At 38.7% G+C, this 62,650-nt stretch overlaps 1 protein-coding gene across 1 annotated transcript; it reads left to right on the top strand.

Annotated features, from left to right (window-relative positions):
• Window positions 1-44,985: 44,985 nt before the first annotated feature.
• LOC121147007 (putative vomeronasal receptor-like protein 4) lies at window positions 44,986-45,894 on the top strand. The gene has a single exon (XM_040966650.1). The coding sequence runs from the start codon at window positions 44,986-44,988 to the stop codon at window positions 45,892-45,894; it is 909 nt and encodes a 302-aa protein (XP_040822584.1).
• The last annotated feature ends 16,756 nt before the right edge of the window (window positions 45,895-62,650 follow it).

The following is a 62,650-nucleotide window of genomic DNA, read 5'->3' on the forward strand; positions in this document are numbered from 1 at the left end:
AAAGATCTTCACCACGATGAATACTCAAATATTCCAACTCTGAATTTACGTTGAAATGACTTGAAAATACACACAAGGGAAATATCAGATTAATTTCCATTACATTCACAGCAGAAACAGAATCCTACAGGCTAGGGGATAACAAAGAGATGTTTTCCAAGTACTAACAGGTAAAGACTGAATCAAGAACAGTATACACAGCAAAGCTCTCATTTACATTAAATGTGAAATAAACGGATTCCTATACAAGCAAATTTAAAAATTTCTCACCACTTATGTAAGCTTACAAGTGATTTTAACAATATGCCTCAGGTAGAGAAAAATGGTCAGCATCATTGAAAGTGTGGAGGCAGGAAACATTCTAGTAAAAATAACAACAAATTGAATTGTGTCATGAAAAAAAATTTAAAAAATAAAACAGTAAGCTCAAAAAATGAGAATGGAAAAATATGGCTCTTAGAAATTATCTTTACCTGCAGTTTCATAGATTAACAGCCAAATCTGGTTCTTCCTCAACTTCAGTGCCTGCAAGCTGTGTGCCTCCCACAGGTCCAAGGTGGATAAGTAGCAGTGCCATGGTCAAGGGGGAGAAACACTGTGAAACTTGTCCACGATGTCTTTCCTCTGCCATGGCGGAAGCCAAAGGAGCATCCAAGGATACCTCAAGCTGTTGCCACTGCAGGAATACAGGTACTTCTGAACCTTCCACTATGACACTTGGTTGCCAAAGTGAACGTAAACCCCTGAGTTCACCTTAAAATGATTTCACCGAACTAAGTTCCTAATTCCCATTCAGTTGTCAACTGCATAAACTGCATGGATCCTGCCTGGCCTCATTACTCAATTTTCATGCAGCAATCTGGAGGGGATGAATCACCCTTGAGAGGGTGGGCTGGGCTAGGCTGGGCCACGTGCTCCCAGACAGCAGACTGACCATTCTATTGTGCGTCAGCTCCTGGGACCAGGACAGGCATAGCCAAACTCATAGACGGATCCTCCCAGCAACCATTCAGAGCCAGGCCATGCCCACTTGGTAACCTGTGCAGTCCACGGCTCACGTTTCCTGGGAGCAGGCCTATACGATGGTGAAAGGCCAATGGCCAGGTATATCTAAATGGGCAGCAGGGCTTGTAGCTGACCCTGTGTCAGCTCCACTTTAGGCATATCCCTCTGATTTGTCTGCTTCTGAAGCCATACACTTAGCAGCAGGCTCGTGGCTGCTGGACCCAATAGATCCCATACTACCAAGAGTGTTTGGGTGGAAAAGGACTGGATGAAACAGAGGCCCCATCGTGCTATCTGGTCCCTGAGTGCCCTGTGCCTCTCCCAAAGGGTGCCACCCTGAGCATTCACAAGGAGTAGCTTGCTGGTAGGTTACAGTGAACCAGGGTGTGATACCGAGCACTGTTAGGAATTACTTGGCCCACCACAGTACCTGGAAGAAGGAGGAGCTTCTTCCAAAGCTGCTGACTCTGCCCGTGTGTGGGTACTTTCTTTGTGGCGGTTATACCAGCGCCTCACCATGAGCCCAGTGCTAAATAGTACTAAACATAACTTGGCCCTTGGATCTCAGACAAAGCAATGAATATGCTTGAATAGGCAGGTTCAAGTTTAGTTGTTTTTTTTTTAAAGATTTTATTATTATTATTATTATTATTTTATTGGAAAGGCAGATATACAGAGAGGAGATACAGAGAAGAAGATCTTTTGCCAGATGATTCACTCCCCAAGAGGCCAATCCATTCAGCTGGAGCTGAGCCAATCTGAAACCAGGAGCCAGGAGCTTCTACTGAGTCTCCTAGGCAGTGCAGAATTCAAAGGCTTTGAGCCATCCTTGACTGCCTTCCCAGGCCACAAGCAGGGAGCTGGATGGGAAGCAAGGCCACCAGGGTTAGGACCAGCATCAATATGGGCTCCTAGCTTGCTCAAGGCTAGGGCTTTAGCCATTAGGCCACCCCCCCGGCCTTATTTTTTTATGTGTTTTTTAGGAAGCATCCCCACATTTTATAAAGATTAAATCTCATATATCTGTATAAGCTTTCACATTTTTACTTTTCATGATTCAATTAAAACTTTTTTTTAAAGATTTATTTTTATTATTTTTTTTTATTGGAAAGGCGGATATACAGAGAGGAGAGACAAAGAGGAAGATCTTCCATCCAATGATTCACTCCCTAAGTGAGCACAACGGCCGATGCTATGCCGATCCGAAGCCAGGAGACTGTTCCGGGTCTCCCACGCGGGTGCAGGGTCACAAAGCTTTGGGCCATCCTAGACTGCTCTCCCGGGCCACAGGCAGGGAGCTGGAAGGGAAGCAGGGCTGCTGGGATCCTGGGCGTGCAAGGAGAGGACCTTAACCACTGCGCCCCTGTGCCGGGCCCTAAAACTTTTTTTTTAAGATTTATTTATTTTTATTGGAAGGTCAGATATACAGAGAGGAGGAAAGACAGAGAGGAAGAGCTTTCGAGTTCACTCCTCAAGTGGCCGCAATGCTGAAACTGAGCCAATCTGAAGCCAGGAGCTTCTTCCGGGTCTCCTACATGGGTGCAGGGTCCCAAGACTTTGGGCCTTCCTTGACTGTTTTCTCAGGCCACAGGCAGGGAGCTGGATGGGAGGTGGAGCTGCTGGGATTAGAACCGACACCCATATGAGATCCCAGGCGTGCAAGGTGAGGACTTTAACCACTACACTATCGTGCTAGTCCCCATCAAAGCATTTTATGTTATGTTTTATGTTGTGTTTTATGTTGTGTTTCTCATGAATTCCCTGCTATGCTTTCGGTTTTAAAATTGGCATTGAAATATCATCTGCATCAATCATTGACTTTTTAGCCCCTATTCATCAGATTAACTCAAGCATCTTTATTTCTGTATGGAGGACACCTTTGGAAATGATTTCCATTCCTTAGAATGAATTACTCCTCATAGGAGCATATATTGTATGCCAAGGAAATTCACATTCTTGGATCCCTCTGCAAATTCTTCCTTTGCCAAATTGCAGCACAGCCAAGGGACCAACTTATCAGAACTTGACTTGGTGATGCTCTGAAAGCTGAAAAACAATTGTATGCATATTGCTTAGGCCAAGACTAAAATACATGCAAATTATTTCAGTGGAAACTAGAGCGTATTGCTGTACAGCAGTCATTGACATCACTGATCACCAAGTATTTCTCTAAATGATTTGGCTCAATATCCTGCTTTCTTACTATGTGCCGGATACTCCTGCAGACATTGGGAACAGACCAGTAAAGCAAACAGACAAAATTCAATGCTTTCTCTTTCAGGCTGAACAGTCTTTATCCTCTGTGAAATATTCATTCCACCCCGGTCCCTTCCAGTTTGATTAGCAATGCATCATCAGTTAAATCTTCAGGGATTATACCATCTCACAGACAGCTGCATTTGGAGATGCAGTGCTAAATGTAGAAATTCTCCTGCAGTGAAGTTCTTGTTTGCAATGGGAAAACTGTGAGGATTTCCTCAGCCTTCCTGAAAATGGTGCATTAAAAAAAAAAAGAAATAATAATATAAAGTTCATCTCCAAATGTTTCAAGGTATCATAGGTTTGGTATGTGGAAAGGGAAAATGTTGATTGAAGGAATATATACATATATATTCCTTATGTATATATCCAAATATATTTGACTCAGAGTATGCAGTTTAGAGATTCATTGTGCTACATGCTGATTGCACATTACACATTGTATATTTACAAGTTGCTTAAAGAATAGATTCTCTAGGGGTGGTTTGTCAGATTTTTAGCCCAGTGGTAAGAAGCTGGTTGGAATACTGACATAACATATAAAAATGCCCAAGTTAGAGTGCTGTATATGATCCTAGTTTCTGTTTTTAATATAACCTCTTAAATTAGTTTGGCCCTTGCCACCATGCAAAACACCTGGATTAATCCAGGAGTACAGCTTCATCCTGTTGGCTCCAGCTACTAACATGTTTGGGGAGTAAACAAGCAGATCTAAACTCAATAACCTTCTCTGTATGTCTGCTTTTAACAGAGAAGTACAAGGAAAGCGTAGAACCAGACGGGAAATGGTCAGCGTGGATCCACATATACCTTACTAGGTAGGACACAAAGATTAGTTACTCCTCACTAGGGTATTGAAGATTTCTCTGCACACCCCTCCTAAAACTGTTCTGCACCTCAACTGTTGACAAATGCCTTGTTAGATTTATAAGCCAGTTTAGACTATCCTAAAATCTGCCAAGCTTAGCAAAATTATGCTTCAACATTATAAACTGCTAAATACTAAAATGAAAATAGACATGAGACAGCTGAATAGTACCCTATAGCCACTTTAAGGTGTATGGCAGACAGTTTTGTGAGTAAACAAAAAATGAAATGTCAATGAAGTAGTCACAGGATGTGGTTAAGAACTTACATGGTTTTAACATATTGATTATTCAATATCATGTCAATTAATTCCATAATGTTCTAAATTGTTGTTGATGTTATGTTGGGGCTTTTAATTGATTGGGATGATACTCTGTCAGCTCTACCTTTAGACTAGAGAAGGTCTCCTCAAGAAACCGTTGAATTTATCTGGACAATAATAAGATGCTGGACTCTATGCTTGGTATATGCCTGCAAAGAATCTTGACTGAATTTGAACTATAATACTACAACAAGGTGGAGGAATCCACCATGGAGAGAGGGTATGGGGAGGGGTTGGGGAAATCCCAGAGCCTATGAAACTGTGTCACATAACGCAATGTAATAAAAAAAAAATCAAGTGTACTCATCTTTTTTTTTTTAAAGATTTATTTTATTTTTATTGGAAAGGTGGATTTACAGAGAGGAGAGACAGAGAGGAAGAGCTTCTGTCCGATGATTCATTCCCCAAGTGAGCGCAACGGGCCGATGCTATGCTGATCCGAAGCCAGGAGACTCTTCTGGGTCTCCCACGCGGGTACAGGGTCCCAAAGCTTTGGGCCATCCTCAACTGCTTTCCCGGGCCACAGGCAGGGAGCTGGAAGGGAAGCGGGGCTGCCAGGATAGAACCGACGCCCATATGGGATCCTGGGCGTGCAAGGCGAGGACCTTAACCACTGCAACATCGCACTGGGCCCAAGTGTGCTCATCTTTAATAGTAAAGCATTACAGGTTTCAAATATCAAAGATGTCTTCATTCCTTACCTATCAAAACTGTAGTTTTTAAAACCATTAAATAATTAATGCATGTATATATTATATACTGACAGCAAGAAATGTTGCTTGACTGGGTCACTTTATAATGAACACATGAATCAAATGATCACATCACACCCTTTAAAAATGCACACTTATTCATTGGCAATTAAAGTTAATTATTAAATGCAACTCAAATAGCAATAAATCCTTCGGATTTGCCTAAATATCAAGGCAAATCTAAAAAAATATATATTATACTACCCTTTAAAATCCATGCCAAAATGAATCTAAATTTGAAGAGAAAAAATATACAAATACTCTTTATCATATGCACTAATTTCTTTTTATCCTGGAGAGAAGATTCATTATATTCAATTTAATATTTTCACATAGTTCCACATTATATCAGATTTGGGTTTCTTGTGCTCAGGTGTTACTTGGCCAGGACTAGTCTTCATCTTGGACAAGAAACATTCAGAGTTAACTGGGAATGCTGGGCCCACACAGCTCAAACAGGAAGCTGTTCCAGACTGCGTTAAAAAGGATACGCGAAATTTTCACCAGAATGGACCTAAGAGCCAGACACGTTGTGTGTAGGTCTGTTATGCTTGTGAAGAAGATAAATATAATTACTAAAATATCAGGAGATATTAGCTATATAAAGGGACCAAATATGTAACTGTTTTATTAGGTTAAGGACTTTTGCACAGCTCATAACAAAGAGGTGGCTGGTGGATACAGTTGGCAGAGCCTGCTTCCTGTACTTCTGAGTATGTGGAATGAAAAAGGATTGTGAATTAAACTGGCAGAAGATCCTGAGGGAGGGTTGGTACCACAGAGGAGACTGAGTGTGACATCCTTAATAAGTTATTGTGTTGTTACTCTGCACTGGTCTTACACCACAGAAATTCACTTACACCCAGAGTAAAGTAGAGGAAATCTAGTCATCATTGTGATGGCAAAGTAGATGCCATGATTTATGGATGTGTCCCCTGGAATATGATTCCTTTTCCTGAGTAGGTTTGGAGGAAGAGAGCTGATTTACTGAAACGCTGACACCACAGGAGGGTCAGTGGGTGATGTCACCACAGGCTTTTTTGAGCAGTGGGGAACTTTACAAATCAGCTCTGGCTAACATGTTTCCATTTGTCTACTGACAAGGACTGAGAGCAGACGGCCTGCCCAGGCAGGCCTGCTTTGGAGAATTGAGCCACAGGTGAGAAGAGTGGAACCCAGCTGCTCTCGGTTGTTTCTCAGAAAACCAAGAAAGTTCACTCTTTCCCTTGAGTGGCTATTATTCTCAGGAAGCCAAGGACAGGTCTGATGCTTCTACAGATGAAATGACAGTTACAGGCCTGGAGGGAGATGAGCTGGTACCATCCCTTCCTTATAATCACATCTCATGATGGAGTCACATCAGCGGCTTAGCTGGGTGAGTGCCTTTCTCTGTCAGGTTCAGAGTTCTCCAAGAGCAGGTGAGTTCCAGAATGAAGCGGGGTGTTTTTCAGGGAAATGTTAGGAAATTCTCTGCTGTTCATATCAGTCTTAAATGGATGAAATAAACAATTAAAAATTATGTAACTATCTAAGTGAATAGTTTGCAAAAATATGCTTCTTTTTTTGTTACATACTTGAATTTTGAATTGGATTTGTAGTATGATTCCATAATTCGACATAGCTTCTATTTAACTTGTTACTTATTTCAATTAATTTTACCTAATTTAATGGGCCAAACCTGAGTCAATTCAGTATTGTTTGATTATGTTGATTTAGTTCTCCAAAGTTTAGAAATATCTTAAGATATTTTAGAAAATTGCAATACATTTTACCTCATGGACATATAAACTATGCAAATGTTCTGAATATTTACTGGTATTGTTTAATAAACAGCCATGGAAAGTTTTTGTTATATGGTTTGTTGATAACATCTTTTTCAGTCATAAAATATCTGCAAATATTCCCTTCTATTTTATATGAAACATTTTTAAAAATTATTAGATTAGATAAAAATTTAAGTATGCATCATAAGGTCAAATATTTCTTGTTTTAAAAGATTTATTTATTCTAATTGCAAAGGCAAATTTACAGATAGAAGGAGCCCTAGAAAAAAAGATATTCAGCCCCCAAATGTTCACAATGGCTGGAGCTGAGGTGAGCTTTGGCCAGGAGCCAGGAGAGGGATCTGGGTATCCCTCATGGGTGCAGAGTCTCAAAGCTTTAGGACATCTTCTGTTGCTTTCCCTGTCCATAAGCCTGGAGCTCTAGCACTTGTGTGGCATAAAGGACACAAACTGGCACCAATATGAGATGTCATAGTGATGAGGTACAGCATTATCCAGTTGAACCACCACAGTGGCCCCTCAAATAATTTCTAATTTTTTTCTTAAAGTTTTTTAAAAAGTTTTAAGTATTTATTTATATTCATATTTGTTGGAAAGGAAGGTTCACAGAGAGGAGAGACAAAACTCTTCCATCCACTGATTCACTCCTCAAGAGGCCACAATGGCCACAGCTGGCACAATCCAAAGCCAGGAGCAAGGAGCTTCTCCCAGTCTCCCACTGGAGTGCATAGTCCTAAGGCTTTGTGCCATCCTCAACTGCATTCCAAAGCTAAAAGAAGGGACCTGGATGAGAAGTGGGGCAGCCAGAACGCGAATCAACCTCTATATTGGATTATGGCGATGCAAGTTGAAGAATTTAGGTGCTAGAATACTGTGCTGGGCCAAATGTTGATATTTTTATAGAAGTCAGAGAGACAATTTAAAACACATAATGGGAATTGTGTACATGATAGAAAAATCACCAAAATCAATATTCCTGCTTTCCATCAAAAGTTTCAAAGTTGCATTTGACTTTAAGTACTTGTGTATAAAAAACCACCTTTTCAAAAATCAACTTGTAAAAAAAAAAGCACTGTTTCAGTTTCCATTTAGTTGTAAAGTTATCACAAATTCCCCACTAGTGTTCTCTAATTTGAGTTATGTTGGTATTCTAGTACTTATGAATACTTAAAATGGAGGAAAGTAGGAAACACAAACATATTGTTGTGAATAAAATGCAGCCAGCTGAGAGAGATTATCCAGTTCATGCTGGGCAGGTATAAACACTGGAGAAATGTGACTAACAAAGTTTCTGCTGATGCTTCCAAATACCATGGAACAAGGGGTTTCATATTTTTCATTGTAAAACTTTACATTCGTGCATTAAGGAGGGTGAAGTGAAGGTTCCCTGGACACAGTGGGTCTGATCAAGAACAAGGAGCACAGAGCACATTGCACATTGTTTTCTAAATGCATCATTTGATAGGGTTTGGTAAGGCTATCGCCTCCTTATTGGAGTGATTCACAGGTAGACATGTGATTAGCTCTCATCACATTTTATGATTTCTTGGTGATAATTGAGTCTGATCATTTTATAATGCAGTTTTATGGAATTTGGGGGGTTTCCCCAGATCCAGTTTGTCATTTCTATGGTCCTTTGGTAGTTTTGTTTTCCCACCTCTTTCTCTTTCCTACCTATTTCTCTTACTAAGTACTTTCTCATTGGTGTTGTAGATTAAAATTGTGAGATTATGCCTCCGTGTTTCAGCTGCATCTACATTAAATTCTGTACCCCCAAAATGGATGGCATATTGCAGTAATTAAATTCTTTAGAATGCTTGCCTTAGTTATGCTGTGGAAATTGTCCATTTAATTTAAAAAAAAAAACCTTGGATGGGCCTAATCCAGCTGATTCAATTCCATTTGTAAACACTGTCATCAGACTCACATCTCTGTTCACCTGAAATTCTCATATTGTGAGTGATGTCATGTATCTTAAAATACTGCTCATGAAATATGGTAAAACATAATAAAGACACTTGTGATCATTAACATATAATGACAGATATATTTTATCATATATATCCATATCCTTTAATGCACATTGAATATAAACATCATGACATATTCACTCATAAAATAACACTATCATTTATTACCCATAACATAATAATATTTTAAATATTATACTGTAATCAAAATGGAAAATTATTGTTTATATTATCAAATTTGTGGGTAATCTTTTTGATTTAGCTGCTACTTTGGACACCAACATAAAATTTGAATGCAATTTCAAGGTCTGATTACTCCATGCTCATGATCCAACTTCTTGCTGCTAATGAATTTGAGAAGCAGTGTTGAGGGCTGAAGTACTTGCACCTCCTATTCACATGGGAGACCCAGTGGAGTTGCTTAGCTTTAATGTTGGCCAGGTCCACCCAAAACTTATCAGACATTTGGAGCAGTAAATTATTGGATAGAAATTTCTGACTCTTTGTCTTTCTATCTCTCTCTGCATGTGTGCATTTGTGTGTGTGCATCTTTTTTTTTAATTTGAATGCATCATTTTAAAATATATTTTCTGTACAAACTAGTCATCAAGTTTATGTAGAAAACTTCTCACTGCCATACACTTTCTCTGTTGTATATACATATCTAATGCAAGCCCAGTGATTTCATCATCACTCTTTTGAGTTCTGGCCAACTTGTGGGGAATTCTTTACTATCATTTGTGACGATACAAGTGCTTTGGAATTTATTGTGAAAGCCAGAACCATGAGGGTAATTTTATCCACAATTTCCATTTCCTGAGATTTCCCTTGGTCTTCACCTTAGCCCTAGGCACCACACGTTGCCACTTCTTGCAGTGATTAGTGAGCTGTCCATTTAGAATTTTGGGAGTGTTTAATTTGTTCCAAGGACCAAATCCTTTATTACATCAATATTAAAATGTAGGTGACCAAGAAATCTTTCTTCTATCTCATTTGTTTCAGGTAAATAGTGTTTATTACAGATTCAATGATTCTTCCATGAAGCCACTGCCAGAAAACTCACAGAACCTATGGGGCACAAAATTAACTTCAAGTAAGTAATAAATAATACTTTGAGTCTTACATAAATGACAAATTATACAGAAAACTATCAATTGGTAGATTATGGGATTAAGACAACTCTCAAGGGAAATCATATAAATACTTTAAGTAACCTGTCAATGTTCATTCATAGTAACCAGATCACTTCTCACTAGTTTGTATACTATCGTGAATTTCATAGGAAAAAGAAAACATTTGATAATCTATAGGCTCAAAATTTTTTCAGGACTTGGCGTACATTGACAGAATGAGGGACATGAATTAGGGAGAATCAGAAAAATATTTCAGTGGTGGAAGAAAATATTGAAACTCTTATCCAGTCTATTTAATTTTTATTTTTATTGAATGACACATCATGTATAAAGAAAGCTAATAAAAGGTCATATATATGTAGCTAAAAATTATTAAATAGATCTTTTCCATGCCTAAATATATTATTGTAATTGAATTACTATGATCCTTCAAAAATGTAAATAGTCAATAATGTAGTCAATTTTATCCTGAATCTATGCTGTGATGAAGCTGCGCATGCAAGTTTATGCAGCAATCAATAATGAGTTGTACACCAGTGTTTTTGCCTACCAGTTTAATCCTTTGAAAAAGATTCACCAAGTATTTAGTCAAATTTGCAATGTGTGCTTTGTTAATTCATTCATGTCTTGTGATTGCAGATGATGTATTTCTTCTGTCATTCATTCCTGAGTGTTACTTATTACTAATTACTTATTACTAATTACTTCTATTGTCTGTGCATGTGTCTTCAGAATATACTTCAAAATGTTTAGATATGGGAAATTACTTTGTTGCAGAATTATTTTGATATCCCCATATTGAGGAGTCCTCAAACCATTCAAATGTGTCAAAACTTCACTTGTTGCAGAAAAGCTAGTACACAAGATTTAGCTATTGGAAATTCTTGTAAGAATTTAAGACTCATTATAAATCACTGGGTAAAATCAAAAGTCTAATTTTGATGGTTTTCATGAGAAAAAAGATTACTAATTGTATAAGGTCTGTTTTTTCTTTTATAGGTATCAGAAATGTTTTCAGTATGCTGAGATAAACAAATCTCCACTTATGTTATCCTTAAAAAATGTGTATTTTTGCCAAGCTGGCATAGGAATTTTAGCCAATGCATTACTCTTTGTCCTCCACATCTTCACAATCCACCAGGTTCATAAGCTTAGGCCCACTGATATAACCACCTGTCACTTGGCTTTTGTCCACATAGTGATGCTATTTATTACTCTGGATATTTCATCTACAGAGGTGATCAAAACAATGATTTTTACAAAAGAATTAAAATGTAAACTTTTGCTCTACATGAGTAGAGTGAATAGAGGACTCTCCATCTCCAGCACTTGTCTCCTGAGCATCATCCAGGTCATCATCATCAGTCCAGGCTCCTTCTACTTGTCAAAATTTAAACAGAAACTCAAAAAACATGTTTCCATTGCTTTATTATATTTTTGGTGCTTCAATCTGCCTTCCCATAGCAGCATGATTATCTACACTGTAGCTCGTTCCAATAAGACCAATTATTCAATGTCAGTACATACTGCTCAGTCTCTTCAATGAACTCCATCATCATGACACTACGTCTCACCCTTTCCTTGAGCCAGAATATGTTCTTTTTAGGGCTCATGCTGCTCTCCAGCATGTACATGGTGATTTTCTTATGTAACCACCAGAGAAATTCTGAGTACCTTCACAGCATGAGCATTTCCCCAAGAATCTCTCCAGCCAAAAGGGCCACCCGTACTGTTCTGCTGCTGGTGAGTTTCTTTGTGATTATGTACTGTGTGGATATCATCATTTCATCCTTCTCAGCTGTATCAAAGGGATATGAACCAGTTGTCGTGGATATCCAGAGACTGGTGGGAAATATCTATGCCACTGTGAGTCCTTTGGTGCTTATTAGTTCTGATAAAAGAATAATTCATCTTATGCAGAACGTGATTGATATGACAAAAATCTTAACAACTTGACAAAATTTGAAACTATAAATTGCTTCATTAGTTAAATAGTTTAAAAAATCAATATTTTAATCTAACATATACAGTATCTTAGTTGATTTTTAAAACTTATCTTGATTCTTTATAATTGATGCTGCCAAAGTCTATATGCCTGTCTCAGTTCTCCATGTATTGAAATTTCTGCCTGCTACACATTCATAATATAATGAAGGCAAACACTTTTTTTACTTTCTGCTTGTATGAAGCTCTTTTTGATACCTAATCCCCAGCTTTTGGATTTTTGTGGGCAGAATCAAATGGAAAAAAATGTTTTCAACCTTTCAAGAAGAAAATGGAATTTAAGGCAGTAGAAGCATAGAAAATCTTACCATTAAGGAACTCCTGTTAGAATGGCAATTCCCGTTGAGCAGATGCTACACAAGGAAGGAGTAATGAAGATATTTTGTTAATTCTGAAAAAGAAAAAAGCCAAAAACAATACTCTGCCCAGTGAAGGCACCCTCATGAAACATAAATAAACACAGAGACAAAAGAAAACTACTGTCTTGAAGAAATGCCTGATGAGCATCAGAACAAAGACTCTTAGTATACTTTAATGTAGTTTCTTAGTATATCAAATCTAAGAGCACAACAGATGGACCATCCACAATGGCTAAGTGGGCTTTATCCAATGTATTCAGGGGTGAATCAAAATACACAGTCAGTGGGTCAGTTACAAGGGGTCAGTGGCTAAATCATTGCCTTAGCATGCAACAGGATCCAGTATAGCCACCAGTTCATGTCCGGGGTCTTCCATTTCCCATCCTGCTCCCTGCTTGTGGCATAGAAAAGCAGTAGATGATGGCCCAAGTCCTTGTGACCCTGCAGAAGGGAGACCCAGGAGAAATTCTTGGCCCCTCACTTTGGATGATCTCAGCTCTGGCCAATGCAGTCACATGAGGAGTAAATGATGGATTGGAAGATCTTTTTTTTTTTTTTAAGATTTATTTATTTATTGGAAAGTCAGATATACAGAGAGGAGGAGAGACAGAGGGGAAGATCTTCTGTCTGATGATTCACTCCCCAAGTGAGCACAACGGCTGATGCTATGCCAATCCAAAGCCAGGTTCCAGGAAGCTCTTTCGGGTATCCCACATGGGTGCAAGATCCCAAAGCTTTGGGCCGTCCTCAACTGCATTCCCAGGCCACAAGCAGGGAGCTGGATGGGAAGTGGAGCTGCCGGGATTAGAACTGGCGCCCATATGGGATCCCGGGCGGGTTCAAGGCAAGGACTTTAGCAGCTAGGCCACGCCACCAGGCCCTGGAAGATCTTTCTGTCTATTGTTCTTTAGAAAGAATTCAAAGTCCATAACTATAGTGTATTACATCAACAGATTGAAGGCTAATCATTAAATTATCATCTCAATAGTTGTTGAAAAGGCGTTTGAGGAAATCCATCATCCATTCATGCTGAAAGTTCTTAGAATCAATGTTGAAAAATCCTATGAAAAATCTTCAGCAAATATCATCCTGAGAAGTTCAAAAGCAAAAAGTATTTCTACTATCTTCTGGAAGAGGATGGAATGTCTTTTCTCTCTGCTCTTATTCAACATAGTAGTTTTAGCCAAAGGTGTATGGTAAATAAAATATGCAAGTATAGAGATATAAAATATAAAATGCTTATGAAAATGAAAGGGACTAGTAAAATTATTCCAGTTTTAGATCACATGGACTATTCAGTTTTAACCCAAGATCTAGGGCAAATGTAATATGAAAATATATAGATGTAAAATATAAAATGCTTATGAAAGTGAAAAGAAGAAGTAAAAGTATTCCTGTTTTATATGACATGAGCTATTCATAAAATATCCCTAAAGACTACCAAAATCTTTAGATTGGATATAAGAGTTCATTAGCAGTTTTAGAATGTGTGGGGGAATCAAGATGGCAGAATAAGGGAAGGACACATTTAAATAGATGGAGACTCATTAGCCAGGGTGAAGCAGAAATGGTACATTCAAGGAAATAAGATAGCACAGGGCAATGGCAAAGGGGCACCTGGTGCGTGATGGACACAGAAAAACAGCAGGAAAAAGGGTGTGGTGTTGTAGAGACCAGGTAGTCGAAGGGCATTGAGTGGTGATCTGAGCTCCACTGGTGGCTGAACTCCCACTGGCAACCAGGTGGAATGCAAAGTGTACTCGGAGCTCAACATGTGAATACAGGCAAAAAATTGCCTGTCTTTTTGATTTGTTTGATTCAGCCAGGATCAGACAGAGAGCGGTAGGTAACAGTTTGTGCAGGGACAGGGTAGATTTCACAGCCCAGACCCAACCACAGCCACATTGGGTGCCATTTTGTGTAGAGAGGTGAAAGCTTTGGGATGGTATTGTGCATGCACTAGACTAGGAGCAAATTTATTTCTGACTCAGTGAATTGCACTGATGTGACATTCTACAGATTCCACCCAAAACAGGTCTTGCTAATCCACAGACCTAAAGGCCAGCATATCCAGAACTCAATGAGTGACATCTCAGGCACTCCATTCTGTCCAGAGTGGCAAGGGCTTTGAGACTGGAGAGACAGCACTGAGCTGGAGAGTGAGTTTGTTTCCAGATCAATGTATTGCACTGGTCCAACAGGAAAAATAATGCAGACTTTGGCATCCTGTGGATCAAAATAAATCTTCATGGCTCTCAGACCTAATGGCCAGCAAGTTCCGACAAGATCAGCACTATCAATACCCCAGTTATTTAGGACACCTTGTGCTTCCCTAATCCTGAAACCTGCTTGAAACGAAAGTGGGAGGTGTGTGAAGACAATGGTGCAGACACAGCATGGGTTCGCAGGAGGTGGGGAGTGGTGGCCCAGGAGCTGGGGCTGCAGAGACAGTGTTGGAAGTTGAACACAAGAGCCCAGACATGAAACTCAATGAAGGCAGTGGCAAAAGTGACTGCAAGCAAAGAATCAAATATCAACCACAATAAGCAAAACTGAACTGTAGAGCTGTGAATGACACAACTTAGGAGCCTACCTTAAGGATAAGAATCTGCTAATCAGAGGTAAAATGGCAAAGAGCGAAGGAAGGGATAGAGGCACAATGTATAGTACTGAACATTCCACTGCAAATGTGCAAAAATATTTTTCAACCTCAGAGTTAACTGAGGAACATCAAAAAAATGGTTGCTACAGACTTCAGAAAAGTTGCTATAAAGCTCCTTATCAGCAATCTAATAATAAGGCAAAATTTCCCCAATCTAAAGAAATAATTTGGAAATAATATCCAGGATGGGCACAGAACTCCCAACAAGGTTGACCAAAATGATATTCATCAAGACACATAATAATCAAGCTCTCTTCAATCGAACATAAGAAAAAGATCCTTAAATGTACACGTGGAAAAAATCAAATGACTTATAAAAGAGTTCCAATTAAACTCATAGGAGACCTCTCACAGGAAACTATACAGGCAAGAAGAAAATGGAGCAACATATTCCAGATTCTAAAAGCAAGAAATGGTTGGCCCGAGATAATGTACCTAGCAAAACTTCCCTCTGTCTTTGAAAATGAAATAAAATTTTTCCACAGTAAAGAAAAGATAAAGAATACTCCTCTTCCAAACCTGCCCTACAAATGATAGTTGGCAGCGATTCTCAACTGGTGAACTATCAAAACCACTTGAGCAAGAACCTCAGAGCATGCCCTACATCCGGGACCTGGGGAGGGTGGGAAATTGAGTGGGCCTTCTCTCTTAATACCTCCCTTTACACATGAAGGAAACAATATGGAAATAATAGTTTTACCCACTTTCCTATAGCCCTTGATCATTTTTACCTCAATTAACTATGCAAAGATTATCAAAAATATAATAAAATAATCCTTTAATAAAAAAATGATACTTAAAGATGTTCTCTTTATGGAGAAAAGGAATAGTGCACATCAAAACCAAGAGCAAATGTGAAGAACATTCCAGTAAAATAACAACTAAAGACTGAATCAATGAACAACCCATTGCTAAAATGACAGAACTAAATTATCACCCATTCATATTAGTCCTGAATGTAAATTGCTTAGGTTCATCAATTAAGTTGTATGGATTAATAGCCTGGAATAAACAAAATCCATCTATTTGTTGCCTACAGGAGACACATTTCACTAACAAAGATCAGCAGAAACTATATATCATAGATTTTCAATTTTTTGTTAGTTTCACCTCTTGAAAACACTTTCTTCTCATTAAATTCTTCAATGACTCATAGGTCATACAGTAGCATCACTTTCTTCAAGAAGATACTTGATTGTCTTTTTCATTTCTTCAGCAACATATTAGTCATTCAGTGCCACGTTATTTAACTTCATGGTGTTGCTAATTTTTTTTCTGTCTGTTGTTGATTTTGTTTTATAGCTTTTCATTTAAGGGGATGTAAAGTAACTGTGTAATGGAGACTATCGTATCTAGCAGTATGTAATTTAGCTTCATGGCATTGTCAATTTCTATTTTTTTTTCCTGTTGATTTTGTATTGTGGCTTTTATTTAGGAAAATGTATGGCAACTGTGTAATGGAGACTATCATATCCAGAAGTGAGAATGCAGTGCCGTATGCATCTCTACTTCCAGACAAAGATGGACTCCCAATGAACCTGTCTACTATACCTTGACAATAGGATGCTGGGCTTTTTATCATTGTTCATGCCTACAATTATGGACATTTGACTGTGTATGAAGAACTATACTATCATAAGTATGTAGGGAAACTCAGTGAGTGGGGAGTGTCCTGGGGAGTGTAAAATGGAAATCCCTGGGTCTTTGGAATTGTATAATAAAATGATAATAAAAAAAAAAGTAAAAAAGTTGATCTTTCCAGAGTGGAGCAGGTGGACAAGAGGAGACTTGTATCCCAATCCTGGGGACTCCTGGATCCTCACCAAGGACTATCAGTATGGGCACCAAGTACTACATCCCAACTGCCAAGGAGACCACGGGGAATTGGAGTGCCTTTGGAAGCAGAGTACTCTGAGGTCACCCACTCCCACTTGAATCTCCCACATGGAGAATCTCCCACATAGCAGAAGTCCAAATCCCTCCTCGCAGAGCACAATGTCACTGGAACAACAGCCAGGAGCCCTGCGTGGTCTACAGAAACAGAAGAACAATAAACTCCCTCCGAGACCAGGGAGAGGAGCTTTCTTTGGTCCTCACTTAGTTCCAATACTGGATCCCCACTCTCTCTTGCAATGACCATCAGGGTTGCCCTGGAGTCCCCACCCCCCCAAAAATAAAACAAAACAAACAAACAACAAAAATTTAGAATAGACAGAGGACAAAAAGGAAAGCTTAGAACTAGACAGGGAACGATCAGTGGGGACTCATATACCTTACTAGTTAGGACACGAAAATAAACCACTCCTAACTAGGGTATGGAGGATTTCTCTGCACACCCCTCCCAACAGTGTTCTATGCCTCAACGGGTGTCATATGCCTTGCTAAAGGTATAAGCTAGTTTAGACTATCCTGAAATCTGCCAAGTTCAGTACAAATTATGCTTCAACAGAATAAACTGCTAAATACTAAAATGAAAATAGACATGAGACAGCTGAATAGTATCCTATAGCCAATTTAAGGTAGAGAGAAGCCAGTTGTATACAAACTATAATTGAAATGTTAATGAAATAGTCACAGGATGTGGTTAAGAACTTGCATTGTCTAGCATATCAGACACTCAGTACAATGTTAATTAACCCCATAATGTTGGAGACTGTTATCAATGTTATGTTATCGCTTTTAATGATATTATGCCAGCTATGTCTTCAGACCAGAGTTGGTCTTCCCAAGATACTGTTGAATTCAGCTGGGCAATAAGATACTGGACTCTATGCATGGCACATGCTTGCAATGAAAGAAATAAGACTGGATTTGAACTGTAATACTGCAATAAGGTGGAGCAATCCACCATGGGGGAAGGGGATGGAAAGGGGATGGGGGAACATCAGCGCCTGTGAAGCATTGTTATAAAATGAAATGCAATAAAATATATATATTAAAAAAGTGGTCTTTACCACAATACATGATAGTGCAAATTTTAAAAAACATGAAAACAAAACAAAAATGTTAACCCAGAATTACCTATTCAGCAAAGCTTTCTTTTGTGTCTGAAAATTAAAGAATATTTTTCCACAGAGACATTTATCACCAGCAAAGATCAGCAGAAACAATATAATGGATTTTGCTGTTTTTGTCTCTATTTTCATTTCTTCAAAACAGTTTTTGTTTCTCAAATTGATTGGTTCATACGTAGCATCATTTTTTTCAAAATGGTTCCTGATTTTCTTCTTCATTTCTTCAGCAACACATTATTCATCCAGTAGCATTCTATTTAACTTTATGATTTAAGAGGATTATGTAATGGAGAATATCATATTCAGTTTTGAGGATACAATACAGTATGGATCTCTACTTTCAGATCAAAGTTTGACTTCATTTACACTGTTAAATATATCATGAGAATAGGATGTTGGACTCTGCTATTGTCCATACCTGCAGTGATGGATTTATGAACTCTGTAAAAAAAACTATTATTGCAATAATATAAGGAAAATCTTCGGGACAGGGATTTTCAGAGAGGGTAAGGGGAATTCCAGAGCATATGGAACTATACCATAAAATATTAATAATAAAACATGGAAAGAAAGGAAGTTTTAGAATACAAAGTTCAACATGGCTGAATCAAAAGTACTTTTTTTCACTGAAATTTTTTTAAAAAGGTGTGTTTTTTTTTTATTGCAAAGTCAAAAATACAGAGAAGAGGAGAGAAGATCTTCCATCTGATGATTCACTCCCAATGACCAGTGCTGTGCTCCTCCAGAGCCATGAGTAAGGAACTTATTCTGGGTCTCTCACATGGGTGCAGGGTCCCAAGGCTTTGGGCCATCCTTGACTGCTTTCTCAGGCTACAAGCAGGTAGCTGGATGGAAAGGGGAGCTTCTGGGATTAGACCTGATGCACATATGGGATCGTGGCATGTTTATGGTAAGGACTTTAGCCACTAGGCCACTGTGCCAGGACCCCAAATGTTAAAATAATTTCCTTGGAGAGACTTTTCTCTTATTTTTAAACTTTCTTTTGATGATGTTTACATAGTTGATAGTGGATGGGAAGGGTTGTGGATAAGAGGAAAGTGGGTGAAACCTCTGTTTACACATTTTCTTTTTCTTCCTGTGTCTAGGGAAAAGGTGGATATAGGGATGGAACCATGCTAAGCATTCCTACCACCTCTGTAGCCATGGCTCAGGAAGGGCTAGGCAATGCCATTATGAAGTCCCCATAACAGAGCATTTTCTGAATGATTCAGTCAAGTGGTTTTCAGAGATGCTGTAGATATGACTGCTTCAAGTATGAAGGCATCCTTCCGAACTCAATTGGCTAGCATAGTCCAACTCCGAGTTTCCATTTGCCCAGAAATTTGCTGTCAAGCCTCACTGGGGTAGTTGATGAATTTGTTCAACCTTATTTTTTGTGCAAATCAGTGGATGCTGTGGCCCAGCCCTGCCCTGTCCACCACATGCTCAGCCCTCAGGTATATCAGGTGGAGTTGTAGCCCAAGTATAACCCTCACTGTAATGCTCTCATTCCTGTGCGTGCCACCATGTGCTGCCGGTGGGTCTGGTCTGTCCTACATCCCATTCAGTTCTTGTATGCATCATTGGGCATTGCAGTCTAACTCAGTGCAACCTACTCTGCTGCCCAGCCCAAATGCTTGCTGGCAGGTGCCATAACCTGTACAGCCAGGCCCGCCCCCAGACCTGGCTCTGATGTTTACTAGTTGGAGCTTCAGCCCACCAGAAAGGTGTGCAGAGTCTGCCCAAGGGACCCATTCCCTGGCCCAGATTTTGTACTCTCCAGGTGGTGCTGCAGTCAGGCCTGACAGGAGTTTCCCTCAGACCCAGCACTTGCCAGCTGCTGCTGGAACAAAGCCAAATCCACCTGCCTTTATTCTGGCTCATTCAGGCACCAGTGGATATAATCATTTAGCCCAGCCTGGCCCTTCCTTTAACCCAGCTCACATGTAGGCCAGCATTAACTTGCTTAGGAGAAAAATTCAAAACATTTGAATTGTCATTTAGTTAGATTCACTAACTCCCCATCAAAATAACAATGATACTTGCAGAACTCTAAAAGAAAAAAAAAACTAAAAATTTTAAGAAAATACAGACTATCTAAATATCCAAATATCCAAAGCAATTTTTGAACAAAAATAACAATTAGAAGGATCAAAATACCTGATTTCTAGACATTTACAGAAGTTTTTAATAAAAGCAAAACAAAACCAGACACACACATCAATGGAAGAAATAGAAAACAGGCTAATGTATCAATATTTGTGTATTTACCTTATTCCCAACAAGGATTCACAGAACATACACCGAGAAAGTGATCTACCTTTACTAACTGGTGCTGGGAATGCTGGGTATCCATTTGGGGAACAGAACAATTATACCTGAGCCACATGCTACACCTCTAACACTGTACAAAATCTCCATATGGATCAAAGTCCTTTACGTACATGCTAGCACTACGAAACTACTAAAAAACACAGGGGAGACACTTTAAGACACGAATATAGGAGATCTATTTTGCCAAACAGGGGACAAGCCTCAATACATGAATATAAGCAGACTATTTTGGGTGATACCTCAAAGGCATAGCTGGCAAACCAAAATTACACAAGTGAGATTGTATCAAACTATGAAGCTTCATCAACATAAAAGAAATAACAGATGAGACAATTTTGAGAATGACAGGAAATATTTTTAAACTATTTATGTGACCAAGGATTAACTTAAGAATATATACCCAAAACGATTCATGACCAACAATATCCCCCTACATGCAGTTAAGCAATAAGCAAAATATTTACATATTATTTTTCAAAAATGGAAACATCGTAGGACAAATGTTCCATTTAGAGCACTGAAGTACATATCCGCACTAGTTCCAATTCAGCTCTCTCTTATTCCTCAGAAAGTAGCGGATGATGTCTCATGTCTTGAGGCTCTGGCACCCATGTGGGAGACCAGGAATGAGGTCTTGCTAACTCTTTGATTCTGGTTGGCTCAGCTCTAACCATTACCGGTATTTGGGAAATGATCCAGCAGATGGAAGACTCTTTCTGTGTCTCTTTACTCTTGGCAAATAAATTTTTGAAATAAAAATAAAATGGGGCCCGGCGTGGTAGCGCAAGTGGTTAAGGTCCTCGCCTTGCATGCCCGGGATCCCATATGGGTGCCGGTTCTAATCCCGGCAGCCCCACTTCCCTTCCAGCTCCCTGCCTGTGTCCCGGGAAAGCAGTCGAGGATGGCCCAAAGCTTTGGGACCCTGCACCCATGTGGGAGACCCGGAAGAGGCTCCTGGCTTCGGATCGGCATAGTATTGGCCCGTTGTGCTCACTTGGGGAGTGAATCATCGGACGAAAGATCTTCCTCTCTGTCTCTCCTCTCTGTATATCCACCTTTCCAATAAAAAAAATAAATAAATAAAAATAAATCTTTAAAAAAAATAAAATGAACCTTTTTTTAAAAAAAAAATGGAGATGCTTGTGGCAAACATGCTTTAAGAGTTTCATTATTAGCCATTAGAAAATGCAATCCAAAATCTCAGTGTGGACTGGGTATTTGGAACAAGGGTTAGAATTCATGGTTGGAGTCTTGATTCTGCTTGGATTTCAGACTTTTGATTAGGCTGTCCATGTGTGTTTTTTACATTTAAAACTATTTTGTTTTGTTTTATGATCTAGTTCCGTGGGCCCTAGCATTGCCCATGCCCTTCCCAAGGTCCCTCCCTCCTCATTGATATACCCTCTAGTATTACAATGGATGTTTTTTTATGAACGAGTCACAAGTCCATCAAGCTGTTATTGAAGTGTTTCTCAACAATGTAGGCATGGGCATTGTCAGAGTCCATCATCTTACTATTAGGATTTATTCAGTTATTTCAATGCTATTTTAATGTCTCCAAAAGCCATATTTAGAAATACAGGCACATCCATGTAATATTAAGATAAATCTGGTAACATTAAAACAAAAATCATGATCACATGCCATCCCAGAGAGGCACTATGGTTTCCCTAAAACGTTCCGATACAGAGTCAGAAAACTCCCAGTGACATCACAAAGACGCCCAGTCAGATCCTGTCTGTGGTTACCATGGACACCTCTCTGTGGCTCAGGTCTCAGAGCTTGAATCCCAATATACCTCCTCAAACCATGGAGACTTTTGGGAGCCTCTCTCTGGGCTTCTGTCTTTGTTGTGCTGGGACCTGGAAATCACATGTCTGTGAATGGTGGGACTGTTGGTCCCACCTCCTGAGGCTCCATCTTCTCATGATGACAGGTGAGCTCTGGTGTCAGACAGTGAAGGTGGAGGAATCCTGACTCTCAGAGACCCATAGGTAATGAGGAGCTGACCGCAGATGTGGTAGCTTCAGTTTTACCACAGAAGTTGATGTGGTGTCTCTGGCCCAGGTACTGTGTTTCAAAGTTCATAATTGACAATGAGGGTTCTCCAAGACCCTCCCATGCAGATAACAGCTGTGTTCAGGTGTGGGAGGATGACCTTGCACCACAAGGAGCAGACATGAGAACAGTTCAGTCCCTGACATTCCAGGGAATGTTGCTCTTTAACTGGAGTTGTACATGAATTAGTGTGTGTAGCCTGGATAGACATGCTCATTTTCAGTGACTTTTATGCAGTAACAAGAAGAAACAAAATATCCAAGTTCATTTGAAGCTGCTATTGTAGGAAACCAGCAACAAGGGGAAGAAGTCAAATACAACTTGTGAGGATTTTGACAACTCCTAATAAAGAGTAAAAGCCTTTGTAGAGCAACAGATGGAAAAAGACAAGAATCTTTCTTCCTCTGCAAAGTGTGAGTACTTTCCGAATTCCCTCAGTATTGTTCAAATTAATTAAATGTCTTGTAGACTCTGTTCATAAGTCGATGAGCTCTTGCTTTGACCCAATCCCCAAAGTGAGCATGAATAGATTCTCTTACTCTCTCCTAAATGCAATAGCTGAAGGAGATGGTAGTCTCTTAAACTTCAGTGAGAGCACATGTTAGGATGTAGTATTGTTGAGTCCTTGAGCTCATTTCCTAATGTGCCTTTAGTCACTATTATACATCCAGTTCCTCATGATTAACCAAATGTATTTTAGAGGTAAAGAATCCCCCTGCTTTAATCCTTCTTTTATTTTTACTTTCTGCTCAGATCTCTCCTGAGATCCTGTTTATTGGCCTCCTAGACACAAGCATCCTTCAGTTCATATTCATTTTTATTATTCTTAAAAAATAAACAAAATGAATAAAATCATATCTGGCTATGCACATAATGGATGGTTGCTAAAACTTTAGATGTATTTGGTAGTGCTGTCATCATGATGCTATTGGATCTTTTAAAACACCTTGCATTTATTTCAACATATTTTGATACAAATAACTTTTTTATAACTTTTATTTTGACTTGCATAATATACATCAGATGCTTCTAAAACTTAGATTTTCAATTCTTTGCTGCAGTGAATCAGAATGCCCTTAAATTCATTCAAATATTCCTTTTCAGAAATTTATGTACCTTTTCATCCTGTGAATAATCATGTTGTTTGTGCATCTTATACACACATTTCTTTGAGCATTGAATAAAAACAAGTTTTTTTCTTGTTAAAATAATTACATATTTTCTGCTTTTGGTTTGTCTGTTTGCAATCTTTAGAATGCTCACAAAAAGATGGTGGATATCATTTGAAACTTAATTTTAATGGGATTTGTTTCCTTACATTTCTTAAAATCTTATGTAAAGCAAGCAGCTTCACAACACAGATCTTGAAGCAGTTTGTACCAAATCTTCAAGCATAAGCCCTTAGACTCCACGTATTCTAGAAAATTCAATTTCTGTTTGTTTATGATGGTTTCTGTTTCAGATTTATTAGTACAGTGTTCTGGCTGGCACTTTTGTTTGTCTAAGAAGCTGGGCTATTTCTCTGCATTGTCTCCTAGCCTGTAAGATTTCTGATAGGAAATCAGACTGTAGGTGTTATCTGAATTGCTGTCTCATGGCTATTTCAGCTTTTCTGTTTTAATGTTGAGAGTGTTAGTATGGCGTGTTGTGGGAAAATTTGCCTCTGAACATGCTTATTAGAAGTTCTGTGAGCTTCTTGTACTTGGTATTCCCTTTTTTACTCATCAGGGCAGTTCTCTGCTTTGTAGTCTTCTAATTCATTTTACCTTGGCGATTGTTCATGAACTCCTGAGATAAGTATATTTGGTCGTGTAGTGGCGTGTCACTAATCTTGAGCACTCTCGAGCTTTCTTGAATGTTTTTGGCTTTTTATTAGACTAAAATAGGTCTTCCATCTTAGATGTTATTCTTCCTTATGTACCCATTGAGGCTTTGCACAGCATTTTCTATATGTCATATTGTATTATACATTTTAATATTTCTGCTGACTTGTCTTCAATATGTAACTTTAATAGAATCATTCATCTGTATTACGTGTGCATATATTTATCCTCTATGGTTTCTGTGTTCTTTTGGAGTAATCCAGTGATCATTTTTTTCATTCATTTCATAAATCTCTTCACATTATTGCTAAGGATATTTTTTGCTGTTTTCAGGATTCATAATATCTTCATTGTTTTTGTTGCATTTCAGTGTTTATATTAGGTATTTTTGTCAACCCTGGTTCATTTTCTCCTCTGATAGTTTTTATCTTTGAACTACAGTTCTGTAGTTTGCATGAGTGACTGTGCCTACAATAGATAGCCCATGTCTGCAGAATATTCTGGTCAGTGCTTAAGTGAGAAGCAAGAGTCCAGGATGACACCAAAATCAAAAATAGTTGAACTTTTTTGTTAGAATGTGAGAGGCAATGATTAATGTTGTTAGCGTAACCACAGGCAGCTTCACCTCTTTTTCTTTCTAATACGCAAGTTAAACCAATGTGGCTGCAAGTCCCCCTCCTTGCCAGCACATATATCACACAAAAAATCCATGGAATTCTTCATATACTCAGATGCCCATATATATATATACCATGCACTAATATGAAGTCATGATAGTCCCACAGTTTTTGCCTAATACTCTATCACATGTGGAAGCTTCGTTGAGACCCCTGCATCAGCCCTGATTGCAGAGAGAAGAGCTATAACGAGCACAGTCAGCCTGTGAGCACTCTGTCTTGGCAGATTGTACCTTAGGCATTCGGAAGTGTATGTTGTATGCCAGCCTCACGGTCCCAGATGAAGTCCACCAGTTTCCTGGCTACCAGTTTAGACTCAAATTCCATGGGCCACATGGATCTGTTTTCTTGTCAGAACCATGAATTGCACTTCCCTGTGCAGAGACAGATGTGCCATGCAGATATTCACAGGCACAACAGCTTGCAGGTTTTGGTGAGCTAATGTGAAGGTCTCTCATCACTTATCCCTTCTAGTGTGGGTGCTTGGTATGGTAACGGGGTGATATACCTGTGCTCCACCCCAAAAGAACCCCTGGGACTTCTCTCTCTGTAGCCCATAAGTTTTGATCTTCTGTGAATTGAGACAGAGAGGGACATTACCTAAGAGGCAAGCACTTGTGGACCTACAGCTCAATAACTTCCCTGATGCCAGATGCCACAGAATACAACAACAAAACAGCAGAGGAGAGTGAAGACCACTGTGGCATGCACATCAGTGGCAGGGAATATCTGGTGGCATGCTTGAGCTGCCCTGGCATTCGGGAAGCTGCAAGCAGAACAGATGGTGAACTGTGGTTTGGAGCAGCCTTGGCAGAGGTGCTGGGAATAAAGCCAAGGACCTGCTCTACTCCAGAGCTCCACAGGCTGCGGCTGGAATGAGAGAGGGAGGGACACTGCCAGCAGGAATGTAGCATGTGGTCCTACACTGTATTAACCTCCCTGAAGCCAGACACAGCAGAAAACACAAGTTAGTGAGAGACTGCCTAAGGAAAGCCCAATTACAGCCTGGGAATGCCCAGGGCTAAGGAAAACAGATGAGGTGGCATTGTCTGCAGAAACTGTGGCTGAAGCCTCTCCTGGAGTGACCAGCAGAAACATACCTCACCCCCCACACACATACACCCCAAACCAAACCAAATCCCCAAGCCCCAAACCTCATCCTAGAACAAGAACAAGAGGAAACTGTCAGTATGAAAATGGAATAACAAAATCTTCCCACAAATTTGGAAGCATCAGACACAACACAAAAATTTGCTTGAAGAGAATGTCTGTGGTTCTGCAAGGCCATGGGGAAAGGGAATAGGAAAACAGCAAGCAATACAAATGAGGAAACTAATGTCAACCCCCACCCCCAAATGAGCAAAAGAAAATCTCAGTCTTAGAGTTAGAGGATAAAGACATTGAGGATATCCCAGGCAAGGAATAATCAGTAGAGTGCTATTTAACAACACAGTAGTGCACAGTTTTAAAACTTTGTGTTGTTGATTTTGTCTTATTGCTTTTTATATAGGGGGATGTATAGTAACTGTGTAATGCAGACTATTATATCAAGATGTGCAGATACAATGCAGGATGCATCAGTACTTCCAAATGAAGTTGGACTCCCAATGAAAATGTTTGATATATCTTGACAATAGAATGTTCGATTCTCTGCCACAGTCTGTACCCACAAGATCAGGATACACTTAAATCACAGAATGTTGGACTTATGAAGTACTATACTTTCATAGTAATATAGAACAGATCATTTGCAGGAGGAATTTGGGGAAGGAATTTGACAATGGGAATCCTACAGCCTATATAATTGTGTCATTAAAGGTAAAAATAAAATAGAAGGGCTAAAAAAGAAATTATAAAAGAGAAACTCTCAAACATTGGGAACATTTCTGAAGCCAAATACAGTGAAAACAATGAACCATAAACAGATTCACTCCAAACAGATACTCACCTAGACACACTGTTTTCAATCACCTCACAACTGAACATAAAGAAATAATACCCAGAATGGTAGCCTAGCAGCTAAATTCCTCACCTTGCACATGCTAGGATCCCATGTGGGCTCCAATTCTAGTCCTATTGGCCCACTTTCACATCTAGCTCTCTGTTTGTGGCCTGAAAAACAGTCGAGAATGGCCCAAGGCTTTGAGATCCTGCACCCGTGTGGGAGACCCAGATGACGCTCCAGACTCCCTAGTACAGATCAGCACAGCTCCAGCTATTGTGGCGGCTTGGGGAGTGAATCATCAGATGTTCCTCTCTGTTTCGCCTCTCTGTATATTTGCCTTTAAAATACAAATAAATGAATGCAAAGAAATAATACTGAACCAAGAAAATAAAAGTGATCAGATAGCATACTAAATTCTCAGATGATAAGATGCAACTCTTCAAGCAAGAAGAGAATGAAATGGCATTTTCCAGTCGAAAACAGACAACCTGTCACCTCAGAACAATACGTCCATCAAAGCTTGTGTTTCAAAATGAAATATTTCTATGGTAAAAGGAATTTATAATATGTGAACATTAATCCAGCTGTAGAAACATTACTCAAAAATGTGCTGAAGGTAGAATGAATGGACTCAACAATGGCAAAGGGGAAGATCTTCCCATTAAAGCCCACAAAATAAATCAAAATTAAACAAAGAGAACTCAACTCCAAAATGACAGTGCCAACTTATGTCCTATCATTATTAACCCTGAACACAAATGGCTTAAACTCATCAATCAAATCATATAGATTAATAGAATGGTTCAAAAAACAGCACCTATCTATGTGTTGCTTACAAGAAACATGATTAGTCAACAAAGACACACATAAGCTGAAGGTGAAAGGATGGAAAAGCATATTTCACAGCACCAGAAAGGAAGAAGAGCCAGTGGAACCAGCCTAACATCACTTTGTATAGACTTCATTGTAGAACACATTAAAAGAGATGAAGTGGTTGATTGACTTTTTCTGTCCTCTGTCATTTGATGGTTAGTGTTCTGAGTCCAAAAGCTCCATTGGGGGGATCCCCAAAGAAACTATGTCTGAGGTGTTCCCAGACCAGATTCTTGTATTTACTAGCAAGAATAGGGCCTGGCACAGTCAGAACAAGTCAATCAACCACCTCAGCTATATGTTGGCAATGAAAATACTGGGCAAACGGAGACTATATAATGGACCATGTGAATCAATGGATTCTCCAATGATCACATCATGCTTGGAGTGGTGAGAGTGGCAGCAATTCAGAACTGTTGAACTATCAAAACCACTTGAGCAAGACCTTCGGAGCATGCCCCACATCTGGGACCTGGGGTGGGTGGGAGGCTGAGTGGGGCTTCTCTCTCAAAATCTCCTTTTACAACAGATATATTACGGAAATAATGTGGAACTGATTGTCTTGCCCATCTTCCTGTAGTGCTTGAATCTTTCTACCTTAATTATGTCAAGATTGTAAAAAATAATAAATATATAAAAAATATTTTCTCATCTGACAGGTGTTTGTTTCCTTTCTCACTTTGTATACATTCCATCCTCCTTCCCCCAATCCCAGAGCTCTTTCTCTCTTCCAATATGATCTTTCCTGCTTGGTTTGATTTTTGAGTCTTAGTAAAATTTGAGTCTAATTGACAAAAAAAAAAAAAAAAGAGATGAAGTAGGACAAAACATAGTGGTAAAGGGATCCATCCACCAGGAAGAAATAGTAAAAACAAATGCATGCACATCAAATATTAGGCACCTACCTACATGAAGCAATTATTAATGGACATATGGTTAGAAATGCAGATTCTAATATAGTAAAAACGGGGAACTTAGCTCCCCATTAACCTCAATGGAAAAATGGAAAAAAAAATCTTAACAATAGAGAATAGAATAAATATATTGAATTGATATTTATAGAGAATTTGATCCCATGAATACCGAATATACATTTTTTTTGTCATCTGTACACGGAATTGTCTCCAAGATAGATTATCTTATAGATCACAAAACAAGCCTCAACAATTTTGTTAATTGATATAACCCCTTGGGGCCCAGCGGCATGGCCTAGACGCTGAAGTCCTCCCCTCGAACGCCTCCGGGATCCCATATAGGTGCCGGTTCTAATCCCGCAGCTCCACTTCCCATCCAGCTTCCTGCTTGTGGCCTAGGAAAACAATCGAGCATGGCCCAAAACGTTTGGACCCCGCACCCGTGTGGGAGACCCGGAAGAGGTTCCTGGATCCTGGCTTCGGATGGGCATAGCATTGGCCATTGCGCTCACTTGGGGAGTGAATCATCAGATGGATGATCTTCCTCTCTGTCTCTCCTCTCTGTATATCTGACTTTCCAATAAATAAATAAATCTTTTAAAAAAATTGATATAACCCCTTGCATTTTCTCAGACCACCATTGATGGAAATTAGAGACCAGTAACTCAAAATAACCCAGAAATTCTGTAAATTTTTCAAACTTGAACAACATGTTCTATCAAAGAAGAAATTAAAAAATATGTTGAAACCAATAAACTCTCACACAATATACCAAAGCCTGTGGGATGCTGTCAAGGCAGTGTTAAGAGGCAAATTTATTGCAATCAGTCTCTATATTGGGAAATAAGAAAGACATGAGGTAAATTATCTAAGAACACATCTGAAGAAACCAGGAAAACTACAGAGAAATAGGGCCCAGCATGGAAACCTAGCAGCTAAATCCTTGCCTTGTATGCACTGGCATCCCTTATGGTACCAGTTGTAATTCTGGCAGCCCTACTTCCCATCCAGCTCCCTGCCTATGACCTGGGAAAGTAATCAAGGATGACGCAAAGCCTTTGGATGCTGCACCCACATGGGAGACATGGAAGAGACTCCAGCACATGGCTTCAGATTGCTACTGCTCCAGCCATCACAGCATCTTGGGGTATGAATCGACAAATATAAGATCTTGCTCTCTGTCTTTCCTCCTGTCTGTATATCCGACTTTCCGATAAAAATAAAGTAAATCTTAAAAAAAAAATTGAGAGAAATATACTAAAGACAGATCTCAAAACAATACACAAAGTCAATAAAAGAGTTTATTCTCTGAGAAAATAAGCACAATAGATATCCCACTTGCCAACTAATAAAAAAAGATAGAGAAGAATCAATTGAATCAAAGATGGGTAAGAAAACATAACAGCAGATATCACAGACATATAGAGAATAAACTGAAATTACAGCAAGCAACTATATCCCAACACATCAGTAGATTTTCAAGAGAAGGATAGATTCCTGGACATATGTACGAAAACTGAGTCATGAGGCAACAGAATATAATAAACGTATAACCTAGATGGAGATTGAATCAGTGATTAAGTTTCATCCAACAATGTAAAACCCAGGACTGGACAGCTTCACTGGAAGGAAAGAGATGTTTACAATTGCACTGTTAGACAACATAGTACTGGAAGTTCTCAGTACAGATATTAGACAAGAAAATGAATATTAAGGAAATTCAGATTGACCCTGAGTCCCAATGTTATGATTCTATACATAGCAGAACCATAACTCCCAATAAACAAATGGCTAGAATTTGCAAGGGTTTTGTAAACTGGAAGTATATTTAAAAATGAGAGCAAATTGATGACCCTGGTGTATACAAACAATTCCAGGGCTGAAAAAGAGCCAGTCAGTATGGTCCCATTATTCAATGTAATAAATAAAAAAAAAGAAAAAATAGCACAAAAGACACAAAAATACACTGGAATAAACCACACTAAGGATGTAGAAGCTCTCTATCAAGACAATTTTAAAACAATAGAAAAAAATAGAAGACTTTAAAAAAATGGAGACACAGACCTTGTTCCTTTCACCTATACAATAATCATAACTAAATTGATAAAGGATCTAAACCTGTACTCAGAAAATATAAACTCATTAGAGGTAAATGTAGGAAACACACTGCAAGATATAGTCATAGGCAAAGTTTGCCTAGAAGAATCATCAAAGCACAGGCAGCCGAGCCCAAAATAAAGAAATGTGGTTACATCAAACTAAGAAAGTCCTGTATAGCAAAGGAAACGCTCTACAAAGTAAAAACAAAACAAAATAAAATGAAACAAACAAAAACCAAAAAACAACAGAGTGGAGAAAATCTTTGCACAGCACACAACAGATAAAGTGCTAATATCCAGTATGTACAAAGAAATTCAGAAACAAAATAACAACAATACAAACAAACCAGTTAAGAAATAGGCAGAGGCCTGGCATGGTGGTCTAGTGGCTAAAGTCTCCACCTTGAATATGCTGAGGTCCCATATGGGCGCCGTTTCTTATCCTGAAAGCCCTGCTCCATATCCAGCTCCGTGCTTGTGGCCTGGGAAAGCAGTCGAAGATGGCCCATATCCTTGGGACCCTGCACCCCATGGGAGACCTGGAAGAAGTTCCTGGCTCCTGGCTTCAGATCGGTGCAGCTCTGGCTGTTGTGGTCACTTGGACATGAATTAGCTAATGGAAGATCTTTATCTCTCTACTACTTTCTGTATATCTGACTTTGCAATATAAATAAATAAATATTTAAAAAAAGGAAATAGGCAAAAAATATGAGCAGATATGCTTCATAGAAGCAAATTCAAATGGTTAACAAAATGGATAAATGTTCAAGCTCCCAAGAAATAAGGGAAATACAAATAAAAACCACACTGAAATTTTGCTCCAGCTCTATGAGAATGGACTACATACTGAAAGCTACAAACAACACCTGCTGTTTAGAATGTGGGGCAAAAGGCACCCTAGTCCACTTCTGGAGGGACAGTAGACTGGTGCTGCCACTAAGGAAATTGGTGTGAATACTCAGACAACTGAAAATTCAACTCCCAAATGACCCAGAAATCCCACTCCTGGGAATATATTCAAATGAGCTTATACATTCACACAAAAAAGCACCCTGAACTTGTATATTCATTGCAGCACAATCAACATGGCAACAACCTAGATACTGTTAACCATTTGAATTTGAATTTGCTCCTTTAAAAACTCTGCTCAGACAAGATCAAGTGCTTTCAGGGTGGTATGCCCATCAACAAAAGACTGGATAAGAAAGCTGAAGTTCATATGCTCCATGGAATACTACTCAGTTATTAAAAAAATGAAATGCAGTTTTTTTGTGGCCAAATGGGCCCAACTGGAATCCATTCTGCTAAGAGAAATGAACGAATCTCCAAAGGTTAAATACAACATGCTTGCCTTAATTTGAGGTGAAATGATGTCAATCTGGAAACTAGTACCTGTATATTGTAATATTATTGCAATCTCAAACAGTCTGTTTCTAATGCAATAAGATAATGTGATGTAATCTATAAATCAACAATTAATGTGAGTCAGACTGCTTATGATCTACATCAAAGAACTGTAAAACCTAAAGCACTCTTACTACCCTGTGTTATTCCATAATGGGGAGGGAGTGCAGAGACATCTTCCATCTTCCTAAAAAGGCGTGAGTAAGAAGCAAAATGTAACCTATCAGGATCAGATCTGGTAACTCAGACAATAGACTCTAGTCAGCATCAGACAATAGTAAAGCTACACAGGCATAAGGGGGGAATCGGGAGCAATTCTGACAGGAGGTTGGTATTGAGGATTTCTCTGCACACCCCTCTTGAAAATCTTCTGCATCTTGGTCAGTAGTCATCACTTTTCATTAGGGAGAGATTACAGAAAATCTGATGAATAATAGTTTCTTGACTAGTTCTGATACATTCAAATAGACTTAGTTTCTAATATTATTAGATAGACAACAAGTAAAGCTTAGAATCAGACAGGAAATGGTCAGTGGGGATTCACTCATACCTCACTAGGTGGGACACAAAGATCAGTTACTCCTCACTGGGGTGTTGAGGATTTCTCTGCACACCCCTCCTGAAAATGTTCTGTACCTAAACTGTTGACACATGACTTGTTAAGAGTTATAAGCCAGTTCAGACCACCTCAAAAACAACCAGGTTCAGCAAAATCATGTTTCAACACTATAAACAGCTAAATACTAAAATAAAAATAGATGAGACAGCCGAATAGTAATCTATAGCCATTTAATTCGGTTGTATATAAACCAAAATTGAAGTGTTTATGAAGAAGTCACAGGATGTGGTTAGGAACCTGCATTTTCCTATTAACATATTGGTTAATACCATGTCAATTAATACCATAACGTTTCAAATTGTTTCTGATGCTTTGTTGGGGCTTTTAATTGATTGGGATGATACTCTGCCAGCTCTACCTTCAGACCAGAGATGGTCTCTTCAAAAAACCATTGAACTTACCAGGACAATAAAATGCTAGACTTTATGCTTGGTAAATACTTCCAATGAAAGAATCTCAACTGAATTTGAACTGTGGTTATGCAACAAGGTGGAGGAATCCACTATGTGGGGAAGGTTTGGGGTAGGGTGGGGAGAATCCCAGTGCCTATAACACTGTGTCACATAATGCAATGTAATTAATAAAAAAAAAAACTGCTCATATTGGAAGTAATAAATTACTTTGGTAAAGTTTCAGGATATAAAATTAACATAAAAATCAGTAGTTTTGCATATACACACAATCCCATGGCTGATAAAAAACTTATAAGATCCATCTCTTTCACAATAACTGAAAATATTAAGTGCATTGGAATAAATTTATTCAAGGATGTGAGGGACATCTACGATGAAAGCTAAAATATATTATGAAGAGAGAAATTAACACGCCAAACCATGGAAAAATTTTCCATGTTTATGGATTGGTTTGTTTAATGTCGACAAAATGTCTATTTTACAGAAAGCAATCTGCAGATTTAATGCATCCTATCAAAATAATGATGATATTCTCAAGTGTAGAAGTAAACTTATGTTTACAATCAAATGGAAATGCAAGTGATTCCAAAAAAGCAATCTTAATCAGTAAGAAACAAAGCTGGACACAGCACATTGCAGACTTCAAGATGTATTACAGGAAAGTTATGAACAAAACACCCTGCTATTGGCACAATAACAGACATGAAAATTACTGGAACAAAATAAAACCCCAATAATTAATGAAAAATAAGAAGAACTAAGTATAGAGGCATATCACATCCCCTATGCTTTAATCATATGTCTAGGTGTTTTAGATTGTATAAAAGAGGTATGAAATAAAATTCTTATAGTCAAGAATTTAAGCTATGTCGTTATGATGTGTCCAGTGGGTCACATGTGTTTACTTGTTGTATAATAATAGAGATAATTTTTCTATGTGTTCTTTTATGTATGTAGATTAGCTATATTTGTTGTGATTATAGGCTCCTTTTGGTAAATTATTGTGGTGGGGTGTGAATGAGATCACACCAGATATGTCTAAGTTTTATTAAGGAGTCTTTATTAACCAAGCTTGGTGATAACAGGGCCCACTAGAAATAGCGCACCACAACTGCATAAGGCAATCCAATGAATCATAACCCAATCAACCATGACTCCAAGAGAAATGAATGGTCATTAAACTCAAGTCCATCCATTAAGCCGAAGACCTATCTCCCATCTTCACCAACAATATATGATATCCTAAGAGACATGCAATGAATAACCTGGACACACTTACAAAGCTGCAGACATTCACCTTTCCCTGGTTTCTCTGCCCACTTTATGCTACTGCTAGGCCTTACCTATCCTGGAACTCCTGACAGTATACAAAACAGAAATACAAAACATCTTACTATTGCTATCTTTATTGTTCCATTCAAGCAGTAAACAGAGGATGAGGAATATAGATCCACAGCGGCCATACTCAGGGGATATCTGTCCCTCAAGGTGCAGGGGAGGCCAAGAGTCAGAGCACCAAAGCAATGGGAGCACATGACCAAAAGCAAGCCCCTCCTTCTCATGAGCCTTTATAAGGACTTGTGAGGGGAGTATTTATAGAACAATGCAATACCAACCTCCTCCCCCACCATTGATAGGTGAAAGTCACAGGTGGGCAGGAGGAAACACCTAGGTGGTTGAGGGAAGTGACTTCCACGCTCATCACCCTGAACTAACTACCTACCTCACCACAATAATACCTCTTAAATATTAAGGAAAAATTTGTATACAAGGTTTCAGAAATTGAGAGACACAAGTAAATTTGTACCTTACATCCATCCAATAGAATTTTAGAGGCAACCAAAAGCAAGAGATTCATGATTACATCATGGAGTCAAAAGCACAGTGATTCTCATGAGTTATGACAACAAGGGAAATTGGTCTACAGTTCTGCTTTTAAATTTTACCTCCTTGAGACATTGTTTCCTGCATCTTGGTCAGTAGTCATCACTTTTCATTAGGGAGAGATTACAGAAAATCTAATGAAGAATAGTTTCTTGACTAGTTCTGATACATTCAAGTAGACTTATTTTCTAATTATCAAAAGCATTCTGTTAGTGACACTTATTTGAGGCGATGCTGACACCACAGGCACTTTTACAATTCAGATAAGGGGAAAATGTGAGGCATGTTCTTCAGTTTAGTTTGGTGTGTCCAGATGGTCTGTGGTCATTAGGTGTCTGTATGTAAGGCACTGTTAAGTATTAGAGTAGCGTTACAATGTGTTGCAGGATGCTCCTGTGGCCTGCTGTATCTGCTTGACATGTAAGGTAATAGAAAAGCAAAATGCCAGTATGAGCAAAAGTCTGAGTAATGGTCCCACATGTGTATCCTAAAACAGGGTGTGAGGTGGACCGCCCTGCAACATTATCCACCTCAAAGGCCAAGATGGATGGGCAGGCTATGCCAGGCAAGGACTTAGTACGTGCTGGTGCATGTGAGATCTGTGTCTGGGAGTGGGCCAAGGGGGCGGACCTGAGAAAATCCCTTATGGGGACATAGCTACCACTCGTGAACATGTGGTCCAGACCTAGGGTTTGGGCAAGCTGGGCAGGTATCCTCATCTTTTGGCATGTGTGAAGGTTGATTTTGGAAGAGGGTGAACCAGGCAGGGCCTAGCAAACCTTAATCCACCAGTGAATGCAGAAACAAGGCTGGAATGCAGATCATGCTGGAATAGGGTGTCATACCTACTGGTTTATATAAGCCAGGGATGGAAGCAGACAGAGTCAGGATAAGGTTGCAGCACCTGCCAGCAACAGTAAGGACTGGAGGTTGGCTATATCTGGTCAGACTGAAGCTTCTAAGGCAAAGGCTAAGACAGATGAGCAGGTATTCCCAGCTGGATCAGAGAAGCCACTGTCACATGCAAGATCTACGGATTGGAACGAGCCTGATTGGGGAGCAAAGGAGATGCCCTGGTTGGTTATGATTTCCATTGGTGTGTTATAAGGCCAGTGTGGGGCTGTGGACTTGTCTGCATATGGCTGCAGGGTCCCTCGGCATGTATGTGGGCTAGGTGTAGGATGTGCCAGAGGAGTCTAGAGCCCAGAATGCCCTGGTGCTTATAAGCACCAGAGTGGCCAGGCTATGTCTCTGTCCCTGCTGAGCCATATGTGAGCAGTATCTGAGTGGACCAGGCTTAGTTGGGTTGTAGCACCCAACAGCAAGAACCAGAATGGGTGAAAGCCAGTCAGGAGAGGCTACTATTTCTGTGGGACAGGGATTGGTCTAAGTAGAGCTGCTCATGGACCCACTGGTGTTTGCAAGATCTCGCAGTGGGAGAGATCTTGATGGAGGGACTTGGATAATTCTGCTTTTGCGACAATCACCCTGCAGGTGAATACAAGAACCAAATCAGCAAGCAGCTCAGACTAGGCCAAAATACAGCACCCACCAGCATGAATTTGGTGCAGGTCAGGGGCAGGCAAAGCTGGGTCAGTTCATATAACCAGCTGTCAAATCCTGAGCATCAGAATGGAAGCTGGGTCAGGCCAGGTCAAGACAGAATATCAGCAAGTCCACACTAGGGCCAGCCCTGGGGGCTCATAGGCTGGTATAGGCTGTAGCCTTCACCAGTGTGAGCTGGAATTGGTGGTGGGTCAGGTCAAGTCAGGTTACAGCACCCACTGGCAAATGCCGAGGTGAGGCAGGCTGTACCAGACTTGGACAAATCACTAGGCTAGCACATGTGAAACCCAGGGAGTTGTGAGGATGGACCTAATGGGGCTGCTTCAGTACCCCACCCATGGGTCATATTCCCACTGGTGAGTATGACAGCTGGGACAGGGAGGTCAGTTTGGGCAGAGATAAAACGTCTGATGACATACATGTGGGCTGGATCAGGAAAAAGCCAGGCTAGGCTGACTGTGCCTTCTGGTACATGTATAAGCCAAAATGGGTGTGGATGGGTTGGGCTTTGCCACAGTATCAGCTGGCAGATGCTGATACAGGGGAGGGAGCAAATTCTGTCAAGCATAGGCATGTCTAGACAGAGGGTGGCACCTGCTGGCACCAGGTGACAGTGAACATGGAACCCTGCCTTATTGTGGGGTTGGTTGGGATAAACTGAGCTTCAATGCCCATTGGCATGTATGAGAGCCAAATGAGATATGGGACAGATGGAACCATTCAACTATATATACTGGCAAGCAGAGAATCAGGGTAGGGGGCATGTCTGGTGAGGGTTATGGTGAGGTGCTCCAACTAGGCTGCAGCTCCCACTGGTTTATGTGAAGGCTGGGTATGTGGTGGGCAGGATTGGTTTGGGTTGCAACATCCTTTTGTTTGTCCAAACACAGGTCTGGAAACAGAACTGATTTAGCAATTGCAACTACCAGTGTGTATGTAGGTTAATTTGAGTGATGGACTATGCCAGACACTCTATTGGCTAACACACACACAAGATTCAGGTCTGGGATGGCCTCAGATTAGGTTTCTTTTGCAATTACATACCAACTGAACCGTTGGACTCAGAACCCAATCATGGACAGAATCGTAGGTTCCATGGTCTGAGTGTAGAGTGCATTTGTCAGAGCTGGGCCTCCTCAATGACTCAGATGGAGCAGTGGACAGCATATCCCAATATACATAGTGAATATGACACTACATTGGAGCCTATAAAGGATCCATTGCAGAGGATGGAGGACAGAATAAAATGATTAACTACTGCAACCAAGTGTTGGCAGCAAATATCTGGGCAGATGGAGACTCTAATGTAGACCCTAGCAGCCATTGAATTCTGGAGAGATTTCATCACAACTGGAGTGGTGGAATCAGCAGCAATTCAGCATTACTGAACAATCTAAATTTCTTGAGAACTTCATGGCATTGTACATTTCTTTTTTCATCCTATTGTTGATTTTGTATTGTGGCTTTTTCATTTAAGAAAATGTATGATAACTGTGTAATGGATACTATCATATCCAGATGTTGAGATACAATGCAGTTTGCATCTCTATTTCCAGATCAAAGATGGACATCCAATGAAACTTTTAACCATATCTTGACAAACGGAATCTGGACTCTCTGCCATTGTCCATGCCTGCAACGATGGATATATGACTGTTTATGTAGCAATATAATATAACAATAATATACGGTAACTCAGTGGAGGGGAGGAGGCTTTGGGTGGGGGTATGAGAAATACCTAAGCCTATTGCAGTGTATCATAAAATGTAATAATAATAAAATTGTTAAAAAAATGCTAACACAATAACAGTAAGTCCATTAGATAGCCTTAAATATCAAGTGAGATTGTCTTATATCCTGGCATCCTTGAATATCCATCCCAGAACAATAAAATTAAATAGGAAAAAAATATAAAAATAATTGTTAGCATATGCATTAATTTCTTCACATCTGAAAATGAATATTTTACTTCATTCAAATTAAGATTTTCTCCTTGTTCCTTGTTATGTCATTCTGAGTTTCCTGTGCTCTGGGACAACTGTACCAGTACTAGTGAGAGCAGGTTTCAATGAAGGATAGTAAGCAACTCTGCAATGTGTGCCTGGCATGGCAAACCTAGCATGTCTGCTTCCACAGTAGTCACCATCTCAGACTAGCAACATTCATATTAAATCGTAAAGGATGGGCCTATCACTAGCAACATTCATATTAAATCATAAAGGATGGGCCTATCACAGCTCTGTTTCAAAACAGATCATAGAGGATGCTTGAAAGATGCACCAGAATGGGCCCAAGTCTGACAGGTTGTATGCTTCTAAAGAATGAAAATGCCATTGCTTTAAAATAATGCGGTCCTGGATTTATCAATAGGATCAAAGAACATAGTGGTTCTAATTGGGTTAAAGATTCACATTTAGACAAGGCAAAGATGTGGCTGGTGGGTATAAATGGCAGAATGTAGTTTCTTTAATTGTGAGTGTGTGAAATAATGGATGGAGTGAAACTGACAGAGGAGACTGAGGGAAAGATGGTATGGCACAGAATAGAGGGCATGACATCTACAATATATTATCTTGACCTTGATCCTCTGTGCTGCTGAAATGAATGGTACCCTTTCTGTCTTCTAGAAATGAACTTGTCCTGGAGTATAACAAAGTGGAGGAATGCACGTACCAATGCAGGTGCTCTGGCTCAGGGATGTGCCCCCTGTTTTTTTTTTTTTTTCCTGAGTTGAATTAATTGAAGGGACAGTTTCCTGATTTCCAGGAGCTCTGTTGTTTTCCTTAGGTGATGACATTACAATAAAACCAGTGGGTATGTCCCTACCATCTTCTGGAGCAGAGGGGATTGCTTGAGAGATTAGCTGTGGCATGTAATTGTCCTGAAGTCAAGCTTACAGCTTCCTTTTGTGTGTTGACAGGGACTGAGAGCAGATGACCTGCCCAGGCAGACCTGCCTTGGGGAATTGAGACCACACAGCAGTTCATTTTTTCCCCCTGGAGTAGATATTATTCTAAGGATGACAAGGCCAGGGCTGTCTTGTTTCTGCAGGTGAAATGACAGCTATGGAACTGGAGGGAGATAAGCTTGTGCCATCCCTTTCCTATAATCACATCTTGAGGACTCATCTTAAAACAGATTCATGTCAGAGGCTTTGCTGAGGGAAAGTCTTTCTCTTTGCCTTGCAGAGAAAATTTTGAGAGCAGATCTGTGCTGCAATGATGCAGGATAATTTTCAGGAAAATTCTCTGCTCATGATATCAATATTGGATTGATGAAATGATCAATTTCATGAATTGTGTAAGTGTATATATGGGAAAAGATTTGGAAAAGTATGATTTTTTTTTCAGTCTTGAATTGGAGTTGCATTCAGTTGCACTCATTCTAATATATTTTCAATTTAACTTATATATTTTGATCAAGTTTTAGCTAATGAGATGGACCAAACCTGAACTACTTTAATAAACTTTGGTGATCTTTATTTTGTTCTGCCATGTTTGGAATTTAAGATGTTTCAGGATATTTTAGCAGTCTTTTATCTCATGGATACATAAAACATGTAAGTAATTTTAATCCTAAATGCTAGTGTTTTTAATGGGTAACCATGAGAATGTTTCTGTTTTACTTCTTGTTGATAACATAATTTTCTTACCATGAAATTTTTATAAATATTGTCTTCTATTGTTACAAAATTAATTTAGGCAAAATACATGAAAGTAAGCAGAAAAAGATCAAGTGATTTCTTTTTTGAAAGACTGTATGACTTTATGTTTTATAGCAAAAGTATCATTACAGAGAGAGGAGAAACAGATATTGCATCTCCTGGATCAATCCACAAATGTGTGCAATGACTGGAGCTGACATGATCCAAAGCTACAAGCCAGGAGCCTGGAGCTTCTTGTGGGTCTCCCAAGTTGGAATAGGACCCTAAGGCTTTGGTCCTTGCTCTGCTGCTTTCCCACGTCATAAGCTGGGTGGGAAGTATAGCAGGTGTGATATGAACTGGCATCACATATTGACATCACATCACATATTGGTAGAGGGTAGAGGCTTAGCCAGTTAAGTCATCACATTAACCCCTCAAATGCTTTCCTAAAATAGGTTTAGTTTTAGTATTTAGTTTTAAAAATTAACATTATGTTCAGTGAATTGGATAAATTCCAAAAGAGCAAACATATGTTCTCTCTGCAATAAGGCAACCTTCATTCACGTGAAATACAAACAGTAGTGTTTTTCAAAGCAGTTTTTGCTACTTCTCATGGGCCTTGATTTTTTAGTTTTATTTATATTTCTTAAAAATGCTTTTTTTCTTATTAAATTCCTCACCGATTCATAGGTCAAACAATAACATTGTTTCTTCAATAAGGTTTTCATTTTCTTTTTTCATTTCTTCAATGACATGTTTGTCATGCAATAGCATTCTATTTGTCTTTCTGCTGTACATTTCCTATTTTACTTCCTATTGTTGACTTTGTTTCATAGCTATTCATTTAAGGGGATGTATAGTGACTGTGCAATAGGGACCCTCATATTCAAATGTGAAGAGAGAATACAATATGTATCTCTCCTTCCAAATCTGAGATAGACTCCCAATGAAACTGCTAAACATGTCTTTACAATAGAATGATGGATTCTCTGTAATTTCCCATACCCACAATATGAGGATCAACTTAAATAACAGAATGATATGGAGGGTTTGTGGGGGATCTTGGGGTAAGGGGAAAGGAAATCTATGACCATTTGGAATTGTGATAAAATATTAAAGTAACAGATTTAAAATTAGCAAACTTGTGGTGCTGACTACAATGTTGAATTTTTTACAGTAGTGAGAGACATAATTTATAATGAATAATAAGAATTATATGCATGATGGACAATGATAACCACATCAATGTTTTTCATTTCTTACACATGATTCAAGTTGCATTTGATCTTTAAATCATTTATATTATAAAAAATCCTATTCAATTTAAATTTAGCAGCAAAAATTTCACAACTTTGCAAAGTGTGTTGTCTAATTTGAGACACAGTGGAATTCTAGTGTTTAAGAATATTTGAAATAAAATAGAAATAGGAAGCAAACATGATATTGTTATGGAAAGCAATAGCAAACTGACAGGGAGTATGCATTTTTGGCTACATCGGCATAACATTTATTGATGTTTTAAATAATATTACCAAATACAAGGTTTTAAAATTTTGATTTTAAAATTCCTGCATTCATGGCCTAAGGAGGGTGGAATTCAGGCACTGTGGACACAGCAGGTTTCACTAGAGGATAAAGAACATAGTGCTTGGTTTCATTTTTCTATGAATTCACTATTTGACAGGATTGCTAGGGCTGTCACATCCTTCCTGGAGCAATGTGCAGGTGATTAGCCCTTGAAACATGGTTTTATCCCTCCTGGTGCTTATTTGATAATAATGCTTTTAAAATGCAATTTTAGAGAGCATTTCTGAGAGAATGCTTGGATTTCCTCAGACCCACAGTTTATGTTTGTCCCGCTGCAGTTTTTGGCTCCTCCATCTCTAATGGTAATTGTCTTATTTCATATTTTTCTCAAAGGATTTGGAAATTAAATTTTGAGATTATGAAACTTTGTTTTATTGAAACAATAAGCGACACATTAATTTATTTCTAATAGATGATCACTATATTTATTACTCTTGAATATGTACATTGTATTGAAGAAATCCTTGTGTGGATCTAATCATGGTGAAAAAGATGTTTATCTGATAATTTTTGCCAGCTGATTCAATTCCATCATTAACACTTTTAACCTAGTGACACATATCTCTTCATCAGAATTTTAAGATTTTTTAAATTATTTTTGTTGGAAAGATAGATATTTAGAGAGGAGCAGAGACAGAGAGAAATCTCTATCCACTGATGCACTCCCCAAGTGGAGGCAATGGCCAGAGCTGAACCAGTTGAAAGCCAGGAATCTGGAACCAGGAGCCTCTTCTGGATGTCCCACCTGGCTGCAGGATCCCAAGGCTTTGGGCCATCCTTGACTACTTTCTCAGGACACAGTCAGGGAGCTGGATGGGAAGCGGGGCAGCCAGGACACAAACTGGCACACTTTTGGCATCCTACTGTGTTATAATTCAGTATTGTGAATGTTATATATTTCAAGAAATATGGTAAAACTTTTGATGAAGATAATGCTGATTTCTTAATCTAATTAAAACAACATATTTTATCACATATATTCATAGTTTAAATTTATATAGAATATGAAAATTATTCTATATTTACTCATAAATACCACTACAATTCACTATTGATAATAGAATATAACTTTAATAATTGACACTGTAACCTATATTGGAGAGGATGGTTTATATTATCATTATTTTGGGTAAATCATAATAGTTAAGTGGCCACTATGGCATCCCATCTCAGAGTGCAAGTTTAAGTTCTGGTTAATTCATGCTCCTAATGCAATTTCTTATTGCTAATGCATTGGTGAAGCAGTATCTGAGGGCTGAAATAGTTGGACCTCCTAAATAATTGGGGTGCCCACACAGAGTTCATCAGCTCTCATTTTGGCCAGGTCCAGCTAAATCGTAAGTAGACAATTGCAGGAGTCAGTTATTAAATGGAAAATTTTATCTTTCCATCTTTTTCTTGGGTTTCTATCTCATGTACTTCTTCTCCTTTTGAAAAATCATGTTTAAAATGTACTTTACATACAAACTACCCCTCAAATTGTTACACATGGCTACTCACTATTGTTACACGTGCTCTGTTAATTAAACATGTCTAATGCAAGTCCAGAGATTTCATCATTGGTGTTTTGGTTCCTGGCCCATTTAAGTGTGATATTTTCTTTACCATATTCTTACATGAACACTTAAGAGATTGATATGAAAGCCAGAATAAGGAGAATGAAAACTGCTGGCGCTTACTGTTTCTTGGTTATTCCCTGGGACTTCACCTCAGCCCTAGACACTTCACGTTGTCACTTCATGCATTGAAAATTAAGTTGTACCTTCAGATATTTCAAAGTATACGTTGTCCAAAGACGACCCAAATTCCTGTTCACAATCTGATTGACATAAGTCACCATGTTGAAACTTACTTTCATTTCTGGCAGGTAAGTAATATTTTATTAAAATGCATTCCATGATGCCACTACCAGAATACTCATATCAAAATACAGGGTAAAAATTTTAATTTGAAGTCCAAAAAAATAATAAATGAAATTTTGAGGGTCACACATAGGACATATGTAGATGATTAGTTATTAGATTATGAGTATTAAGGCACCTTTTGAAGAGAATCATGTAAAATTTTTGTGTCACCTGTCAATATTCATTCACAGTTACCAGGTCTGTTCTCATTCAATTTGTACATTAAGTTCAGCCTCATGGGAAAATGAGGCCATTTCATGATGGTAGGAGCAAATCTGTTCCAGGGCATTGTGGACAGTTACAGAGTGAAGGATGTGAGTTAGGGATAATTCCCCAAATATTTCAGTGGTAAAAGAATATGGTACTAAAATTCTTATCCTGTATCCTTTATTTTACTTCATGACTAATAATGTATGAAATAAGCCAATGCAAGCCCATACATACGTAAGAAAAATGATTGCACAGATATATTCCATGTTTAAAGATAGTAGTAAAATACAACATGATCCTTCAGATATGGAAATAATCACTGTTAAATTTATCTTGAATCCATGTGTGATGAGGGTTTACATACATTTTTATGGAGCAGTTTTCAGTTCTGATATACAATACTATTTTGTTTTACCAGATAAGCCTTTAAGAAAGTTGACTAACCATTCAATTAGATATGCAATATGTCCTTTGTTTATTCACGCATATCATGTGGTTGCAGAGGAATGCTTTTCTTCTCAAATTCTTTCCTGAGTGTGGCTTACATAAAATTAATGTGTGCGTATTTTCAGAGAGTACTTCAAAAAGTTTAAAGGGTAAAAAATAAAAATATGATTGTTTTGTTGTTGAGTTTTTGATACGCCAAATCAAAAGTGGCAAAAAGTGACAAAACACTAGTATAATGAAAAAAGCATTTGTTGTACAAAAGTAGTGGAGGAATTTTAAAGCCAGAATTTTTTATTAAGCATTCAGGGCTCATTCTAATAAGTGGGTAAAATAAAACTCATAATTTGTGGTGATTTCATGCAAAAAAAGTCATATGTAATATAAGGTATGTCTTTTGTTTTATAGGTATGTAAAAGGTTCCCAGTATGCTGATATGTACAAATATTCCATTATGTTATTATTAAAAAATGTCTATTTTATTCAAGCTGGTATTGGAATCTTAGCCAATGCCTTCTTCCTCATCTTCCACATCTTCACAATCCAACAGGTCCATAGGCTTAGGCCCACTGATATAACCACCTGTCACCTGGCCTTTGTCCACATAGTGATGCTACTTACTACACTGCATGGCATATCTGAAGATATGTTCCAATTGTGGAATTTTCCAAATGAATTGAAGTGTAAGCTTTTGTTCTACCTGAGTAGGGTGATGAGGGGTCTCTCCATCTCCACCACCTGTCTCCTGAGCATCATTCAGGTCATCACCATCAGTCCAGCCTCCTTCTGCTTGTCAAGATTTAAGCAGAAGCTCACAAGTTATATTATTATTGCTTTCTTCTGTCTTTGGTCCCTCAACCTGTCTGCCAATTGCTATGTCATCATATACACTGTAGCTCATTCCAATAGAAGCAATCTACTCAATATTAATAGTTATTGTTCACTTTCCTCAATGAACTCCATCATCATGGTACTAGTTCTCACACTAGAGTTGTCCCAGAGTGGCTTATTTGTAGGAATGATGCTACTTTCCAGCATGTACATGGTGGTTTGCCTATGTAGTCATCAGAGGAAGTCTGAGTACCTACACAACATAAGCATTTCCCCAAGAAGCTCTCCAATCAAAAGGGCCACCCGTACTGTCCTGCTGCTGGTGAGTTTCTTTGTGGCTATGTACTGTTTGGATATCATCATTTCATCCTTCACAACCACATTGTGGAGATATGAACCTGTGATCCTGGATATCCAGAGACTGGTGGGAAATGTCTATGCCACTGTCAGTCCTTTGGTGCTTATTAGTTCCAATAAAAGACTAATTGACCTTCTGCATAATGTAATTGATATGATAACAATCTTGCAATAATGATGCAGTCTTAAAATGTAAATGTTTCTCATCCAGTAATTAATCAAAAACCAAGGATTTTAATGTAGTATAAATATATAAGATTGTATTTTTATTTTAACTTTTTTCTTAATGTTTACATAATTCACCTTTTTGTAGTCTGTATGCCTCTTATAAGTCAAGCTTCTACATGTGTTAAAATCCCTGCACTTTGCACTTTCCAAATACCATAAGGGAAATCATTTTTTCATTATGCCCTTATGAATCTCACTTTGATAGTAATGCCTAGGTCGTTATACTTGACAAAGTAATGTAAATCTGAAGTCTGTGTGTAATAATTACATGCTATTTATTAAGCATATATGTACATGTATATACAATTTTAGCAGTTGTTAATCAAATATGAAATAAATACTCATGTGTCTATATTGACAAATAGAATATTGACTAGAGAAAGCAATGAGACATTTTGTTATATAGAGAAAACAATCCTTTGGAAAAATTTTGGTCTAAGATATAAAACATACTTTGTTACTTCTTAAGAGTGGCTATTCATGGAAAACAGGAAATAAATGAAAAATTTGCCTATAGGAAAATATGTAAAATTAATTATTTAGCTCTATGATCAAGGCAAAACTAGAATCTAAGTCATGTAGACAGTTTGTACATCAAGTATGTTGCAATGATAGTTTACCTGCTTCTGTATCTCCCCAATTCCCATGATGTCAGCTTCTTCATGGGAAGAGATAAACGAATTCTAATAAAGTTAGATAATAAACACCAATAAAGGGTCGATAATTATTTTTGAAAATTGTAAGAGGGTGTGCAAGATTTTGAAATAGATGTGTCCAAGATTCACCTATTCTTGACAGGGAATAAACAAAGGATCAACTAGAAAGGTAGATTTTGGAGGATGTACCCAGGAAAGAACACTGGAACCCAGTAAAGGAGTATGGGAACCATGCAAGTTATGAAGCTCTGGGATGGTAGTTTGGAGAAAGAAACAAAACCTATGGTGGGGGTGGGGGGCGGTGTGGAACCCAAATTTCAGGTGATTAAAAGGAGAACCTCAATAACCTCTATACAAACAACATACATCGGCAGTGCTAGGTTCAAGAGGAATCCACAGAAGTCAGGAGGGGCCCAGTAAGGTCAGCTATTTGGACCCTTCCTCTCCTCCTCAACAGCTCACTTTTTCTTGTTGTTATGGTCCAGGCACACTGGGACTCATGAGCAAGCAATCTGTGATTCCCTCCCAGTTTCCCCACCAGATGTGGCCAGTTCAAATGCCTGGCTCATTTCAGCAGTAATACTGCTCCAGTGGTGGCAACTTCTTAGTCTGTAGAGTCTTGGGCTTTTCCAGCTGTACTGTTGTCCATGTTAGCCCTACTCTTATGACTTCAGTTCTTCAGTTTGTAAAAGTAAATCAGGTTTTCCTATTTTGAGTCAATTCCACTGGGGATTCCATTTTGTCCAGGGGCACATTGTATCAAAAGGAGCTGCTACACTTCCAAGGCCAGATGAGATAAGGAAACCCACAGTTTTTCAGAGGATCCATTAGGAAGATATATAGAAACAAGAACATAATCTTTGTCACAGGTTATTAGTGTTCCAGAATACCAAACGTTTAGTTGTTTAACACAGAGATTTACAAAGTCTTAAAAATGTTGAATAATATTTATCAGCAAGAGTATTACTGTCTGCTGTAGACAAATTTAAAAAATCAGTGTTAAAAGGAAAATTTGAAAACTTAAGTGTTAAAAATATTGTAGATAAAATATCTCTGGAGGGCATCCCCCTTTTATTAATTTATTAATATTATTATTATCATTATTATTTTAAACAATTGATATTTTAGGCCTAGGAGTATCTCTCCATTTCCCATTGTTCTGCCACCAGGTTGAAACCACTGCCAATAGAAAACTGCACCCTAACATAACTTGAAGAAGCCATATAAGAGAAAAACACCATGTTTCCTTTATTTATAACAGAAGGGAGGAATGTAAGGAGTGATTCAAACATCCTATCTTGGACCCCATACCATTTCCTGCTGCCCCTTCCCCACAGGTCATAAAATTCACACTGTTCTGATTAACCACCAATCAGATGGATCTTGGAGCCTCACCTGAGAATCTCACTCTCCAATCTCTCCAGCATCTCCCACTAAGCTCCACTCACCTACCTGTGACTCAGATAATCTCTGTCACCAGTGCCTGGGCCTATAAACAGCCTCCACAGCCTCCCCTTTCTCCTTCTCCCTCACACTCCTCTTCCCCTCACCTGTCCTCCTCCACTCCTCCATCCTGCCCCTTCCCATTTCCTGGCAGCCCCCATCCTGTCACCAAGGGAGGAGATGTGCCCCTTCCTGTTCCCTCTGCTCCAACCCCAATGCCATTCCTACCGCATTGGAGTAAAGGACCTCCTAACACCCATCATGTCTGGGAGTTTGGCTTGCAGTAAGCTAACTGTGAAAAGAGGACTTGGCTGTGGGAATTAGCAGCACATAACAATGTAAGAATTTTGGGATCTTTAAGTGCATTTAAAACCTAACATGGACCAAAGGTTTTATTTACAAATAACCTCTAAATAAGGGCACAGTACTTGTGTAGTTAGCTTTGCTCCACTTTACACTAAAATTGTCTGCATAAGAGATATATATTTATGTTAACTTATTCATGTTAACTGGAACCTCAGTGTTGGTTTTATTTGAATTTTCCTTATTGCCAGAGAGCTTGAACATTTATTCATGGGTTTGTAGCTCATTTGAATTTGTTCTTTGTAGATTGCCTTCCCATTTCTTGTGCTCATTTCTTGACTGGTTTGCTAGTTTGGATGGTATTGTTGTTCTGGAGCTCTTTGCATATTCTGGAAATTAATACTTGGTCTTTGGTGTAGTGTGCAAACATCTTCTCCCATTCTGTTGGTTGTCTTTTACTTTGTTGATTGTTTAATTCAGAAACTCTCAGCTTAGCATAGTTCCATTTGTTTATTTTGGTCTTGGCTTCTTTCGCTTTTGAGATTTTATTCTAGGAAGTCAGTGCCTATGCACATGGATCTTGCAGAGTACTTACAACTTTTTCTTCCAAATGACTGATGGCTTTTGTGTATAGGTTTAGATCTTTAATACATTTAGATTTGATCTTTTGTATGGTACAAGGTGCAGGTCTTGCTTCTTATTTCTACGTGCTTTTATCCAGTTATCTCAAGGGCATCTATTGGAAAGATAGTCCTTTCTTCCAAGATCGTTTTCTGTTTCTTTTGTCGAAGATTAGATACTTGTGCATGTGTGGGTTCCCTTCTGCATTTTCTATTTTACTGCATTGAACTTCCTTTCTGCCTCTGACCAGTACCAGGTTGTTTTGATCACTACTACCCTGTAATATGTCCGGAGATCAGGGATTGTGGTCCCTCCTGCTGGGTTCTTATTCTTCAGGAGGAGAGTATTGGCTATTCATGTCTTTTTGTGTTTCCGCGTGAACTTTTGTATCATTTTTTCCAGTTCTGTGAAGTAAATTCTTGGTATTTTGATTGGAAGTGCATTGAATGTGTACATTGCTTTTGGTAGCATGGACATTTTGATGATGTTTACTCTGCCCATCCAGGAACAAGGCATTTTTCCACTTTTTGAAGTCTTCTTCTATTTCTTGTCTTAATGCTCTGTGGTTTTGCTCTAATAGGTCTTCCCTAGGCATTTTATTTTCTGCTCTGCTATTTTGAAGGGCCCATGTTAGTTAGTTCTCAGCCTGGGTTTGGTTGTGTATACTATGTTGTTGATTTGTTTTCATTTATCTTATACCCTGCTACTTTGCTTATCTCTCATATTAGTTGGAGCAATCTCTTTCTTGATTCTCCTGATTCTCCTATAAATAGTATCATGTCATCTGCAAACATAGATAATTTGATTTCCCCATTTCCCATTTGAATTCTTTGATTCTTTTTTCTTGTCTAATAACATTTGTGAGTACTTCCCAGTACCATACTAAATAGCAGTGTTGATGGTGGTCATCCTTGTGTGAATCCAGATCTAATGAGAAGGCTTCTAGTCTTTCCCCATTCAATGTGATGTTGACATTGGGTTTTTTGTTATATTGCTTTGATTATGTTGTGGATTGTTCCTTCTATGCCTACCTTATTTTGTCTTTTTAGCATGAAGTGGTATTGGATTTTGTGAAAAGTTTTTTCTACATAAATTGAAACTATCATGTGATTTTTGTTCTTGAGTTTTCAGGTGTGATGTATCATATTTATATCTTTATGTATGTTGAACCATCCCAGCATGCCTGGAAAGAATCCCACATGGTCTGGGTGAATGATCTGTCTAATGCAGTTTTTTATTTGTTTTGTTTTTTAAAGATTTATTTTTATTGGGAAATCAGATATACAGTGACTAGGAGAGAGAGAGAGGAAGATCTTCCATCTGATGATTCACTCCTCAAGTGAGCATAATAGCCAGTGATGTGCCAATCCAGAGCTAGGAGCCAGGAATTTCCCCCAGGTGTTAGGGCAGAGGGGAAGGAAGAGGGAAGCGAAAAGGGCATCTGAGATATGTGTGGAGGAGTTTTATACCCATCTAGACCCGTGGGAAGGCAAAGGGACTGTCTGTGCCCCAACTATGCAAGGAATGTCCATTCAGGTGTGCCATTGGTCACCTGGAATCCCGCCAGGTAGGTGATGTAACTGGCTCCTGTGGCCCCTCCTCCTGTTCCAGGCTGGAGCCTAGGAGATGTGGGGGTGGGGCAGACCAGACCCTAGTCTCCAGTGCCCTGGGCAGCCATCACCAGGTCTCCCATGTGGGTACAGGGTCCCAAGGCTTTGGGCCGTCTTGAATTGCTTTCCCAGGCCACAAGTAGGGAGCTGGATGGGAAGTGGAGCTGCCGGGATTAGAACCAGCGCCAATATGGGATCCCTGGCGTGTTCAAGGTGAGGACTTTAGCCTCTAAGCCATGCTGCGGGGCCGATGATGCATTTTGTATTCTATTCGCTAGGATTTTGTTGAGGTGCTTAGTATCAGAGTTCATCAGAGATTTGGCTTCATAGAATGAGTTCAGATGAATGTTATCCCCTACTACTGATTTGAAGAGTTTATGGAAGTCTTGGATCAGTTCTGCTTCAAATTCTTTGCAGAATTCAGTGAAATCATCTGGGCCCGGACTTTTTATTATTGGGAGGCTTTTAATTACTAATTCAATCTCTGACTACGTTATATTTTTGCTTTGGTTTTCCATTGCTTTGTGGCTAAGTTTTGGTAATTGTTGGTAGTCCATAATCCCTCTCCATTTCATGGAGGTCTTGTGATGTGTTGGCATACAGTTGTATGTAGTAACTTCTGATTATCTCAGTATGTCTGCACTGTCTGATGTTATGTTCCATTGTTCATCTTTAATCCCTTTAATTCTTGCTTCCCTGCCTCCACTCTCTTTATTTTGTCAATTGGGCCAGTGTGGTGTCTATTTTGTTTATTTTTAATTTTTTTTAAGATTTATTTTTATTATTTTTTTATTTGAAAGGTGGATATGCAGAAAGGAGAGACAGAGAGGAAGATCTTCCATCCGATGATTCACTCCCCAAGTGAGCGCAACGGCCAATGCTATGCCGATCCGAAGCCAGGAGCCTCTTCCAGGTCTCCCATGCGGGTGCAGGGTCCCAAAGCTTTGGGCCATCCTCGACTGCTTTCCAGGGCCACATGCAGGGAGCTGGAAGGGAAGCGGGGCTGCCGAGATAGAGCCAGCGCCCATATGGGATCCCCAGCATGCAAGGTGAGGACCTTAACCACTTGCGCCACCGCACCGGGCCCTTGTTTATTTTTTCTTAAGGAACCAAATTTTTGATTCAGTGATTTTGTGTTTGGAATTTTTTGGTCTCTATTCGGTTAATTTTTTAAAATTTTGATAATTTTATAATTACTGTTGTCTGGGGGTTTGTTTTGCTGTTGATTTTCTAAATCCTTCAGGCAAATATTGAGCTCACATATCTGTTGATGCTCCTGCTTTTGACATGGGCTCCAATCCCAATAAATTTACCTGATTTTTTGGTGGTGTCATTTATTTCTGGTGTAGATTTGTTGGTCTTGATCAGATTTTCTTCCAAATATTTTATTTGCTCTGTGCTCTCAATTTTGGTTATTTTCTATGTCTGAAAATCTTTCATCTGCAGCATTCATTTTGTTGGCCAAGCTTGCTACAATGTTTTTCAGTTGTGAAATTTCATGTTGGACCTTCTTAATTTCTGTGATAATGTATTTTTTAAATGTATTTTTTAATTCCTTGAACTCTTTCCAGCGCTTCTCATAGTCTCTGAAGACTTTCATAATTATTTCATTATATTCCTTATCTGGGAGCTTCTTATTGTCTTTGTCTTGCAACTCTGAGACTGAGGTTGTGTTTTTGGTCATTTTGGGGGGTGGGCTGCCTTTTTCCTCTGAATGATTACTTTTTGTAATACTTCTCCACATTGCATTGTATAGCAATGACCTAAGTGTGCCTTCAAAGTCTGAGTCTGTGACAGAAACTTCTGACACTGAGGCTCTTGTGTCTCTGTTTTGGGGGACTCAGGTGTCCCTCTGTGTGGCTTAGGTCCCAGGACCCTTGGGTGGGAGTACATTCTGGGCTACTTCTGCATGCATTTGACCTGTGCACTTCACTTGCCAACTAGCCTTTTTCCAGAGGAGTTTCCTCCTCTTGAAGAGATTGCTTGGGCCTGCAGTTTCACAGAAGTTCTCTAGCAGGTTTTCTTTCTTTTCTTTCTTTCTTTCTTTCTTTCTTTCTTTCTTTCTTTCTTTCTTTCTTTCTTTCTTTCTTTCTTTCTTCCTTCCTTCCTTCCTTTCTTCCTTCCTTTCTTCTTTCTTTCTTTCTTTCTTCCTTTCTTCTTTCTTTCTTTCTTTCTTTCTTTCTTTCTTTCTTTCTTTCTTTCTTTCTTTCTTTCTTTCTTTCTTTCTTCCTTCCTTCCTTCCTTCCTTCCTTCCCACCAGTGTCCTAAACTAAGACTCTTTCCACTGCCCTGCATCTCTTATGGGTGAGCTAAAGTTCCTGCCAGCTTCTTCCCTGCGTGGATTCTTGACTCACTAGGTTTCGAGTCTGCATGGTCTGGGTGGTATCCACCTCTGGCAGTTCTGAGTGCAAGTTGAAGTACTGAGGGTTGTTTTCTGAGTTGCTGTTTTGCCTGTGTGAATCATCTTGGTTCCAATGAATCCAGGGAGCTTCAGACACCTTTCCCTGCAATTTTATAATTCCTGATTACTCCTCTGCTTAATTCTGTCCCTCTCTCTTTGCACTCTCAGCTAAACCCACCTGTCATAGTCAGTCATCTTTTTTCTTTCTCCCATTTTTAAAAATCTTTTTATCATTGGAATAGTTTCATTCTTTTTTTTAAATTACAGGCCTATCAGTCCTTGTTTGAGGATTTGAACAAATAGGGCATCCTCACACTATCTCTCAAATTGCAAATGCTGCAATTCATTATGGATGCTGATTTGTGTCTCAGCTGCTCAACTTCTTGTCCAACTCCTGGCTTAAGGCCAGGGAAGGCAGTAGAGGACTGCACAAAGCCTTTGGATTCTGTCCTTGTGTGGGAGACCTGGAAGAAAATCCTAGTTCCTTGCTTTGGGCCAACTCAGGTTCAGCTATCGCAGCCAGTTAGTAAGTAAGCCAGCATATCAAAGCTATTTCTTTCTCTCCAAAAATATGATTTACATTTTCAGTAAAAAATAAATCTTTTGAAACAACTACAATAAATAACAATTAGAAAAAAAAAGCATGCACTTGCTAAAGAGAATAGATACAGTTTGTAACAAATAATCAAATGTCAAGTTGCCATTGCTGTCCTGGTGGATTAAATCTCTGTTGTACACTGAGTATCAGTTATCACATCTGCTACTAGATCTTTCATCGGCATACTTTTTCATTGTGGTGATAACCATTCTCATTTATGTTGGTAACATATCTGCAAAGCTAATTCCTTCGGCTCCATGTATTCTGCAAAATTTGATCTCTGCTTGCTTAGGAAGGTCTCTATTTCACATTGATGAATCCTCATTATGATTGGCAGTTTCTTTATTTAAGCACCTGGGGAATTTTTCTTCACTCTGTCCTAGCCTGTAGGATTTCTGGTAAGATGGAAGATTTTACATCTAATTGGGGGTTCTGTGAAGGTAATCTGTAGTGTTCTCTCATGGACTTTTAGAATCTTTTCTGTCTTTAATGTTGAAAGATAGCGTGTGCTATGGTGAAGGTTGTTTCTAAACATGCTTGTTAGGGGTTCTTCATGCTTCCTGCATTCGGGGTCCACTTTTTCCTCATCAGGGAAGTTCTCAGCTGTGATAGGCCTTCTACTCCACTTCATCATGGCAGACGCTTAGGAACTCCCGGGATAAATACGTTTCATCACATCATTGTGTTTCACTAATCTTGAGCATGCCTTTGAATTTTCCAGGTTATTTTCTGTGGCTATTTGCTTGACAAAAATATTTCCAAGGATTTGTGTTTCACGTTAGAAATTGCTCTTGTTCTGTATGAAATCTTTGAGGCTTTCAGTGACATTTTCTGTTTGTCATATTGGATCATTCATTGTTAATTGCTGGGGTCCATGCAGTATGTGTGGATGACATGAAGGTGTCAGGAGAACAGCTCCCCTGTTTGGCAGGGCCCAGGGGATCTTCCCGCTGACCACCTGACACAGTCTCATCTTGTTTGCATGGACACTCAAGCATCCCAGCAAGAATTCAGGAATCTATCGAGACATTGTTGTTTGCCCCTGTGAGATGGTTTTTGCAACCGATGTGAGCTTGAGAGTTAATGTCACTGATAATATCTTGGTGAGTGGGCCTTTGACAATTTATACACAGGAGCACAATTATGCCCGTGCAATTTCTGGACACCTTATTGGGTACTTAACCATTGCCTTAGAATCTGGTCCAGACATGTAGCACACCTCCTGGAAAAGGGCTTGATAAATATCCAAAATATTAATGCAAGTGATGGGAGCGAGAGCTGAAACTGCTATGGCAATAAATATAGCTATTGTTATCTCAAAGGCTAGTCTGTCTTTGCAGTTTCTTTGAAGCATAGAAAATATAGCTGTTTTAGCCACTTTTAGAATTTTTAACTAGAGGAATTTTAGGGTGATTATATTAACATCAAAGAGATACACTTTTGATTATTGTTTGATTGTTTATGAGACTGTAGAGCCTGCAGTTGTAAGGGAATTTAATGCTTGAAATTTTTTGTCCTATCATTATGTTTTTTTCCCTTTTGATGTATTTCTCCCACTAAGAGACAGATAAGTTTCGAAAGTAAAATGTAGTAGGAATGTTTTACTGATTAGTAGGCAACCATCTGTGTCTTGGTCTTGGAGTTCTGACTGTCACCTAATGGCTACTTCTGAAGAATGAATAATGGCTTGCTTTAAAGAAACTGATTATTTTTCACCTCACAATCACTGCCTCTGCCTCATTGCTTACCTGCAATTACAGTGGTTTTGTTGGAAGTTACCAAGAAGTCAATCTTCTATTGTAAAGTGTTCTCTCATGGGTTCCCACTCCCACACATCTCGTACTCCATTCAATGATCAGTCCACATCTCCCATGCTTGACTGTGCATGGGTTCTCCATTCTGAATTTCCAACAGGGTGGAATACTGGCCTGGAGTCCAGTGTACCAACCTGCTACCCCAGCACATGCACAGCACCTTCAACCTGGGCTGGCATTCTAAGTATGTGCATTAGTGCTAAAGCCTGATCATCTAGCACACCACATCAGCATGCCAGTCTGTTTCCCTAAACACCTCTGCTCCCTGAACTCAAGCATGAGGGAAAGTCCCCAGACCCACTGCAATGGCCCTATTCCCTAACAGGAATTCTTAGCCCTGAAAGTTGCCTGCACAGGATGAAAGAAGAACCATTGTGTGTTTTAGATATCTAATCCTTAAATATCAAGACAAATTTAGGAGCATAGCCTATCTTGGAAAACCCATCCCAGAAAGAATATAAGCTTAAATAAAAAAAAATTAAAATCAGACTTATAGCATATGCATTTTTTTTCCTGATATCTAATAGGGAAAACGTTATTCCATTCAAATTAAGAATATGTCTTGACAACAGGATGCTGGGCTTTCTGCCATTATCAAAACTCACAGTGTCAGACACACTCAAATAGAAGAATGATGAACTTCTGACTGTTTTTGAAGGACTATTTTTTGTACTAGTTTAGGAGAAATTAGTGTTGGGAAGGGACATGAGGAGGCTGGTGATGGATGAGTTTAAACCATTCACTTTCAGGGTTAATATGGATAGATAATAATTCGGTCCTATTATTTTAGCAATGGGTTGTTTATTGCTTGACTTAATCTTCTTTTGTTGTTTTATTGTAATGGTCTCCAGATTTACCTTTGGTATTGGTAGGTGCTATTCCTTTTCTCTGTTGGGAGAACATCATTAAGTATCACTCATAGGGCAAGTCAGGAAGAGGCAAATTCTTTGAAATTCCCTTTGCTGTGGAAGAAATTTTCTTTCATGTCAAAATACAATGAAAAGCTTTGCTGGGCAAGTTATTATGGATTGATTTTTTTTCCCTTTAGAATCTGAATTTTGTCACTACAGTCTGGCGTGGAATGTGTTATGGTAATTCTGGCCTGAAGAGTTTCCACTTAGAGGTCAGAAGTGAGTCAGATTGCTGTCTCTGTATATGTTAATTGACATTTAGGATCCTTTCCCTGTGTTCAACTGAAGAGAGCTTGTTCTCATTTGTTGGATCAGATAAGATGGTCTTTGACATGAAACATATTAAAAGAGAGGAAGAAGGACATTACATGATCAATGGATCAATTCAGCATAATTAGAATACCTTACTAGTTTTCCTTATCATTTCCAATTTCCTCTTGCTCTTATATACTAGTCTAAAAGTTTGTCTTCTTCAACCTCTTAAAAAATTACTCTTTCTTGTTGAAGCTTGAAGTATTAAGTTAAAATACCATTTATTTATGCTACTTTTTCAATTTTTGCCTCTTCTTCAGTTTTTCTTCTTTACTAAGTTCTTGAGATACATTAATAGACCATTTATTTCATATATTTTGATTTTTAAGAACCTGTTTTATGAATGTCTCTTTCCATACCATTTCAGCAACATCTCACAAATTTTGAAATATTTAATTTATTTTCATTTATTCAAAATAATTTTCCTCTTATTAATTTCTTCAGTGACCCATGGGTCACACTGTAGCATTACTTGCTTCAGAAAGGTTTTTTTTTCCTTTTTTTTTTTCAGTTAAACATTGAGCATTCAGTAGCATGTTATTTTACTTCACATGTTCTATTTTTCTTCCTATTGTTGATTTTGATTTATGGTCTTTCATTTAATGCAATAGATAGTAATAGACACTGTCATATCAAGATATAAATATAAAATGCAGCACGCTTTTCTCCTTCCGAATTAACAATGCACTCCAAATGCAAATGTTAAAAATATTTTGATAGTGGGATTCTGGACTCTGCCATTGTCCATACCTACAATGCCAGGATCAACGTATATAACAGAATGATGAACTTCCAACTGTTTATGTGGACTATACTATTGACATAATATGGATAAATAAGTGTGTGGGGGGAGGAGCACATAGCTAGGGAGAAGGGAAATATCAGGACCAATGGAACTGTGGCAAAAAAAATATGTTAATAAAATACATGAACCCCCCAAGAGCAATTCAATAAATAATAAACAATATTTTGAAGGTTACATTTATGATGTAATCAACTGTCTCTTATTCAATTATAGCAATTAGACAACTTCCAAAGAAAATTATGTGCACAATTTACTTTATCTCTCAATGTTGACTTTCAATTATCAAGTCTTTTCTCATTAAATTTGTACGTTATCAAGAGGCACATTGGCAAAAGAGAGCATTTATGAGCTGTACAATCAAATCAGGATCATGTCAAGTTTCAGATAAACACAATGAGCATTATTAACTAGGAAAATTTAGCTAAAGGATATTTTTCTTTTAAAATTTTTTTATTATTTTTATTATTTTTAAAGCTTTATGTTTTTATTACAAAGTCAAATATACAGAGAGAAGGAGGGACAGAGAGGAAGATCGTCCCTCTGATGATTCACTCCCCAGTGACTGCAATGACCAGTGCTATGCTGATCTGAGCCAGGAACCAGAAACCTCCTCCAGGTTTCCCATACGGGTGCAGGGCACTAAGGCTTTGTGCCATCCTCGACTGCTTTGCCAGGCCACAAGCAGGGAGCTGGATGGGAATTTGAGCTGCCGGGGTTAGAACCAACGTCAGTATGGGATCCCGGGCATGTTCAAGGTGAGGACTCCAGCCTTTAGGTCACCAAATGATATTTTGATGGCAAAAAGCATTGAAATTCTCATCAAGTCTCCTTTAAGTAGACTTGATGTATATTCCTGAATGTCTCACAATTATGAGTGGAACAATGCATTTATATAATATGGAAATCATTGCATATGTTCATACCAATAATTTCTATTAAATAATCATGGTTCATTGATGATAACTGGATAAATAACAGGATAAAATAAAAATGATTTTGATATTTTTGATAATAAAAAGAACGATCACTGGTGACAGGAGTCTTTTGTTTCATAGGTGTCTAGAATTTTTTCACAATGCGAGAAATAGAAGGTTCCCATTTATATCACCATTCAAAAAAATGTATATTTTTTCCAAACTGGCATTGGAATTTTAGCCAATGCATTTCTTTTAGTCTTCCACATTTTCACAATCCAACAGGTCCATAGGATTAGGCCCACAGACATGACCACCTGCCACTTGGCTTTTTTTCACATAGTGATGCTACTTATTACACTGGATATTTTGGCACAAAACATTCAAATCACTGAATTTTCCAAATGAACTGAAATGAAAACTTTTGTTCTACTTGAGTAGGGCGATGAGGGGTCTCTCTATCTCCACTACCTGTATCCTGAGCAATATCTAAGCCATCACTATCAGTCCCAGGTCTTTCTACTTGTCAAGATTTAAACATAAACTCTCAAATGATATTTTTTTCTGTATTTGGTCACTCAACCTATCTCCCAATAGCTGTTTGATCATCTACACTGTGGCTCATTGCAATAGGATCAATCTACTCAATATCCATGAGTAGTGCTCACTTTCCTCAAGGACCACTGTCATCATGGCACTATTTATCATACTTAGAAGGTTCCAGAATGCCTTTGTTGGGATCATGCTGATTTTTTTTTCTTTTTTATGTAGCAATCAGAGGAAGTCTGAGTATCTTCACAGCATGAACATTTTCCCACAAATCTACCCAGCAAAACAAGCTGTACTGCCCTAGTGCTGGTGAGTTTCTTTGTGACTGTGTACTGTGTGGATATCATCATCTCATCCTTTTCAACTTCATTGTGAAAATACAAATTATTGGGCCCAGCACAGTGGCGCAAGTGGTTAAGGTCCTCGCCTTGCATGCCCAGGATCCCATATGGGTGCCGGTTCAAATCCCGGCAGCCCCACTTCCCTTCCAGCTCCCTGCCTGTGGCCCAGGAAAGCAGTTGAGGACGGCCCAAAGCTTTGGGACCCTGCACCCGCGTGGGAGACCCGGGAGAGGCTCCTGGCTTCAGATCGGCATAGTATCGGCCGTTGCGCTCACTTGGGGAGTGAATCATCGGATGGAAGATCTTCCTCTCTGTCTCTCCTCTCTGTATATCCGCCTTTCCAATAAATAATAATAATAATAATAATAATAATAATAAATCTTAAAAAAATACAAATTATTTGTCCTGGATGTCCAGAGTCTAATGGATAACATCTATGCCACTATGAGTCTTTTGGTGCTTATTCTGATAAGAGAATAATTGGCATTCTGAAAAACGTGATTGATATGATAACCATTTTGATAACTTGATAAAACAAGTCTGAAGATGTACATTCTCTTACTAAACTTTTAAAGTGTTGGATTTTTAATCTAACATTATTACACATCCTTTTACTTGTTTCTGAGTTTTCATTCACGTTGACCCTTCTAAAGTCTATATGCCTCTCTTAGTTCAAAGGTTTCCCTTTATTTTAATTTCTGCTCTTGAAATTTCTTAACATTCTGAAAGAAACTTTTTTGTTGTTGTTGTGCTCATGCAAAGCTTGTTTCGCTACATAATCCCTAGGTCTTCTCAGTGGATACATTAATCCAAGTCTTAAATCTGTAAGGAGTGAATTATACGTGATTTGTTAACATTATATTAAAAAAAAATAATTTCAAACAGCTGCTATCAACATCATGAAGCAAATATGCATATGTTCATAAATAAATAAATTATTCAGCAGATAAAACAGGATGAAAAAAAACACATCGAAATGAGTACATTGAAATCCAATGAAACATTGAAATCCAATTCATATGGATTCCTATGCTCAAGAATATAAAGGATAATGCTGCATTTCATGAACATGAAACATGCACACAAACAAAACCAATCATCTGTACATATTGCAAGCGCAGAAACCAAGGCAGGAGGTAGGCTGGGTGGGGGTTATTGTGGGTAGCCCCAAATAGGCTTTAACTCCCTCTGGCTTGCATGGGGACCATGTGTGCAGTGAGCAAAATCAGGCTGGACTATAACACCCATTAGTTTGCATGGAAGACAGTGTGGGAGACCACTAACCCAGCAACTGAAACAAACAATGTGTGTGCATAGGTCAATTTGGCTTTTGGACTGTGCCAGACCCTGCAGTGGCAAGCACACACAAAAATCAGGTCTGGGATCTCCTTAGATGAAGTTTCTCTGGGGATCCCCCCAACTGAACCGCTAACGTCAGAACTTCAACTATGGAGGAAATTGCAGTTTCCATAGTTTGACAATGTGATGCATGTTTCAGAGCTGAACCTCCTCTGTGTCTTTAAAGGAGCAGTGGGCAGCATATCCAGATGCACATGGAGGATATGTCAGAACATTGGAGCCTGAAGAAGGTACCTGATACCATGGCAGAGGATGGGTATAAAACAAATTAATAAATGAAGCCAGCCAAGACTTAGCAGTGAATACCGGTGCAAACAGGCACTCTCAGGTGGACTATACCATTGAGTGGATTCTGGAGAGAGTTCATTCTGATTGGAGTGGCAAGATTGTCAAAAATATAGAACCGTTGGATTATCAAAACCACTTGACCAGGACCCACAGAACATGCCCCACATTAGGGACCCCAGTATGGTTGAAAGTCTGGGTGTGGCTTCTCCCTTTTTCTTGCCCTCCTCTACATGCAGAAAGTAAAAATGGCATGTCAAACAGTGGTATCACCTCATTTCTCTAGCTCTTAAACCTTCACACCCTAATCAAATATTCAAAAATCAAAAATATAATTTATACAATTAAAAATCTGGCATGCTTTTCTAAAAAATGAATTACATGTGATTTGTTAACCTTACATAAGTATTTTAAATAGCTCTTATCCAACTTATGCAGTAAATGTATGTGTGTCCATAATAATGAATAAATTATTGACCATATAAAACAGGATGGGAAAAGAAACATTTATTTTTCATAGCAAAAATTAATTTGGAGTTCCATGCTCAAGAATATAAAACATAATTCTCTACTTCTTAAGTGTGACAATGCATGAAAGATTGGAAATGAATGAAAAAATTTACATAAGGGGAAACAGGAAAAACAGCTCCTTCATCTCTATGATCATGGAAAAATACCTTAAACTTAATGTGATTAAATGTTACCTTACTTCATTAACTCTACACACCCAAAGACTGTGATTTAGTCATGGAAACAAATCAACAAATTCTCATTGAGATTCACCAGCAAAATAGTTGATTTTTATTTCTAAAAACTTCAAGATGAGGAAGCATACTGGTTATATGGATCATCCGAACATCTCCTTCAACTGGGAATAACTAAACATGAAATAGATAATTGGATAACTAAAATCTCATTGAGATTCACCAGCAAAATAGTTGATTTTTATTTCTAAAAACTTCAAGATGAGGAAGCATACTGGTTATATGGATCATTCGAACATCTCCTTCAACTGGGAATAACTAAAACATGAAATAGATAATTGGATTTTGGGGTAAGTTCCTCAGAACAAACATGGGACCCTAGAAGTGGTACATGATATTCACCTGCAAAACATGAAGTAGAATTGAGATGGAAACAAAGACAACGTCAAGGCCAATCCACAGCCATGTCTCAGGGAATCTTAGCTTCAGGAGAGCATCAGCAGAGGACATCTGTGCACACACACACCCAGGTCACCTTGGATTCATGAAGAAGTAATAAACACTTTCCAAGATTAGTGCAGAGAAAATTTATCAGTGGCAAGTCAGGCTTAGAAAAGGTAATATTTGAGTGTATATGTAGAATTAAAAGAAAACTATCATCTTGACAATATGTCCAACTATGAAGCTAAAAAGAAATATGATTACTAAAAGCAAATTCTTTAAAATGGTGGGCTTAAGTCATTATTTATCAATAATCATCATAAACGTAAACGGGCAGTGTATCTCAACTACTAGATAAAGGCTGAGCACATGCTGCGGAATGACTGACAATCTCCTACATTATTGGGAGACACTCCAGCAGTAGCCTGATGGACTTGTGAAAATTCATGAAACATCAATTGTGAGACTGGAGGGGAGAACAAAGGGAAGAAAAGGGAACTTGGGGGAGGGGGAAGGGAGAACCCAGCTCCAAATAAACTGCATAAAAATAAGAAATTAATATTAAAATATGTATGTTATGAGTTATGACTAAGCATCTGACTAGGGTGCTGGCATCCTATATTGTTCTGTTTTGTT

Source organism: Ochotona curzoniae, unplaced genomic scaffold (assembly GCF_017591425.1).
Source record: "Ochotona curzoniae isolate NIBS_2020 unplaced genomic scaffold, NIBS_Ocur_1.0 contig_1420, whole genome shotgun sequence".
NCBI classification, from domain to species: Eukaryota; Metazoa; Chordata; class Mammalia; order Lagomorpha; family Ochotonidae; genus Ochotona; species Ochotona curzoniae.

Excerpts from the sequence above, each read along its gene's own strand:
- LOC121147007 (XM_040966650.1), top strand. The coding sequence starts at position 44,986 with ATGTTATTATTAAAAAATGTCTATTTTATTCAAGCTGGTATTGGAATC.